Genomic DNA, 72,089 nt, shown 5'->3' with positions numbered 1-72,089 from the left:
GTGTGTGTGTGTGTATTGAGTTTGTGTGTGGGGGGGGGGAGTTGTGTGTGTGTGGGGGGATTGAGTGTGTGTGTGTGTGTGGGGGGGGGGATTGTGTGTGTGTGTGTGGGGGGGGATTGAGTGTGTGTGAGGATTGAGTGTGTGTGTGGGGATTGAGGGTATGGGGGGGGATTGAGTGTGTGTGTGGGGGGAATGTGTGTGTGTGTGTGTGTGTGTGGAGGGGGGATTGAGTGTGTGTGTGGGGGGATTGAGTGTGTGTGTGGGTGGATTGAGTGTGTGGTGTGTGTGTGGGGGGGGGGGTTGAGTGTATGTGTGTGGTGATTGATTGAGTGTATGTGGTGTGTGTGTGTGGTGATTGATTGAGTGTATGTGGTGATTGATTGAGAGAGTGTGTGTTGTAATGCAGTGGTGCGCAAACTGGGGGGGCAATGAGGCGCAAGATTATTTAGGGGGGCGCAGGCGGCGTGCGACAAAAACTGGGTGCGCGGGCCGGCAGATGCTGTGCGCGAGGGGCGGCCAAGAAGATGTGCACGGGCGGGCAGCCGAAGATGTGTGCCGGTGGCTGAACAGGATAGTGCAGGTGGCAGCAACGTGATGGTGTGTGAGCGCACGTGCAGGGGCTTCGGAGGTACGGGGAGGAGCATGCCCGAGCACGGTGAAGTCAAACTCCCCTCCTTCGGTGTCTGCCCTGCAATAGCACTGTGTTTCTGCTCTCCTCCGCTGCAACCTGCTTCATTGCGATCCTCTGCAAGTGAAAGGGTAGGCTGCAACTATATTAATCACACTATGAATGTACAGAAATAATGTAAAAAAACTGTGAAAACACAACATTGAAAACGGGAAAAAATTAATAATACTGTAGGTAGGAGTTTGGATAACAATGGGGATAGCAAGACAAAAAGCATGGAGGGAAGGAAGAAAAAAGGGGGGGGAGAGGGAAGGGAGGTAGCAAAGAGGTGAATGAATGCCCCCCCAAAGGATTGCCTTTGTGCACGTACGCTCTCCCAAAGCTTGGCGCTTGGGGAGACAAACAAAATTGACTTTGATGTGCGCTCAGCAGCAGTCAATACACACACACACAGACATACACAGACACACACACAAATAGCCCCGATCCACGCTTGCAAAATTATGCAGGACACCTTGTGCTCATGCTTGGAGAGTTGGTGATTTCACCGCTCTCAGCGGCAGCGTGGACGCAGCCTAATTTTGCAAGCGCGAGCTGTTGAAATATGTAAGTATTTAAACATATTTGGATTTATATTGTATACCGTTTAATAAAGGTTTTTTTTTTCAAGTGATTTTGATTACATCAGACAGGGGGGGCCCGAGAAATTTTATGGATGAAAAGGGGGGCTCCGCATAAAAAGTTTGCTCACCCCTGCTTTAGAGCCACAGTTATACAGTTGATGAGTTTGAATAAAGACATATGTCCATCAAGTTCAACCTACTAGATGCTAAATTTAGACGACAATGGTCAGATAGTCGTGGGTACCCATGATTAGCTAACAACCACGGGGTCCCAACAGTTAATATGACCAACACTACCCAATCTAACATTGTGGCAACATAATAAGCTAGTAAAGCTTTACATGGCAATGTTTTACTAAGCGCTAAGGCAAACAAGGGGTTAACTCCATACAACAACCCCCCAGGAAGGGGCTAAATACCCTCCCCCGGGGCAACTATGCTGCCCCCAAAACTCCTAATTTTTAAGAGTCATTTAATTTAATACAAATTACACTATCCGTGTACTGTATATTTGATAATCCTCAACTCCATGGTAAATAATGTTAACTTTATTTTAATTAAGTTATTGTTTTTAATATAACTCTCAATGTGCAAATATTATTGTAAGTGGGTTTACAATCCTGTGGGTTTCTGTACAGTACCTTAAATATGTAATGAGCAAAAGGAATGTATAATATATTATGACCATTACATATAGATTAATGTTGTAGCAATATTAAGAGTATATTTTAATGACATAAGGTAACTTATGAACCTTAATATAGTTTTGTAATGGCAAGCATGCTTAACATTTTCCAATATAAATAAAAAGACAAAGATATCACACACACCTCAGGTTGATCTGCCATCTGTCTGGACTCGCCAATGTCTATTCTGAGACTGCAACAAAACATCTTTGGACACTAGAATACGGAGAAGTTCATCTGGACTTCATATAAGGGTTTGATTGGTTCTACTGCATCTTCTTAACATTGCAAACATTTGGCGCCATATACAGTGGCGACATCTTTTATTCTAACTCGGCTAGCTCCGCGAATTTCAGATTATCCCGGTTATGTGCGGTTTTGTGTCTTTTTCGGCCGGAGTGAATTGCGTTATTTTCGCGCCCATGATTTAAGCATTTTATTGTCGCTGTCTGCAATACTGCAATGCCGTGTAAAAACTCATGGGGGCGTTTGCGAGCTGTTGTTAGAAACCATACACTGTATCATTGCATAAACTTACCTGCCCTGTTAGAGGGTATAGAGCTACAGTAGCCTAGAATTTATTTGGGATACATAGTCCTTTTTGGTCTACCCTTCTACCCTTCCTCCACCTTATTTTTAATTCGCCGCTAACATAAGATTTGGTTTCCAGGTTTCTGCTCATTCTGACTTAGACGCGCTGGTTTGAAACGGCTTTCTCCGCCATTACGGTCAATGATAGGACCTTCCTCGCCGGCGTGACCCTGTTGGGGTCAAGTGAGGGGGTTCCTAACATCTATGGGCAAAATTAATTTTATTTCTAGGTGCCCTAGAACAGAAGTTCCCACGCCAATTGGCCGTGAACTTGACAGAGGCCTAGTTCCCACGGCAATGGCGCGATTACCCTGACTACGTTCTGTTGCCACGAGAGGGTCGCTATTTGCCATGCAATCCTGCCGGAACTAGGACTACATGGTAACTGAATCTGAGCCCTCTAGGTTGAACAGAACCAGAGTTATGGGTTCCAGGTTTCTGCTCATTCTTAGTTAGCCGTTTCAAAGCAGCGCGGCTTTCTCCGCCATTACGGTCAATCATAGAACCCTCCTCGCCGGCGCGACCCTTTCTCGCCGCCATTACTGGTCGGACCCTGTTGGGTTCAAGTGAGGGGGTTCCTAACATCTAGGGGCAAAATGAATTTTATTTCTAGGTGCCCTAGAACAGAAGTTCCCACGCCAATTGCCCTAGTTCCCACGCCAATTGCGCCATCATTGCTCTTTTTTGACAATGTTGCCGATCTTGCGGCATTGCGGTCTGGCAGTAAAAAAACAGTGCAGTAAGCCTCGACATTTGTTACACTGTCAAAGGAGCAAATGGAAACAATGTAAGACAAATCAACATGTTCTTTTATTGGTGGAGTCAGTACAAAAACATTTATTTACAAATACTGTACAATGTTGAAACATTTTAAGTGCACAGCAATTCAAAACATCAACAGGTGTATGGTTTACTGTTACAGTACATGTGTGAAAACATTTGTCAGTCAGTATGGTTTACAGTCAAATGTTTTAAATACAATACATTCTTTAATATCTTTAAAATATAAATATATAAATATAATTTAAAATAATCCGTTCTGTGGGTCTGAGCGGGTTGAAATTGCACCAGTACAGTCCTAGAGGGCAGCAAATAGGGCAGGTTTTCAGGGCAACCTTGAAAACCGTGCCTGTTTGCGGCCCTCAGGGACTGGAGTCGTGCATGTCCTATGTAAAAAAAACACACAACAACGCTTTGCTCATTTTCTGCAGTTACTGTTGTCATTGTGTTTTTAATCCGTCCCTAGCCAAGCGTCAATCGGCTGACTGCGCCTGCGTGTACTCTAATCCTTTTAGAGATGGGAGCTTGCTGCTTACAGCGCATGAGTCACCCTACCCTACCAACCCCCTCTCTCCACAGGGTCGTTAATCTTCTGAATATTGCCATTGTGTTCTTAATCCGTCCATAGCCGAGCGACAAAGCTCAGTGCGCCGGCGTATAATCACACCATCCCCCCCCCCCCCCTAACCCTTAGAGGCTTTTGGAAAATCCCCTCTCGAATTTGAAATGTAATTGTAAATGTAAATCTGATGTGCACAGCATTGTGAGAATTGAGAGTAAAAAAACATTAACTGATTCATGTTGTTTTGTTATTCATTCTTATACTGTCGGGGGGGGGGGTGTGGTTGTTGTCAATGATTATGGTTAGCAGGAAAGTGAATAAATATTTATTTTATTTTGGCAGGACCCAAAAAATACAAATATAAAAATAATCATGAATAATACATAATGCAGCCTTTATTAAATTCTTCTGGCAGATTGAGATCGGAGAAACATTTACAAAACATTTGTAAAACATGGAGATACATGAAAAATGGACATTTATATGAATATTAATTAATAATATATACTGTAATGTACTGTATAATATATACTGTATACTGTATATACTGAATAGTAATATTATTTTTCCCGTCGTTATCTTTTCCTCAGTACAGTACAGTAGTTCATTGAGAGAGGAGAGGTTTTGTGTACATCATTACTGCTGTTTATATACTGTACATATTACTGTACAAACAGATTAGACTGGACACAAAAACCCACCTCCCCCCAGGCCACCCGTTTTTTCCTGAAACGACAAGAAAACAAAAAATTAGTGCAGTTACTGTACTGTACTGTATGTGCGTACTGTATTATGGCATTGTGTGATGTGTAGAACTACTGTAGGTGGCTGGTGCTGCTTTCTCTGGAAAGAAAAAAATTGAGCAGTTTGTAGGCAGTTACTGTAGTACTGTCAAACTAGTCTACTGTATACTGGAACTACTGTATACTCTGACTACTGTTAAATTCTATGTACTGTAACCTGATGGCTGGTGCTGCTCTCTCTGTAAAGAAAAATCTAACTACTGTATACTCTGACTATCTGGAAAGAAAAAATCTGTGCCATACTTACCTGTATCATACTATACTTACAATACTACAGCACAGTACTACTTTCCTGATGCTTGCCCATTACGCGCGATGACAATTGGCAACACAGTGGCAATATGGTCTATATATTTATTGCAGCGTTCCACGGTGAGTACATCGTTCCAAAAACTCATTATGCCTTTCAACAACTCGTCCTTTTTGGAGGGTTTCGTCACTTTCCGGATATGGTCCTTCAGCTGATGCCAGACCATTTTGATCGGATTGAAGTCTGGCGATCTGTCATTGGAAAAAAAGGACAATTGGTTTAAGAGCTAAAAACAGTGGGGAACAAAAATGGGACACAGTTTACTGCACTTACTCCGCTGGCGTCTTCACCCAGTTGATGCCGCGCTCAAGGATATGCGCCGTTGACGCGGTGTGCTTCGGATCGTTGTCCTGATAGAAACGGTGACCATCCGGGAACTCGCGTGTGATGTATTGCACTATCTCAGGGACAATGTTGTCTTAGAAGAAAGCTTTATTCATGATTCCTATAGCAAGAAAAGAAAAGTGCTCAAAAAACTGCACAATAGTACAGTACAGTGCATACAGTAAGGCAACACTAGTAAAGTACAGTGCATTAGGCGACATTATATTTGATACATTTTACCTTCAAAGATGACAATGCAACCCGGTCCACGCCTAGAGATGGCACCCCACACATGCAGCTTCACAGGGTGTTTTCGCCACGGCTTCAAAGATATGCAGCCTTTTTGTGGAATGCAAAGCTTGCAAATCTCTCCAGCGACACAGTAGACTCATCAGTGAAGATGCAATCCTGGAAAGTCTCCCCACTGTCGATCCATGCCTGGGCCTGGACCACTCTTTTGATTTTGTTTGTGTCTCGTATCATTGGGTACGCTCTGTAATGACAAGGAATAAATAATTTTAGCGGTACAGTACAGTTTCCTAAACAACACTTTTACCTCCTGTACTGTCCAGTACTAACCTCACACCTCCATATTGCCATCCAATGCTGCGTCTCATCTTCTTTATGCTGGTCTCGGATACAGTCAGATTGTGCTTTTCCTGCAGTGTATTTGACCCTTAATTCACTCTCCTCATCATTCTCCTCACTTATTTTGTCCACCAGAAGAGTTGTCTCCCTACAATGTAAAGAAAATATATTGTTTTATTAATATGCAGCAATATAAAATGTATATAAATATAATGTTGTAATATAAATATATATATACAAAAAAATATATACTGTTGTACGATAAATATAAATATACAAAAAATTTATACTGTTGTACTATAAATATAAATATACAAAATATATATACTGTTGTACTATAAATATAAATATACAAAATATATATTGTTGTCATATAAATATAAATATACACCCTATATAGACCGTTGTACGATAAATAGAAATATATAAAAAATGTATACTGTTGTACTATAAATAGACAAAATATATATACTGTTATACCATAAATATAAATATACAAAATATATATACTGTTGTCATATAAATATAAATATACATCCTATATATACCGTTGTACGATAAATAGAAATATACAAAAAATGTATACTGTTCCACTATAAATATACTGTACAAACTATGCTGTAATATAAATCAACAGAAATAACAACAGTATTACAGTAGATACAGAACTGTACTGTAGATGTACTGTACTGTATGAACAGTACAGTACGTACAGTTTTCTATATTTTTTTTGTTGTTAAGTTTTATAAATATACTTACACGTTAGTTACGCTTGGTGCCCTTTTGCATACTCTCTCTTTTCCGTGTGCATGATAGCTCACGGTGGTTGCTGGCACAACGAGGTCAGAAGCAGCTAACCAGCGCTGGATAGCAGCAATTCGGTGTCCGCTCATGTACATCTCCTTAATTCGCATGCTGAGCGCCTTTGAAATCTTTTTAACAGGCATTGCTGCGAGTAGAAAGACATACAAACACAAGAATGTATATTCGATGTTTAGTCGATGTGTATTCTATGTGCAGTTAATACACAAAATGGATGGTGTATTTATATGGTAATGACTCACATTAGAGTACGCCCACTTTCAACACCTGTACCTGGTCGCTATGCATACAAGGTTACACACTTTGCATAGCCCACCACTCCATGAACTTTATCTGAACTTGCCCTTGTCCAGATACTGCATTGTGCCACCTGCTTCCATGGAGCAACCCCGATTCTATGGACGCAGGAACCCACTCGCTTCTGCCGTGCCTGTCAAGCTGAAAAAGCGAAAGGTGGCAGCCGTTTCCATGCCAAGGCCAAAGCGACAGGCTAAGGCCAATAAAGAAAACCTTCTGCTGACCCCAAAGGCTAAGGGTTTTCTTAGACGTAAGCCTCATTATGTGAAGAAGATATACGGTGATGTACTCTCGACGCAAAACGAATGGCAGCCAACCCATCGAACCCGCAGACCACTTCCTCACATACGCTTTGACGACACTGTTGTAGCTGTCCCGGAAATCTTCAGCCCGTCTTCTCCACCCCCATCTTCTCTGTTTCCATCCGACGACGCTCCCGCCTCTGAAATCCACTGGTCACTGTCTCCTTTGCTCTTGGACGACTCTGCTTCTCGCCTGGAAATCCAAAGGTCACTTTCTCCATCCCTCTTTGACGACGCTGCAGCTTCTCCTCTACCGGGTATCCACAGGTCACCTCCTCCACTCTTCCTCGATGTCGATGCCGCTTCTGACCATGGAACCCCCATCTCATCCTCCGTTGCACCCATCCCCCCAGATGTTCAGACGCCATGCACAAGAAGCAGCTCGTTAGACCGGATGCTGAATGGGATAAGTGTGGATCTCCCCAGGAATTCTATTGTGCTGGCAAAGATAGATCTGCTTCTGGAGACAATGCTAAATCTGGAGCAACGGATGCTACAAATGGATCAACGGATGGATCGACGGATGGAGAAGATAGAGGCTGACATAGCGGGCATATATTATTTGCTCGGTGCTAATGCCCCTGTTTCCCCGACGCCGGAGCAGGGGGGTGACATGGATGTGATGAATGGAACTTTCGACCCCCTTCCATCACCAAGCGCACCCCCTCCACCAGAAGATGTAGAGTACATGTATGCCGTTGAGGAGGACATGACAACCCTGTCAAGACCACGCCAGGAGACAACACAGCGACCACGACTCGAGGAAAGCTTCCTCCCAGACAACCTACCATCGCCCGTCGCCTCAAGCACACCCGCTCCCAAAAGACCTACACCTGCTCGCATCTAAACGGTGCCCGACATCACCCTGTGCGATCTGCCACCGAAGCTCAGGGAGAAGTATAGGGTAATGAGTGCTGGTGCACCCCACAAGTGTGCCTTGTTCATATTTAAGCACCATGTTCCCTACTCTTTGTACTGCGACTGGGCCTTCAAAGTGAACTACGATGGGAATCGCGTAAAAAAGGCGCTTCCTGTCAATTTAAGGAAAAACATTCGGGATGAAATGTGGCGCTTTTATCCAATTACAGATTCTGTAATGAAAGGCGTTCGAGACCGCATTAATGGCATTTTGCGCCATGCAAGGCATAGGCCATGGATGGACAATGTGGAGGACTTTCAGTGAGACCACACTGTTGTGCTGAACTGTATTGTACTGTACATGTATTGCCCTACAGTACCTGCTGTACTTAAACAAAGGAGATGTTGTTGTGTGCTTTTTTTACACAGGACATGCCCGACTCCAGTCCCTGGGTGCCGAAAACAGGCACGGTTTTCAAGGTTGCCCTGAAAACCTGCCCTGTTTGCTGCCCTCTAGGACTGTACTGTCAATGTTTTGAATTGCTGTGCACTTAAAATGTTTCAACATTGTATAGTATTTGTAAATAAATGTTTTTGTACTGACTCCACCAATAAAAGAACATGTTGATTTGTCTTACTGTACATTGTTTCCATTTGCTCCTTTGACAGTGTAACAAATGTCGAGGCTTACTGCACTAGTTTTCACTGCCAGACCGCAAAGCCGCAAGATCGGCAACATTGTCAAAAAAGAGCAATGATCGCGCAATTGGCGTTGGAACTAGGGCAATTGGCGTGGGAACTTTTGTTCTAGGGCACCTAGAAATAAAATTCATTTTGCCCCTAGATGTTAGGAACCCCCTCACTTGACCCCAACAGGGTCCGACCAGTAATGGCGGCGAGAAAGGGTCACGCCGGCGAGGAGGGTCCTATCATTGACCGTAATGGCGGAGAAAGCCGCGCTGCTTTGAAACGGCTAAGTCAGAATGAGCAGAAACCTGGAATCCATAACTCCGGTTCTGTTCAACCTAGAGGGCTCAGATTCGGTCACCATGTAGTCCTAGTTCCGATAGGATTGCATGGCAAATAGCGACCCTCTCGTGGCAACAGAACAGAGTCAGGGTAATGTTAAAGTTTAGGTTTCTGCCATTGACTTGCATGTCAGAAAAAAGCCACTTTTGTAATGTGCTTTTAAACTGTCTTCTTGTATCTCTGGTTCTGGGGGACGTGGAAGGCTTATATTTGGCCACTATGGCAAGGGTACTTCCGCATGAGGACCAGGCAAATTTCAACCTGCTCAGAACCACAGAACGGATTATTTTAAATTATATTTATATATTTATACTGTATTTTAAAGATATTAAAGAATGTATTGTATTTAAAACATGTGACTGTAAACCATACTGACTGACAAATGTTTTCACACATGTACTGTAGCAGTAAACCATACACCTGTTGATGTTTTGAATTGCTGTGCACTTAAAATGTTTCAACATTGTACAGTATTTGTAAATAAATGTTTTTGTACTGACTCCACCAATAAAAGAACATGTTTATTTGTCTTACATTGTTTCCATTTGCTCCTTTGACAGTGTAACAAATGTCGAGGCTTACTGCACTGTTTTTTTACTGCCAGACCGCAAAGCCGTAAGATCGGCAACATTGTCAAAATAGAGCAATGATCGCGCAATTGGCGTGGGAACTAGGGCAATTGGCGTGGGAACTTCTGTTCTAGGGCACCTAGAAATAAAATTCATTTTGCCCCTAGATGTTAGGAACCCCCTCATTTGACCCCAACAGGGTCCAACCAGTAATGGCGACGAGAAAGGGTCACGCCGGCGAGGAGGGTCCTATTATTGACCGTAATGGCGGAGAAAGCCGCGCTGCTTTGAAACGGCCTAGTCAGAATGAGCAGAAACCTGGAACCCATAACTCCGGTTCTGTTCAACCTAGAGGGCTCAGATTCGGTCACCATGTAGTCCTAGTTCCGGCAGGCTTGCATGGCAAATAGCGAACCTCTCGTGGCAACAGAACGGAGTCAGGGTAATCGCGCTATTGGCTTGGGAACTAGGGCCTCGGTCAAGTTCACGGCCAATTGGCGTGGGAACTTCTGTTCTAGGGCACCTAGAAATAAAATTCATTTTGCCCATAGATGTTAGGAACCTGGCACTATATACTGTAGAACACACACAATGTAAATGATACTGTACATATAGAATAAATACATAGTTTTATTTTTCGGGTTTATTACACAGTATAATGTTCGGCCGGAACAAGGGCAAAAAAACTGTAGACGTGGGGTTTTAAATCCGATTCAGCAATGTGCAGGCATTGTCACACAACGCGATATTAACCATCGAAATCCCCCAATTAGCCGTTTTCTTTTCTGAGGAAAAACAAAAAGAAAAGTTTTAATGTACAGTAATGCTCAGCCCCCTAAAGAAGTACCCAGCCAGCCCTACCAATAATTTTCTCCTGTTCACTTGCGCATGCGCCTAGCGTTCCACCAATTGTTCAGTATTTGCAGTACAGTACTGTAGAAGCCGCTCAGCCAATAATATTGCTTACAGGAGAATCGCTTGACTTTGGAATCGCACCAATATTTATACAGTATTGTCAAAATAAAAAAAACACAGAAAAAAATACGGCAACAATACTCACCATAGTATTTCCCATTCAGCTGGCGCCGGTGCCGGTCCACTGCCAGTCCAGTGTTCTTCATCATCCACATCGATAGTTTGCAGCTGGTGAGGCTGGAAATCGCTTAGGTACATGCAAGCTTCATCAAAACTGCACGCGAAATCCGGCTCAGCCTCAGGCTCAGGGTTGTCACTGACGGCAGAACCGTCATTGGAAGCCGGTGCTGGTGCTGGTGCATTGCTTGGCAGCGACTGTCGTTTTTAAGTTGGTTTTAACATGACCCTTCGCCTTTTGCCGCCTTCATGATCATAGATACCGCAAAAATCCGGTGATACACACCAATACCCTCCAATAACCTTTTCCTTATTGCACGCTTCCACATATGAGGAGTTGGCGAAAATGTGTAAAAGTCATAGTTTTCGATAAAATACTGATAAATTTGAACAACTGTTGCCATCTTATCATCTGTTGCATTAATCGCGGCCCATATCAAATACGCGTAACTTCTGTCGGGTTTTTGGAAAGCGGGCTGCACTTGAACACTCATGGCGGGCGGTTCTCTGGAGAATACTGTAAGCGAAACTGGTCTTTGTCTTTCTTTAATATGAAAAGCCTAAATTGATACATTTTTGCAACCTCTTCCTTCAGTCTCAAGGCCAAGTTACAATAGCACACTGTGGTACAGTATCTTTTTTAAACGAAACACCTGCAAGCCGACACATTACTGAAGCGCATGCGCATTACAATTCATGAATATCTGCCATCTGGCGGACACGCGAAAGCATTGCAGCCTATTAAATCCGAACCATTATCAATAAACCCATCAGCCGGGCATGACCCGTTGCTGGGAACGCAAAACGAACGCGGCATGCGCCAGGTGAAGAGCGTCGCATTCCAGGTACAAGCCAGGGAAAAAATGGTGATTTGTTAGAATAAAGGCTGCTGCAGCAGTAGGTAATTTGCTTGATGCATCTATTTCCTGGTCAATGTTGTTCAGCTTCCTCATTTGCAGCCTTCTACTGCATGCTGGTCCTGTGCAGTCTGTAGGTGCCTGGTTTCCATTGAGAAAAGGGTTGTCTTTCCTGTGGGTCTGGCAGTCAAGGACATTACTTAGGGCATGGTGGCTCAGTAGGCTGTTGTGCAGCTATCACCGGCTCCAGGGGTTATAGTTGGTCCAGATTCTTCTGCAGCTGCTGCTGTTGTTGTGGGACTCTTGCTGGCGATGGGTCATCCAAAGATGGTGTTACTACCCTCCTTTTGCAATGTGATGCATCACGCCAGGGTGGCCCTTTAAAAAGGTAAGATACGTTTTATTAGATTCATGTGTAATATTACAATAAATGTGTAAGGTTATTTGCAATTAATTCTTTTTTTAATATACATGGACAGTAAGAAATTGTATTTTATCCAGGGTAGGCACTTGCTATATGAGTTTACCTTGACGAGGTTAGCTTGCTTGAATCATGTTTTGATCAAAAGATTTGACCAGGTGGCTCCTTTGTTTACACAGACTGAGGTTGAAAATGTAAAAATATCATTAGTAAATTGCCAGACAATTTGGGGAGAGTTGTGGGGAGTTTGGAATTGAACTTCTGTTTTCCATAATTGTAGGGCCGATCTTTTTACCAGCAGGTTTTTCCTATTTGTGTGTTAGTACCGTGCATGTATTCTCTTTTTACCAGCTGGGATGTTAACTCCACTGTAATGCTGTTTGATGTATCCAGGCCAAAGTAATGTTCCTTAATGATGCAGGAGAAAATAGCACCCAAAATTGTCTTGATTCATAGACTAAATATTACTACATACCAACAAAGCAGTGGACATCCTAATACAGAATTAATTGAACCAATATTTCATCACTGACATTAACAACCTTATTTTATTCTGGAATATCATTACAAAATGGCTGAGTCTATAATCTATTGACATTTCTCAAAGAGTACCCCAAAAAATGTGTTGGAATAGTTTTTGCATTTTTCCTGTTAATAAATGTTGCTATCTAGGCCTTTAGTAACATCATATGAGAACTTGTGCTCCTCTCTGGATTGAGGATCAAAACTTCAGAAAAGACACTGATCTGGGCCCAAATCTGTAATTACGTCTCCGGTCTGGGAGTGTCTCCCAGGTGCCCATAAAACTGTAAAAAAAACATCACTCGGATATAAGGAGGAAGGTGAAGGGGTAAATGGCTGAGTTGTGAGACAGTGAGATGTATATTATATCTCTTGGCGCATAATATTTATGTTGATTTGCACATTGAGCCACTAGTGAACCTACATTACCAGAGCCTTTACTGGTACTTATATACTGAAAAAAATTTTTTTTTTTAAAGTACATACACTATAGATGCAATTTACATTTTCCGGGTTCAATACCATGACGTAAGGGATAAACTACGATGCTAAGCTAAGGTTGGAGGACAGTGGTGCTCAATGAGCACCAGCGAAGATAATACACAGTTTGACATTATAGCTATGAGTAGGCTTAATTCTTTGTGTATCGCTCAGGGGAAGTCAAACGTGCTAATGAGAAGCTTTAAACACATATCTTTGGCCCATATTCACTAAAGGGTGTTCTATGCTTTACAACTTCCATAGAATGAGAGTTTGTACTGTACGAGCTATAACTTTGCACACATGAATGAATAAAGGCCATACATTGGGGAAGAATAAATGTTTAGAACATGCATGGAGAGTAAACTACTTTTCCAAGGTTGATCATATCAAAGTAGCCATATTCTTATATTAAATCTCACCTATACATAGGGCTATCACATAGACAAGACTCGGGGATATGGCAGAACAACAGTTGGCTGTACCAGAAAAGGTGGAAGTGGTAGAGTTGTAGCCAATCCCCATGGATAGACCAGAAACAGCCAAGGCACCATGTGAAACTCCAATGTCGGCCCCCTCGGCTCTGGCAGCTGGGGCACCTTGTGCTTCCCGAGAAGTCACATTGACTCCAAGAGGTAGACTCAGGGAGTCAACATATCACCAGTGTCGCTCTGAGCTGGGATGTAACATAGTGAATGCCCTGACCAGTCATGCTAACCAGCTCGTCTGTATCATTCATCCAGAAATGGGGGATCATGCAACCTCGATCCCGCCTTACCATACCGTCAGTGGCCAGTCATCAGTCTGACCAACCAGACACCACCCCTACCACCTTTTCCTCAATTCAGGAATGGGACTAGCTAGGCATAGGGGAGGAAGAACTTGCCACTACAGTGGACACCATAGAATTAACTGTACCCCGATTATCAATTCTTTAATGTTCTATTGTTATTTCTTTTAACAGTTTAAGATAAAGTTTGATTAAAAAATTGAGCAATTTAAAGTTTCTTTAATGATTTTATAACATGTTTACTCATATTTACACACACAAGGGGAACTTAGCCGTCAACCTTCAGCGGTTTATTCTTCATTTGTTACACTACACATTTTTAAACACCGTCACTTTAAAAACAAAATAAATTCTACTCCGGTCAGGAGTCTAACTCACATGCATATCCCTATCTGCAATATTGGCTGGCTAAGCCTGTTACCAACTTAAAAATAACACACAGATAGAATAACATTGAGTCCTTAACTGTGAGATGCTGCAGTATGTGAAGGGGGCATCCTCCCCGAACTGAATGCAGGGGATCTGCGATACCCCCAGCCTCCAGGCTCTAGGTGAGAGAGTGAAAAAGCAACCGTCTCTGTTCTAAATACTTGTTCTAGTAATTAGGAGAGCAGGTGTGGGAAAAAACAGAACCACTAATCTCTGGCCTGGAGTTTCTATCCCACAGTCTCAGCAACAGTGAAACTGTGGAATGGATCACTTCCATACTAAGTCTGCACTTTCTTCTATAAATTAGACAGAAAGCTGCCCATTATCCTGCGACTATGTCATAGCAGTTACACATCGTATCAAGGTGGTCCCTCATTTTGTCTCCATTTTCAAAAGTTATATTCCACTTATTCTTAAATCATGCTTCACGTTTGAGAAGGGGCATGTGGTTTCTATTCTATGCAAGATCAAAAAAATGTGGTCAAGTAAGGAACATTACACATTGTAGTTCTTTCTTCAAGCATGAAATCATAACACGAGTGATTGTTTTTATAATCTTAACACAAGTAACAGTCAATACCTTTGTATATAGGAAGAATGAATAAAAAACATACTTCACATAACACAGTTGACTTTCTAATATAGGGATGGTAATCCATGAGTTCAGTTTTCCTGGAACCAGGATCACGAATGATGTATGAATAGTTCCAGTAAGCTTAACTCATGCCTTCCCTCTTCCAAAGCACAAACAAGTCCTTTTGTCTTTCTTAGTTTTATTGAGGGAAAATCACAGGAAGAAAGGTACTTGTAGATGCAATGTAGGTAGAGAGTGCTTCTCTGTATGAAGTGCAGTGTATCAAGGATGAGGCAGTGTAAAACAGAAAGGCCTTGCTGGGGTAAACAGCAGGCAGTTACTCACTCAGAGTCCAGGGTGAAAAGGAAGTGAGGAGCAAGGGTCACACTAGAAGGGAAGTGAGACTATACTAACTGTCAGCAAGGACAGGGGGGTAGGATTAGCCCACTCTCAGCTAGGAGAATAGGAGATGCAGGCAACCAACACAGGCTGTGTAAACAACATGTAAAAATAATGTTGCCTTATCACATGCAGCTAGCTGCTGGGACAGGGAAAATAACAGGCAGCTAAAGGGAGAAATGAATCCCATAAGCTGTAAAGGGAGACAGAGAATATGGAATCTAGTTCCAGGACATCAGTGATAAATTGAAGGTGCCAATAATGCATTGTTAAGTACACAAATGTAACACTTCACCTACCATTACTGTCCAAGAATTTCACACAATTCACTGTAAACACGCCCTGTGTATTTTAATACTTGTACAATTTACCTTGAAAAAACTATTCAGGGGTCAGAACAAGGTCCAGAAGGCAAAGCAAACTCTCAAAAAGAGAAGACAGGAGAAGAAAAGAACCCTGGCAACTAACAATATGATGGTTAAATCATACCTGGTTTCAGAGGTAACCTTATTCAGACACTAAATAAGGCATATAATAAACAATACAGACCGGCGCCAATTAGTCCAAGGTGATACTAATGTCCAGCACTGAAAGAGTCTTAGAATAGTAGATGGCTGCAGTAGTATCTTCACAGCTTGTCTTCAATGATTGGACTCCATATATATGTGCATGGAAGAAAAAACAGACAAAGAAAACATATCATAGTGCAGTATGCAAACAACCAAACATGCAGGACAAACAGGACAAGACAAACACTACATAAAACAGGCAAGGCTGACTAATCCTACAATAAAGTATTTATTAACACAATTAAAATGATGAGGTAGCACACGTGGGATCCGGTGGGTAAAACCGGAATCCTACTTACAGGACTGCCACAGGACATAAGCAGGGGTGCAAGGATAGATGGTAACCGGCAGCAGCTCCATTTTTTTTCAGTCTTTAGACCTCCAGGGATTTCGTTCTCTCCGTGACCGGAAGCGCGTCACACCACGCGGCTTGACGGATCTCATGGAGCTCCTGGTGCTGTCTGTCAACCTGAATCCGGAAATCCACTGCTAGAAGGCGGGTGCAATCGCCGAATTTCCTTTCACTTGGCTGCAAGGCTCCCGCAGTAACTACCAGTCCTCTGCCACACTCAAAATACAAATCTGCCCAACGCGTTTCGTGCGCATGCGCACTTCTTCAGGGCAAATGGATACTGGGCATGTATGACTTAAATACTGACAGAACTCTTCTAATTGGATGTTGTGGCTAAAACCTACCATGGGATTGGTTCAAGCTACTGTCAGTCATGCCCTCAAGAACAATCAGCCTTACTAATACAAACAAAACTCACAATGACAAAAAACCTGATAAAATATTAAAATTGCAATGGAAGATATATGCACAAATATTAAACTAAACACAACATATTAATCACATAATTATAGTTACATAATGACCAATAAAAATACTTACAAATAGTACTAATACATGTTAAAATTATAAATAAATAATTTAATAATGTAATAATTCAAGAACTATTATCTATGTTATAAACACTTTATAATCGTTTTAAAAAAGCTCCTAGGTCAAATTCAATGTTCAAGCCATTCGGAGTGGGGGTCTTCAGCTCATAGATCCAGTATGACTCCCGTCTACTGATCTGTTTGAGCTGATCGCCCCCTCTCCAACTGACCCGCACATTTTCAATGGCCTTACATTTAAGTCTGACCGGATTTTGGTTATGATGTGAAACACTATGTGTAATGAGCCCTTTCTTTATATTATATATATGCTCATATACTCTCCTCTGATAGCACCTCCCTGTGCGGCCTACATACTGAAGGCCGCACGGGCACTCGAGTAGATAGATCACAAATGAAGTGTGACAATTAATGTGAGACTTGATGTTATATGTTTTTAATGTCACATTTGATCTAAATATTTTAGCATTATCACTATAAGAACAAGCTGTACACCTGGTACATTTAAAAAAACCTTTTGATACATTTGCTGACAAAGATTCACCATGATCCAAGGGGCAACTAGGTGCCAACCTTGATTTCAAATTGGATGCTTTGGTGAAAATAATTTTGGGTTTAGCTGGAAGGCAATGTGCTAAAGTGCTATCACACAGAAGAATGGGCCAATGTTTGTTTATAATTTGTCTAATCTTGGGGGCCATCTCGTTATATTGGGTTACGAAGGCTAAACCACCACTAAATTCACTCTCTTTCGCTGTTTTTTTATATTCTAGGAGACTGTTTCTATCTATACGATCTACCTGTTGGGAGGCTTCTGCAAGCAATTTCTCGGAATATTTTCTTGCCTTAAATTTATCTTTTAACTCACTAGCCTGAATAGCGTACTCCTCTTGGTTGGAGCAGTTACGCTTAAGGCGTGTGAGTTGTCCCTTAGGGATATTACGAATCCAACTGGGATCATGTTGACTGTCCGCTCGTAAATAGTTATTTGCCTGTACGGATTTGAAAAACATCTTCGTTTGAATTTTATTATTATCAGCTGTGATTTTGAGGTCCAAAAACTCTATGTGATGTTTATTGTGATTAAATGTAAATTTTCAGTTTAATTCACAATTTTATTTGCAGGTGTGTGGAACGGCGATGGGTACCAGGTTTGCCCCAAGTTATGCTAACATCTTTATGGACAGTTTGGAAGAAGATTTCATTTGGAACAACTGTCCTCTTGGGGCACACCTGGTGCTCTGGCGCCGTTTCATAGATGACGTGATTTTTGTTTGGTCTGGTAGCGAAGAACAGCTAGAACAATTTTTTGTTTATTTAAATAATAATGATAGGGATTTTTCATTTACATTTAATCACAATAAACATCACATAGAGTTTTTGGACCTCAAAATCGCAGCTGATAATAATAAAATTCAAACGAAGACGTTTTTCAAATCCGTACAGGCAAATAACTATTTACGAGTGGACATGATCCCAGTTGGATTCGTAATATCCCTAAGGGACAACTCACACGCCTTAAGCGTAACTGCTCCAACCAAGAGGAGTACGCTATTCAGGCTAGTGAGTTAAAAGATAAATTTAAGGCAAGAAAATATTCCGAGAAATTGCTTGCAGAAGCCTCCCAGCAGGTAGATGGTATAGATAGAAACAGTCTCCTAGAATATAAAAAAACAGCGAAAGAGAGTGAATTTAGTGGTGGTTTAGCCTTCGTAACCCAATATAACGAGATGGCCCCCAAGATTAGACAAATTATAAACAAACATTGGCCCATTCTTCTGTGTGATAGCACTTTAGCACATTGCCTTCCAGCTAAACCCAAAATTATTTTCACCAAAGCATCCAATTTGAAATCAAGGTTGGCACCTAGTTGCCCCTTGGATCATGGTGAATCTTTGTCAGCAAATGTATCAAAAGGTTTTTTTAAATGTACCAGGTGTACAGCTTGTTCTTATAGTGATAATGCTAAAATATTTAGATCAAATGTGACATTAAAAACATATAACATCAAGTCTCACATTAATTGTCACACTTCATTTGTGATCTATCTACTCGAGTGCCCGTGCGGCCTTCAGTATGTAGGCCGCACAGGGAGGTGCTATCAGAGGAGAGTATATGAGCATATATATAATATAAAGAAAGGGCTCATTACACATAGTGTTTCACATCATAACCAAAATCCGGTCGGACTTAAATGTAAGGCCATTGAAAATGTGCGGGTCAGTTGGAGAGGGAGCGATCAGCTCAAACAGATCAGTAGACGGGAGTCATACTGGATCTATGAGCTGAAGACCCCCACTCCGAATGGCTTGAACATTGAATTTGACCTAGGAGCTTTTTTAAAACGATTATAAAGTGTTTATAACATAGATAATAGTTCTTGAATTATTAAATTATTAAATTATTTATTTATAATTTTAACATGTATTAGTACTATTTGTAAGTATTTTTATTGGTCATTATGTAACTATAATTATGTGATTAATATGTTGTGTTTAGTTTAATATTTGTGCATATATCTTCCATTGCAATTTTAATATTTTATCAGGTTTTTTGTCATTGTGAGTTTTGTTTGTATTAGTAAGGCTGATTGTTCTTGAGGGCATGACTGACAGTAGCTTGAACCAATCCCATGGTAGGTTTTAGTTACAACATCCAATTAGAAGAGTTCTGTCAGTATTTAAGTCATACATGCCCAGTATCCATTTGCCCTGAAGAAGTGCGCATGCGCACGAAACGCGTTGGGCAGATTTGTATTTTGAGTGTGGCAGAGGACTGGTAGTTACTGCGGGAGCCTTGCAGCCAAGTGAAAGGAAATTCGGCGATTGCACCCGCCTTCTAGCAGTGGATTTCCAGATTCAGGTTGACAGACAGCACCAGGAGCTCCATGAGATCCGTCAAGCCGCGTGGTGTGACGCGCTTCCGGTCACGGAGAGAACGAAATCCCTGGAGGTCTAAAGAATGGAAAAAACGGAGCTGCTGCCGGTTACCATCTATCCTTGCACCCCTGCTTATGTCCTGTGGCAGTCCTGTAAGTAGGATTCCGGTTTTACCCACCGGATCCCACGTGTGCTACCTCATCATTTTAATTGTGTTAATAAATACTTTATTGTAGGATTAGTCAGCCTTGCCTGTTTTATGTAGTGTTTGTCTTGTCCTGTTTGTCCTGCATGTTTGGTTGTTTGCATACTGCACTATGATATGTTTTCTTTGTCTGTTTTTTCTTCCATGCACATATATATGGAGTCCAATCATTGAAGACAAGCTGTGAAGATACTACTGCAGCCATCTACTATTCTAAGACTCTTTCAGTGCTGAGCATTAGTATCACCTTGGACTAATTGGCGCCGGTCTGTATTGTTTATTATTTGTCTTGTTTTTCCAACCTGTCTTGGAGTTGGTATCACCTGGCAGCCTAAGTTTATTATTATATATAAATATATTTTATTGTGTGCACTATCACATTATAATATTATTGTCACTGCACAAGATTTTTTAGCGCTATATACACCCATTTTTTTCTTGTTACTGAATAAGGCATATTTCAGTGTCTGGATGTGAGTAACGCCACCTTTTTGTTAAAGTTACATTAATTGCCTGCGTTATTTATATAGCCCTGATAAGTTTGGGCTATTATTCTGTCCTCCTCCTGCGCTGTAATGCCTGGTAAGGGCGGGTTTGCCAGGAGTAATCATGGGTTTTCCCCCACACATGCTGTGCAGAGAGTTGGTAAAGGTAGTGTCATCAGGCTCTGTATCCAATTAGAGACACAGGAGTGGTGTCTACTGAAGCTACTTACTGCATAGAACTTCCTGATTTTGCCAGTTCCTCTCCCCTCTTGAGAGAGGATAATCTACTCAAGCAAGCTGCTAGGGCTCTGGCAGATTTGTGGCCCTCCCTCTGGGAGAGGTGGGAGACTATTCCCTTACTACACCAGGTTGTAAGGGAAGCGCACAGACAGCTTCTAGGGCCCTGCCAAGGAATGTTGTCCAGGGACATCCATTGGTGATGGCCTGCGGATGTGCTGCTAAGCACCCTGCTGAAAGATGGGCAGTCGGCCATGTATCAGAGAAATAAAGTCTTGTCCTGATTAACTATACTTCTCGCCTGAGACTGGAATCAATCAGGGGGAAGCTGGAGAGAGAGTTTCTCCTGCAGAGGTTCCTCCCCACCCTGGGGACTGCAAGAGATGGAGGCACTACACCAGTTGTGAGTAGAATACAGTGTTCGCCCAGAAGCCTGTCCTATCCATCCCCTATACCAGGGCTGCACAACATATGGCCCACGGGCCGCATGCGGCCCGCCTGGCCTCTCTGTGCAGCCCGCAATGAATCCGGCCGGGCGACAAATTAATTAATTAAATAATAAAAAAAAGTTTAAAAAAATGGCGCCGATTCCCTGCGGTCCTGGCGCGCATGCGCTAGGCCCGCTGCCCCCCTTCCCTGCTCCCAACGTGGGGCGGAAGGGGAAGCAACACGCAGCTCCTCTGTGGGCCCGCTCCCCCCCCCTGCTCCCAACGTGGGGCAGATGGGGAAGTAATAATTAAATAATTCAGCTCCTCCAGCGGCCTGCTTCTCACCGCTTCCCTCCGTGGCCAGATTCTCGTGTCCCCCACGAGCTCACCTCCCATGCCCTCCTCCCCCCAGCCCGCGCCCCCAAGCTCACCTCCCGTCCTGGGCAGCTGCCGCAGGGATATCGGGGGCAGGAGGAGCAAGCGTCCGGCGGCAACCTGCACCTACCCGGTCAAGGTAAGTCACTGTCACTGTTAGTCACTGTCTCCCACCCAGTCACTGTTAGTCACTGTCACCCACCCAGTCACTGTCACCCACCCAGTCACTGTCACCCACTCAGTCACTGTCACCCACCCAGTCACTGTCACCCACCCACCCAGTCACTGTCTCCCACCCACCCAGTCACTTGTCACCTTGTCACCCACCCAGTCACTTGTCACCCTGTCACCCACCCAGTCACTTGTCACCCTGTCACCCACCCTGTCACTTGTCACCCTGTCACCCACCCAGTCACTGTCACCCACCCAGTCACTGTCACCCCCCCACCCAGTCACTGTCTCCCACCCACCCAGTCACTGTCTCCTACCCACCCAGTCACTGTCTCCTACCCACCCAGTCACTGTCTCCCACCCACCCAGTCACTGTCTCCCACCCACCCAGTCACTGACACCCACCCACCCAGTCACTGTCATCCACCAACCCAGCCAGTCAATGTCAAAGTCACTGTCACCCACCCACCCAGTCACTGTGTCCCACCCAGTCACTGTCACCCAGTCACTGTCACCCACCCAAGGGGGGAGAGTGATGTGAGGTGCAAGGGGGGGAGAGTGATGTGAGGTGCAAGGGGGGAGAGTGATGTGAGGTGCAAGGGGGGGAGAGTGATGTGAGGTGCAAGGGGGGGAGAGTGATGTGAGGTGCAAGGGGAGGAGAGGGATGTGAGGTGCAAGGGGGGGAGAGGGATGTGAGGTGCAAGGGGGGAGAGGGATGTGAGGTGCAAGGGGGGAGAGGGATGTGAGGTGCAAGGGAGGAGAGGGATGTGAGGTGCAAGGGGGGAGAGGGATGTGAGGTGCAAGGGGGGAGAGGGATGTGAGGTGCAAGGGGGGAGAGGGTGTGAGGTGCAAGGGTGGAGAGGGATGTGAGGTGCAAGGGGGGAGAGGGATGTGAGGTGCAAGGGGGAGAGGGATGTGAGGTGCAAGGGGGGAGAGGGTGTGAGGTGCAAGGGGGGAGAGGGATGTGAGGTGCAAGGGGGGAGAGGGATGTGAGGTGCAAGGGGGGAGAGGGATGTGAGCTGCAGGGGGGAGAGGGATGTGAGCTGCAGGGGGGGTGGGATGTGTGTGGTGTGCAGGGGGGTATTGTGTGTTTGATGTGGAGGGGGGTATTGTGTGTGGGTGAGGGGGAGAGATGGGGGTATGAGAGATAGATGGGGAGTATCGCAAAGGTTGATAGTGTTGGGTTCTGGGGGAGATATGAGGATGATGATGATGATGATGATGATAGGTGCTGGAGGAGAGATGATGATGATAATGATGATGATGATTTTACCCATGCGGCCCAATTTTTTTTTCCTTGGAGCAGTTCGGCCCTTCGCACTTTACGAGTTGTGCAGACCTGCCCTATACCATAATGTGGGAGACTCAGGGCCCCCTGTTGCCAGCAGGTTTGCACCACACTAAGGCTGAGTCAATGGTGACTCAGCCCGTGCGGAGGCGCGCTGAGGCTGAGGGAAAGCGGGTGCTTTCCCTGGCCTTGGTTAGCGCGCCATCCAGGGGCGTGTCGGGGGGCAGGCCAGTGACGTCACGGAGCTGGTTTGCCCTCATTGGGCGAACCGCTTACGTGACCGGCGCTGCGCTCCCATTGGGCGCGAAAATTTAAAATTTTCATAAGACTTCCGCTTCCGCACGCTTGCAGAAGCGTAAACGAGCCCCTGCTAAAGCCGCTCTCATTGCGGCTGCAGGGATTCACTGCCGAGCAGCAGCGCGCCTCAGCACGGGCCAGCGCATAAGCGCTGACCATGCCCGAGGCCTAAGATATGTAGCCAGAGCAGTATTTCCCCTATTAGACCCTATGTGAGATTGGGTGGGGGAAAGAGGGTTGCATCTATAACGGAGCTCTGGGGATCTGCGTTGTTAGTGGGAACACATCTTTTGCTTATCTTTAGCACTACTGTCCGTTATAGTAACACAAGAGCTCATTACAGCTGAAAGATCACATAGCGCATCATTACTGAGCTTTGAAGATCCCCATTAGTACTTAATGAGAACAGTCAACGTCTTGTTAATTAATTAACGGAGCTTTATGGATCTACCCCCAAGAGTGTCACCAACTGTAGCAGTGGCACTGCTAGGAACATCACCATCGCCAGCACCATCGCCAGCGCCATCGCCAAAAAGGCATAGGAGAAAATAATACATTGTTCATAAAATCAAATTCATATTGAGTCATAACAGATGTGCCCAAAAAAATGACAATCAAACTGCAAACGGTTTTGTAGTAATTAGTTAGTTCCACCACCCTTGTCCCCAAAGATGTTATGACATTTTTAAGAAATTGCTTCCATCGCCAAAAACATTAAAGATTTCCTTGTTGACATTATAAACAGAAATAGCAATATATGTTCCATGTTACAACGGAGCATGAAAACTTGTAATGAAGGCCAAACATGTGGCTTGTAGCTTTTTCATAGCTAATCTGCAGAAGTATATATACAGTACATGTATGCACAACATTTGGTTACATCAGATTAGTTAAGGTATGTGTTCATAACATTCAAACCTACGTACAGAAGTATTAGACTCCTAAAGATGGCATTATTATCCTACAGTAAATGTAGAAATTTCCACAATGTTGTCCATTAATAAGCCATGATGCCAGATATATTGCAAGTAACAAATAATAGATGTTACAAGTTCTAAAAGAATCCATGTTGGCAATGAGGGAGTGGGTGTTTGCTTGGGGGTTGAAAAAGGCAGCTAATTAGGCTATGTATAAAAGAAAAAGAAAAAAAACGGCGCCTCCAAATGGAAAAAATATAACTGACCAAATACAGTATAGTCCAAAGGTATATGGAATGGAGTCCCGAGGGAAATCTTCAGTGAAGTCTCATAGACAGACCAACAAACATAAAAAACAAAAACGAAAAAGACAACAGAAAAAGATCATAGTGCAACTAACAAAACCAATATAAACAAACAAACACTGAAAAGATTGGCAAAGAGATAATCACAAATGTAATACAATTAAATAAAATATATATAAAACAACAGACACATGAATGAAGGGCTAAAGACACCAATAGGTTTAATCATCCGGTAGGAGTAAAATTAAAATCCTACTTACAGCAGAGCTGAAGGATATAAACCCATACAGCAACTGTCTTTGAGTCCAAACCAAAGCTTCTGCAGAGATGGAGCACAGCAGCACAGCTTTCAGGAATCCACACTTCAAGGGCGACCTCTATTGCCACTCACGCAGACCATCCAGGTGGGTGAGAGGTGCCTCAAGGAGGGACCAGAGCTACACGCTGATAATGGAGTCGCTGACACCAGATGTACAAGTCCGCAGGTCGCACGGTGTGTCTGTGACGTCACACCACAGCGCAAGGGCAGGGGAAGCGCCCGAGAAAGCAGTGAGGCTCTGAGAGCTGAAGCAAAGGCAGGAAAATGCACAGACGGGGGGGTAATGAAACATGTCCAAGCCAGAGTAAAGAACTACCCTACGTGTTTCGTGACGTCAGTAACTTCGTCAGGGGCATGATGGGAGTAGGAAGTGCTGGCATATACTGTATATACAGTACCTTAACACCAATTAAAACATTAATTAAAATAATAGCATAATTTGTAAGAATACACCAAGATAATCTTAACAGTGATCAACAGACAACATCAAACTAATAAACAGTGATTACATGAATAAAGTTAACAAAACACTAAAAAACAAATAAACTTGAGGACTCATAGGACCCATCAGGGCTCAAAAAATCCTTTCTTAAAGGCACAGTGCTCAAAGTAAATGTATCAAAAAATCTTAGCATATGAAATAGGCTACTAAAATGCACAAAATACTCAAAATACTAAAACTGCCAGTACAAGCAAAGAACAGTGGAAAAATTAGATGTTAATGTGTGAAGCACATATTATATACAGTGTATAATTATTAATTATTAATTATTTAACCAAAAAGGCTGAGAGGTCAAATTCGATGTTAAGACCAATGGGAGATAATGTTTTAAGTTCATATATCCAATATGACTCACGTTTGCTAATACCATTTATACCAATCGTCAATTCACCTGTCATTCTGACTCCAGCACAATCAATTTTTTGGATTTGAATATTAGCGCTATAGATAATTGTATACACACTTAAACATATTTTAAATCTTTGCAGGCCAACAACTATGTGTTGGCCAATAGCCAACACAACCCCCAGTGGTTGCGCAATATTCCTAAGGGCCAGTTCGTTCGCCTGAGACGTAACTGCTCAAGTGATGAGGCATTTGCGTCTCAGGCAAACAAACTTAAGGAGAAATTTTTGAGTAGACACTACCCCGAGGAGTTGCTCTCTCGGACCCTGCTACAAGTACAGGATATTGAGAGAGTTGGGCTTCTGGAGTATAAAAAAGATAGGGTTGACCCTAATTTGAAAAATACTGTGTCTTTCATCACGCAGTATAATTCTATGGCACCCGATATTAGGCGGGTTTTGTATAAACACTGGCCAATCCTTTTGAGAGATCCAGCTCTGGCCCAAATTCTTCCCCCTAAACCCTCAATTATCTTTAAAAAAATCATCAAATGTACAATCTAGGCTTGCCCCCAGTTGCCCCAATTTAAATAAAACATCGGGTGTGGAATCTTGTCAAAAAGGTTTTTTTATTTGTGCAAACTGCACAGCCTGTAAATATAGTTCCAATCGAGTCACTTTTAGCTCTAATGTTACTGGTCGGGTATATAATATTCGTTCTCACATGGACTGTCATTCTGTGTTCATTATTTACCTATTACAGTGCCCCTGCGGGCAACAATACGTTGGTCGCACGGGGAGGGCCTACCAGAGGCGCATTTATGAACATGTGCACAATATAAGGAAGGGGCTGACAACACATAGTGTGTCACACCACTTCCTTATTCACCATCAGCAAAACCCAAAGGGTCTTAAGTGTCAAGCAATTGCAGTGTATCCAGGGAACTGCAGAGGCGGAGATAAAATAAATGGTATTAGCAAACGTGAGTCATATTGGATATATGAACTTAAAACATTATCTCCCAATGGTCTTAACATCGAATTTGACCTCTCAGCCTTTTTGGTTAAATAATTAATAATTATACACTGTATATAATATGTGCTTCACACATTAACATCGAATTTTTCCACTGTTCTTTGCTGGTACTGGCAGTTTTAGTATTTTGAGTATTTTGTGCATTTTAGTAGCCTATTTCATATGCTAAGTTTTTTGTTAACTTTATTCATGCAATCACTGTTTATTAGTTTGATGTTGTCTGTTTATCACTGTTAAGATTGTCTTGGTGTATTCTTACAAATTATGCTATTATTTTAATTAATGTTTTAATTGGTGTTAAGATATATACATGCCAGCACTTCCTACTCCCATCATGCCCCTGACGAAGTTACTGACGTCACGAAATGCGTAGGGTGGTTCTTCACTCTGGCTTCGACTTGTTTCATTCCCCCCCCGTCTGTGCATTGCTGTCTCCTGCCTTTGCTTCAGCTCTCAGAGCCTCACTGCTTTCTCGGGCGCTTCCCCTGCCCCCGCGCCTGTCTTGTGACATCACCGACACACCGCGCGACCTGCGGGCTTGTACATTTGGTGTCGGCGACTCCATTATCAGCGTGTAGCTCTGGTCCCTCCGTAAGGTACCTCTCACCCACCTGGATGGTCTGCGTGAGTGGCAATAGAGGTCGCCCTTGAAGTGTGGATTCCTGGAAGCTGTGCTGCTGTGCTCCATCTCTGCAGAAGCTTTAGTTTGGACTCAAAGACAGTTGCTGTGGGTTTATATCCTTCAGCTCTGCTGTAAGTAGGATTTTAATTTTACTCCTACCAGATGATTCAACCTATTGGAGTCTTTAGAAGATGTTGAGGTTAGGATCCCAAAAGTAACTAGTGCTACAGAGCATATACCCATTGATACACAGAAAATATATTGTTTAATTCACTGCAAACCGGAACACATAATGTCCTTGATGCATGCTTAGAGCTTAGGCATTAACCCCTAGATGAACCACGGTTAAGCAAGGGTAAAGAGAGTTGTGTGGGGGATATCCTAGGACCCCCCCAAACCTCTGATGTACACCAAGAGCAAAATAAACCAATGGTAGTGGGGCAGCTCACTTTAAAGCATGATAGTACTCACATATGTCCATGTGTATATCCGGGTCTGTGTGCTCCAGCTGAATGGGAGCAGAACGAAATCACCTTGTGCCGAGAGGGAAGATGAGTCAGCGGGCACTACGATGCAGAAAAAATCGATGAGGCTGGACTGTGCTACAAAAGAATCCTTTATTGAGAGATGGATAAAAATTGAGAGGAGGGAAGAGAACCCCTGCACCTCTAACGCGTTTCACCCGCGATCGGGATTCTTTTGTAGCACAGTCCAGCCTCATCGATTTTTTCTGCATCGTAGTGCCCGCTGACTCATCTTCCCTCTCGGCACAAGGTGATTTCGTATTGGTGTCTTTAGCCCTTCATTCATGTGTCTGTTGTTTTATAAATATTTTATTTAATTGCATTAAATAATCTCTTTGCCAATCTTTTCAGTGTTTGTTTGTTTATATTGGTTGTGTTAGTTGCACTATGATCTTTTTCTCTTGTCTTTTTCGTTTTTGTTTTTTATGTTTGTTTGTCTGTCTATGAGACTTCACTGAAGATTCCCCTCGGGACTCCATTCCATATACCTTTGGACTATATTTGGTCAGTTATATTTTTTCCATTTGGAGGCGCCGTTTTTTTTTCTTTTTTACGGTTTGTATTGGTTTGTGTACACCTTTTTGCCTAGGCAGCCCCCACTTTAAGCTTTAAAGTGTATTTATTGTATGTTTGCCACTTATAGTGTCACTTATTTATATTCACTGCATTAGCGCTGATTTCACTGCTCTTCCCTTTTATTAATTAGGCTATGTACTTTATAAATGAGTCCACCTGTGATCTAAGGAGACAAAGTAGCCTGTTATTTGGCCCAGGTAGTTGATGAATGTATTTGTGTGTATTGATATTTATATTGGGGTCAAAATGTTTTCAACAATGTACATCATAAGTTAGACCAGGGGTGTGCAAACTGGGGTGTGCTTCCCCCTGGTATTGTCTGCGGGGGGTGTGGGGTTTACAGAAGCTCTGCATGGTTCCCAAAGGCACTTAAATTAAATGCCGGGGAAGCGGCGAAGGCCCCTGTAAACTAAACTGCACTTACCCTGGCTCAGACGGCTTCTGTAGACGCGGCAACATGGCATCATTGTCATGTGATTGCACCTCAATGAAGAGGGATCTTCTGTGCCAGGGGGGAGAATGCTAAAAAGGTTGAAGGAGATTTTAAACTAGGATGGAGGGGGGAGGGGAATGAAACAGATAATGAACTAAATGGAATATATAAGGATACAAGGTGGTATGGAGGTAGAATAGGGGCAAGTTTGACAAGTAGTGAGACACCCATAGTAAATACAGATAATACTAGAAAACTTCTAAAGACTAAACCAAGTGGGCGCAGAAAGGAAGGAGCAGATAAGATAATAAGTACAGGCTGAAAAAAAACTTAAATGCATGCTTGCTAATGCAAAAAGCCTGACAGATAAAATGGGGAGCTTGCAAGGGACCAGTATGATATCATAGGCATTACTGAAACATGGTGGGATGAAACTCATGACTGGACAGTTAATTTAGAGGGTTATTCCCTTTCTCGGAAGGATCGAACAAATAGAAGGGGAGGTGGAGTATGTTTATATGTTAAACCGGATCTAAAACCTATTATAAGGGATGATGTTTATGAAGGGAATGCTGAAAATGTAGAGACTTTGTGGATAGAAATTAGCAGTTGAGGTAAAAGAATAAAGAAAATGTTTGGGGGAATATGCTATAAACCACCAAATATCTGTGAGATTGAGGAAGCTAAAATACTTTTGCAAATTGAGAAGGCATCAAAACTGGGTCATGTTTGCAAAATGGCGGATTTTAATTATCCAGACATAGATTGGGGCAATGAGATTAGCATTACAAAAAAAAGGAAACAGGTTTTTGGGGGTGCTTAAAGACAATTATATGACCCACATTATTGAGGAACCAACCAGGAGAGGGGCAGTACTGGATTTGGTCATATCAAACAATGTAGAAGTAATAAAAAATATTCAAGTCCTGGAACATTTGGGTAACAGTGATCATAACATGGTCTCATTTGAAATAAATGATCAAAAAACAGTTTTCTTGGGTTCAACAAAGACCTTAAACTTTAGAAAGGCAGATTTTAATAAACTGAGGTCTAATCTACAAGTAATACACTAGGATGATGTTTTTGCAGGGAAAAATGTAGAAGATAAATGGTCAGTCTTTCAAAACCTTATCAGTGTATACCCTTGGGTAATAAGTATAAAAGAAATAAGTCAAAACCAATGTGGCTAAATAAACAGGTAGGGGAGGAAATGGACAAGAAGAGGAAGGCGTTTAGATTCTTTAAGTCAGAAGGGACGGAGACATCGTATTAGAATTATAAGGAATGTAACAAAAATAACAAAAGGGTAATCAAATTAGCAAAAATGGATAATGAAAAAAGGATTGCATTAGAAAGTAAGTTCAAACCTAAAACGTTCTTTAAGTACCTTAATAACAAAAAAAATGAGAATAGAAAATATAGGACCCTTTCAGGGTGAGATGGGTAGGCAGATTATTGGAGATAAGTAAAAAGCAGAGGTATTAAACAAATTCTTTGCCTCTGTGTTTACCAGGGAAGAATCAAGTTCAATAGTAGTGCCGCAGGAGGAAGCCAAACCTCCATATTAATGAACAATTGGTTAACTGATGAAGAAGTTCATAAGCGACTTGAAAAAAATTAAAGTAAATAAGGCACCTGGCCCCGATAGCATACATTCAAGAGTTCTCAAGGAGTTAAGCTCAGTAATAGCCAAACCCTTATATTTAATATTCAAGGGCTCCATTTCCACAGGCTCAGTACCACAAGATTGGCGTAAAGCAGATGTGGTGTCTATATTTAAAAAGGGAGCTAGATCACAACCGGGGAATTACAGACCTGTAAGCCTGACTTCAATAGTGGAGAAACTACTTGAAGGTTTAATACGGGATAATATTCAGGAATACCTAATGGAAAACAAAATTATTAGTAATAGTCAGCATGGATTTATGAAGGATAGATCATGCCAAATTAACCTTATTTATTTCTTTGAGGAGGTAAGTAGGAATTTAGATCAGGGTAATGCAGTTGATGTGGCCTACTTAGATTTTGCAAAGGCTTTTGATACGGTTTCACACGAGGTTGGTGTACAAAATAAAGAAATTGGACTCAGTAATAATATATGCACCTGGATTGAAAACTGGTTAAAGGACAGACAACAGAGGGTTGTCATAAATGGAACTTTTTCCGGTTCGTGAGTGGAGTACCTCAGGGATCGGCACTGGGACGCTTGCTTATTAACTTGTTTATTAATGACCTTGAGGTTTGCATCAAGAGCAAAATCTCCATCTTTGCTGATGATACAAAATTGTGTAGGGTAATAGAATCCGAGCAGGATTTAATTTGTCTTCAGAAAGACTTGGAGAGACTGGAAACGTGGGCAGGTAATTGGCAGATGAGGTTTAATACAGATAAATGTAAGGTTATGCATTTGGCATGCAAGAATAAAAAGGCGAATTACAAATGAAATGGGGATAAATTGGGGGAATCCTTGATGGAGAAGGATTTAGGAGTGCTTGTAGACAACAGGCTTAGCAATAGTGCCTAAAGTCAGGCAGTAGCTGCAAAGGCAAACAAGATCTTATCTTGCATCAAACGGGCAATGGATGGAAGGGAAGTAAACATAATTATGCCCTTCACAAAGCTTTAGAAAGTCCACACCTTGAATATGGAGTACAATTTTGGGCACCAAGCCTAAGAAAAGACATTATGGAACTAGAGAGAGTGCAAAGAAGAGCCACCAAATTAATAAAGGGGATGGACAATCTAACTTATGAGGAGAGGCTAGCTAAATTAGATTTATTTACATTAGAAAAGAGGTGTCTAAGAGGGGATATGATAACTATATACAAATATATTCGGGGACAATACAAGGAGCTTTCAAAAGAACTATTCATCCCACGGGCAGTACAAAGGACTCGGGGCCATCCCAACAGCAAGGGCAGTTAAAATGTGGAATTCATTACCCATGGAGATTGTGATGGCAGATACAATAGGGAATTGCTCAAAATGCTGAACATTGCTAAGTCTCGGACAACCCCGTACCATCCTGAAGGAGATGCCTTGCCAGAACTTTTTAATCAGACATTATTAGACATGCTGGGAACCCTGAAGGGTGCTCAGAAGGCTCAGTGGAGCCACCACGTGGAAGCCTTGGTACACGCGTACAACTGTACCCGCCACGAGTCAACAGGATTCTCCCCATACTTCATGTTTTGGCGAGAAGCAAGACTGCCAGTAGATGTACGCTTTCAAGTTTTGACGGATGGGATGCACAATGCTACCCATTTCAAATAAGAACATAGACTCCAGGCCAGTCTGCAGCAGGCTTATCAACATGCCGAGAAGTCTACTGCTAAACTAAATGCTGACAATAAAAGACGTTATGACCATAAAGTCAAATTACGGGAACTCCGTCCCAGAGACGCAGTGTTGCTCCGCAATCTGGGAGTCCCAGGGAAGCATAAGCTAGCTGATCGTTGGAGACATGGTGTGTACGAAGTAGAGTCACAGATGCCGGGCCTCCCGTCTATCATATCAAAGACAATGAAGACCCGGTAAATGTCTGGCATCGAAATCATCTGCTCCCTATCCCACAAATAGGGGATGATGAACCTGAAATACTGGCAACACCCATGGATGGCGAGATGAATTCCTCAAAGGTTGGCCCAGAGACTGTAAATAACACCGACCTTGAGGATCCCATGGAAGGACCCTCTCAAAGGGACCCTACAACTCAAGGGGCATCTCCCGGAGGAGCTACGGGTAAAGGGCCCAGTATGCAAACGCCTACCAAGGTGGCTCCAGCGAAACAGCCTATGGACCTACGAAGCCCGTGTTTTGTACCAAGTAGAGACTGTTCAGAGACATTTCTCGCCTCAAGGGAAGAGGCTGAGCCTCAGGGATGTACCTATTACTTCCCTGAGGGAATTGCTGAACAACAGCTCCGTAGGAGCCAAAGAGTTAGGTACCCTCCAAACCGGGTAACCTATGATCAAATTGGGCTCAGCAGTGGGCTCGCAGTAAAGTGATGTTCAGTAAAATCTGCAATCTTATTTAGAGCTAATATGATGTTATAAGTTGTATGATATTGCATTTTTATTATATAACTGATTGGTTGTAAAAGTTATGCTGTCCCAAGCGAGGCCGTTGGGGTTTTACCAGGGGGAGGATGTAGCCAAGTCCCCTTCTGGGATTTGTTTACCCCCCTCCCTGCACTCACCTCCGTGGCGGTCTGGAGGGTTGTGCACGGTCCTGGAGGCACGCGGATGCGCGCGTGCATGTGCTGGTAAGGAGATCATGGGGGTTGTTGGGGCGACGATCACATCACCGAGGACTCCCGGCGGTTCTTTGCAGGGAGCGCCGCCATGTTTAGGGACACTGGCACATGCGCAGAAAGCGGCGGACATTACATGTCGCGTACGCACATTTATTAAGTGCAAAGGCTGGCCAATAGGAAAAGGGCTCTGTGCAGGGACTGCAAGTCCCATGGGCCTTTAGGATGACCACCTGACACCAGGGAGCGATTAGGGTGCGAGGATTCCCTCGGAAGGGGAAGTAAGGGGTTGTGCAGGTGACCACGCTAGTCAGTCATTGACAGGAGAGGCTAGGGGTAGGTGGTGAGTGTGCAGGGGTCAGTGACCCACTACACTAGGCCAGAATCCCCCTAGGCCCCAGTTAGGACCCTGAGACACCCTTTAGTTTCTGGCTGCTATAGGGACAGGCCCTAGGACAGGGAACCTGCCCCATTAGAGCTGTCCAGATAGCTTAGGGACAAAATGGACACTGCGTTACATGAGAAGAGGTCTGGGAGCAGGCCTCATCAAAGAAATAGACATCATCCGGTGGAATCGCCTGGAAGGACGTCGCCAAAAGGATCGCGGATCGGCGGATCCTTTGAGAAGTTGTCTGCAGCCCGGGTACAGGAGCGCCCGGCAGATACCTTAATAAAGTGCACCAACACATTATACTTTACGGCGCTGATCATGCCAGGGTGGGAGAGTCACACTTTGGGACACTTGGTGGGTGGAGTGACTAAGGGGCTCACAGGTATTACGGACACGGTGTGGGGACACGGTGGTGGGTTGCGCCCTGCGAGGTGCATTGGTTAGTTGTGCTATTAGTGGGAATGGGTCTGTTATATTTCATGCACCTTACAGTAATAAGTATATGTTTAGTAAAGGTTGTTCTTGTTTTATTATACAAAGTATGTGTTATTGGGTTGTATCCTGTGAGGGGCTCCTCCCGCTCGGACGGGATCCTTCCCACGTGGAGGCGTTGCACCACGAGTATTGCGAATATATATACCTAATGGAAAACAAAATTATTAGTAATAGTCAGCATGGATTTATGAAGGATAGCCCATGCCAAACTAACCTTATTTGATTCTTTGAGGAGGTAAGTAGGAATTTAGACCAGGGTAATGCAGTTGATGTGGTCTACTTATATTTTGCAAAGGCTTTTGATACGATTCCACACAAAAGGGTGGTGTACAAAATCAAACAAATTGGACTGTAAAAATATATGCACCTGTATTGAAAACTGGTTGAAGGATAGACAACAGTTGGTTGTCATAAATGGAAGTTTTTCAGGTTGGGCTAAGGTCGTGAGTGGAGTACCTCAGGGATCGGTACTGGGACCCCTGTTTTTTAACTTGTTTATTAATGACCTTGAGGTTGGCATCGAGAGCAAAGTCTCCATCTTTGCTGATGATACTAAAATTGTGTAAGGTAGTAGAATCAGAGCAGGATGTCATTTCTCTCCAGAAGTACTTGGAGAAACTGGAAACTTGGGCACGTAAATGGCAGATGAGGTTTAATACAGTTAAATGTAAGGTTATGCATATGAGAAGCAAGAATAAACAGGCGACTTACAAATTAAATGGAGTTAAATTGGGGGAATCCTTGATGGAGAAGGATTTTATTCCGGCTGGCTGCAAAACTGCAATGCCGTGTAAAAATGCATGGGGGCGTTTGCGAGCTGTTGTCTTTGAAGCCGAGAAATTCATGAATTGTAATGCAGTATATACTGTATATATACAGTATATACTGTATAACAACAACCCCTATAACCCCTAACATACACATACAGTACTGTATATGCACATCAATGATACTATAGGCCGTCCCCTGGCGAGATGTGTTTGCAGCAGAGAGAGAACCGCTGCTCTCTCTGCGCAAACATCGGCACATTAAAATGATTTAAAATATATTTTTATTGATAGTGTAGATGTGCAGGGGGTCTCCGGAGCTGAACCGCGTTGGTTTCAGGTCTGGGGACCCCCTGCTCCCCGAGATACAGGCCCCTTTATGAGGTGCCGGTATCCCTCTGCGTTTAAAGGTCCCGATCACGTGATCGCGGCCTGTAAACAAAGCAGAGGGATACCGGCACCCCCTAAAGGGGCCTGTATCTCGGGGAGCAGGGGGTCCCCGGACCTAAAACCAAAACGTTTCTGCTCCGGAGACCCTCTGCACGTCTACAGTATGAATAAAAAACATATATAAATAAACATTCGTTCCTTACCTTAGCGGCTATGTGCTACGGTAATGAAGCAGCATTTCTGTATTTTAATAATATTGTACAGTGAGCAGGGGGTTCCCTGAGCCAGAAATGAAGGGGTTAACTCACCGTGCCCGCTTTATTGTGGGTAGCGGGGGTGGGTGAAGGGGGTATTTGGCCCTTGGTGTGAGTTTCGGATTTGCGGGTGCACTTAACCCCTTCACGACCGTAGCAGTTAATACCGCTACGGTCATGAAGGGGTTAAGCCCTCCCGCTACCCCCCCTCAAGCCCTAAACAAGCACCATTGGGGCTAATACCCCCTTCACCCACCCCCGCTACCAACAATAAAAAAAACTCACACACAGCAGCCGCCAAAAAATAAATAAATAAATCTAAATAAATAAATAAATAAATGACTATAAATAAATACATTTGAAATACATTTTTATTTATAGTGTAGATGTGCAGGGGGTCTCCAGAGCTGAACCGCGTTGGTTTCAGGTCGGGGGACCCCTGCTCCCCGAGATACAGCCCCCTTTATGAGGTGCCGGTATCCCTCTGCGTTTAAAGGGCCCGATCACGTGATCGCGGCCTGTAAACCAAGCAGAGCAGAGGGATACCGGCACCCCTAAAGGGCCCTGTATCTCGGGGAGCAGGGGGTCCCCAGACATAAAACCACAGCGGTTCAGCTCCAGAGACCCTCTGCACATCTACACTATCAATAAAAATGTATTTTAAATGTATTTATTTATATTCATTTATTTATTTATTTAGATTTATTTATTAATTGTGCTGCTGCTGCTGTGTGTCAATTTTTTTTATTGTGGGTAGTGGGGGTGGGTGAGGGGGGTATTAGCCCCATCGGTGGTTGTTTAGGGCTTGCAGGGGGGTAGCGGGTGCACTTAACCCCTTCACGACCGTAGCGGTACTAACTGCTAGGGCTTGAAGGGGTTAAGTGCACCCGCAACCCCCCCGCAAGTCCTAAACTCACACCAAGGGCCAAACACCCCCTTCACCCATTCCCGCTACTCACAATAGAAAAAATCTTAAAGTCAATTGAAGCAAAGCCATTCTGATTGGCTGTGCTGTGATTACCTTTAAGTGACGTCATCATTTTTTTTTTGTCGGCCAAAACACATGGTTTTCACGGCCCAATCAGGACCGTGGGAACCATGACGAAAAATGTGACGTCATAGGCCTTTAAAAGCCTATGTCGTCTCATTTTGAAGCCAGACGCCGCGGAGGAAGGACCTCCGGGCAAGAAAGAAGACCAGGGCGTGGCCGCAGATGGGGAGAATACCACGCCCCGCCCCGCTGGAAGGAGATAGAAGAAAGAAGAATACAGATGAAGATAGATTACAAATAGAAGACCCGTGGATTGATTTGGATTTTTAGTTTAATGTTTATTATTTTATGTTTTTTTATTTTATGGGTTCCTGATCGTGGATTGGTTCGTGAGTAAGCTGCGCAACGGGAGTCGGTGGGGCCAAGTAATGGTAAGTGAACTAAAGAAATGTATTTTATTTAACTTGTTAATTTTTTCAAAATGTTTTTTAACATGTGTATTTTTTTTTTGTGGTATATCATTTCTTGCCACTGTATGTATGTATGTATATATGTCTAGAGAGAAATATACATACAGGGTAAGAAATTATGTTGTTTTAAAAGCTTGATTTGATGTGTTTTAAATTAATTTGTCTATGCTACTATGCTTTATTGTGAGTTTAAAGTATTTTAAAATGAGATAGATGTATTCCTTGGTATTGTATTGTGTGTTGCCTTGGTTTTAAAGGTTGTATTCTGGTCGGTACTGTATTTTTTCACAGGCTAAATTGTTCTGCTCCAGGCGTGAATTAGTTAATTGTTTCATTGTTCTTGATGGAGTGGGAATTGTTTAGGGATGTAAATAATGATTGCTCATTGATTTTTGTTTACTTGGTTGATTCATTTGCAGAATGTATATGGTGCATAGATTTTATGCATCATATATATTGGAATGTGAGGTTTTTCATTGGTTTGTGATATATAGATTGTGAGATCAATTAGGATTATTAAAGGAAATTGATTTTAATCTAGTGTCTGTATGGAGAAGTGTTTGGTTGTAGGACAGTATGCTTTTGATAACCCTTCTACATTTATTTGTATATTGGTTCATCGTGTGTATATATACTGTGTGTATATATATATATATATATAGTCAGATAAGGCAGTTGGCACTCCAATAGGTGCTGTTAAGCCACAGGTGCACGTCCCATATAGAGAATGTAGTTATACGTTACCGTTCCAAGGATTGGTAAACAAGAGACAGCACTCAATGTTGAAGATCAAAGTGTATTAGTGAAAGCAAAAATACATCCAGAAACCCAACGTTTCGGTCCTACAGAATGGGACCTTCCTCAGGGGGATACAAAGGTCCCATTCTGTAGGACCGAAACGTTGGGTTTCTGGATGTATTTTTGCTTTCACTAATACACTTTGATCTTCAACATTGAGTGCTGTCTCTTGTTTACCAATCCTTGGAACGGTAACGTATAACTATATATATATATATATATATATATATATATATATATATATATATATATATATATATATATATATATATATATATACTGTATATATATATATCTCTCTCTCTCTGTGTATATATATATACAGTATATATATATATACTGTATATAGTTGCATGATGAAGCCACTGTACAAATTCATGGGTGAAAGGTGGGTATCGGGCCTGTGTGGCTTAACCCCTTAATCACCTTTGCGGTTATTATCTGATAAGGTGTTAAAGGGGTTAATTGATATCTGAATGTACTTGCAATGTATTGGCTTTGTATTGGCAATGTATTTTGTGGACAAGACAAGGATGTTGCTGGCCACGGACACTTCGTATTGATGAGGTCAGTAGTACTTTATTTATTTATATATGCTAGTTAATGTTTTTAATAATGGGCAATTAATCTATTATCCATATCTGGATAATAGTTATTTTGCACATTATTGTACTGTAGGTGTTGGGGGGGAGGGTGTATGTATTGAATGTATAGGCCAGGTTTATTTTTTTTTACATTCAGGGTTGGTTCCGTGGTTCTGCGTGGGACCTCTGGAGACCACCTGTGGTATCTTCGGGTATCCCAAGGGTATCAGGCTGGTGGTTCCACGGGTGACACATGTGAGGATGACGATGTGTGGTCCCACTTCTGTGGGGGCACCGCCGACCCGTAGTCTGCGGGGATGACGATGTGTGGTCCCACTTCTGTGGGGGCACCGCCGACCCGTAGGTGCGGGGATGATGATGTGTGGTCCCACTTCTGTGGGGGCACCGCGGACCCGTAGTGAGCACCCGTGATTTCCCCAGACACCCAAGGGAACCACCCGAGGCCCCGCAGACACCTGTGGGTCTGACCCGGGTCTCCCAGACATCCTTGGGCCTACCGTGGGGACCCAATTGTGGCCCACGGTGACCCAAGGAGACCACCTGGGGGCCATGGTGCTGGCACGATCCACCAGCAGGCCTCCAGAACCTGTGTAAAAAGGGCTGCTGGTAAACTGTAGGTCTGTCCAGGTGCCCTGCCAGCCCACCGGGGACTCGCGTGGGGCTGCGTTATGAACCCTGTATGTAAAAGAATACATCTTGTATTTATGGGGGGGCACAGGGGGTGGGTAATGTATTTAATAAATATAATGCTGTTTATTGTGGGTCATTGTACTGTTTTTATTGTGGGTACTGGGGGTGGGGGGGGGGTGTTTCCCCAACGGTATGTGGGTAGGCCTCCCTTGTGGGTACTGACTGGGTGGTTAGGCCTCACGGGGGGGGGGTTAGTGTGGGAGGGTATGTAGGCATCCCGAGTGGTGGGTGAGGGTGGGTTAACCCCTTATTGACTGTAGCGGTTAATAACCGCTATGGTGATTAAGGGGTTAGGGGACATTACTTTGGATGTTTTAATTTTTGTGAAGCGGAGGGGCCATGGCCAGGATGGGGGGGGGGGTAACGGTATGTGGGTAGGGGGTGAGGGTGGTTAGACCTCACAGTATGCACATTGGGTCCCCCCCCCTCCCCACATTTACATACACTGCACTCACATCAATACAGGCAGGGAGGGAGATTTAACAGAAACATTAGGGGGAGGGGGCTTTACACAGACCACAGTCAAGGAGGTGGGGTTATAACCCACTCCCCCTCCCCACATTTACATACACTGCACTCACAGCATTACAGGCAGGGAGGGAGATTTAACAGAAACATTAGGGGGGAAGGGGCTTTAAATCTCTCTGCCTTCAGTGTAATCTGTTTAAAGCCCCCTCCCCCCTAATGTTTCTGTTAAATCTCTCTGCCTTCAGTGTAATCTGTTTAACAGAAACATTAGGGGGGAGGGGGCTTTAAACAGATTACACTGAAGGCAGGGAGATACAGGGAATGTACTGTATTGTTCATCATGTACATTGCAATGCTGTGTATAATGTATAAGGTTTTTTACAATTAGATAGATGTAATCCTTGGTATTGTAAGGGTTAGCTTTGGTTTTAAATTGTGTTTTCTGGTTGGTACTTACAGTATATATTGATTTTTGTTTACTTGATTGGTTAAAATAGTTGACTTGATTGGAAGTGTTTGTATTTACTGGTACAGTAGCTTGCAATGATATTGTTAACATTCATTTGCAGAATGTATATGGTGCATAGATTTTATGCATCATTTATACAATGTACACTGGCGACACACTTTATCGCAGTGCGGCCAGATCCGCAAGCCGGGAGATTTCCCGGCTTGCTAGTGGCCGCCCCTCGGCGTGCCACGCGTCATAGACGCGCGGTCACGCGTCATCTGGAGCGTGCGCCCCCTGCATGCGTGTCCAGGGGCTCCCCGAGGGAGCCCTGGTGTCCCGCGATCGCGGGACAGCGGCAGGGGGTTCCGGGGGACCCGGCGGACCCGGCAGCGGTAGGGAGAGCGCCCCGATCGGAGGGCGCTCTTCCGCTGCTTCGGCGCGCGCCCGTCACACTCGGGCGCGCGCCAGGCTACTGCTGCGGCACAGAACGGGCAAATGCTCGAATAAACTGTGCCGCAGCAACGGTGCTTGCAATGTACTGTGTGGATTGGAATGTTATGTTTTATATTGTAAGATCAGTTAGGATTATTAAATGGATTATTATTATTATTATTATTATTATTATTGTCTGTATGGAGAAGCGTTATTTGTAGGACAGTATGATTTTGATAACCATTCTACATTTATTTGTATATTGGTTCATCATGTGTGTGTATATACTGTGTGTGTATATATATATATATATATATATATATATATATATATATATATATATACAGTATATGTATAGGGATTGTTATTATATATATATATACTGTATATAATATATACAGTATATATATACAGTATATATTTATTTCTCTTCATGTATTTATTTATTTATTTAGATTTATTAATTGTGGGGCTGCTGTGCGTGAATTTTTTTATTGTGGGTAGCGGGGATGGGTGAAGGGGGTGTTTGGCCCTTGGTGTGAGTTTAGGATTTGCGGGGGGGTTGCGGATGCACTTATCCCTTCACGGCCGTAGCAGTTAGTACCGTCGTGACGGGGTTAAGTGCACCCGCTACCCCCCCGCAAGCCCTAAACAGCCACCGATCAGGCTAATACCCCCTTCACCCACCCCCACTACCCACAATAAAAAAAATATACACACAGCAGCAGCAGCACAATTAATAAATAAATCTAAATAAATAAATGAATATAAATAAATACATTTAAAATACATTTTTATTGATAGTGTAGATGTGCAGAGGGTCTCCGGAGCTGAACCGCAGTGGTTTTAGGTCTGGGGACCCCCTGCTCCCCGAGATAAAGGCCCCTTTAGGGGGTGCCAGTATCCCTCTGCTCTGCTTGGTTTACAGGCCGCGATCACGTGATCAGGCCCTTTAAACGCAGAGGGATACCGGCACCTCATAAAGGGGGCTGTATCTCGGGGAGCAGGGGGTCCCCCGACCTGAAACCAATGCGGTTCAGCTCCGGAGACCCCCTGCACATCTACACTATAAATAAAAATGTATTTCAAATGTATTTATTTATAGTCATTTATTTATTTATTTATATAGATTTATTTATTTGTCGGCTGCTGTGTGTGAGTTTTTTTTTATTGTGGGTAGCGGGGGTGGGTGAAGGGGGTATTAGCCCCAACGGTGCTTGTTTAGGGCTTGCGGGGGGGGTAGCGGGAGGGCTTAACCCCTTCATGACCGTAGCGGTATTAACTGCTACGGTCGTGAAGGGGTTAAGTGCACCCGCAACCCCCCCACAAGTCCTAAACTCACACCAAGGGCCAAATACCCCCTTCACCCACCCCCGCTACCCACAATAAAGCGGGCACGGTGAGTTAACCCCTTCATTGCCTTAGCGGCTATCCGCTATGGTAATGAAGCAGCATTTCTGTATTTTAATAATATTGTGCAGGAGCAGGGGGGGTCCCTGAGCATTAATTTCTGGCTCAGGGAACCCTCTGCTCACTGTACAATATTATTAAAATACAGTACAGAAATGCTGCTTCATTACCGTAGCACATACTGCTGCGGCACAGTTTATTCGAGCATTTGCCCGTTCTGTGCCGCAGCAGTAGCCTGGCGCGCGCCCGAGTGTGACGGGCGCGCGCCGAAGCAGCGGAAGAGCGCCCTCCAATCGGGGCGCTCTCCCTACCGCTGCCGGGTCCGCCGGGTCCCCCGGAACCCCCTGCCGCTGTCCCGCGATCGCGGGACACCAGGGCTCCCTCGGGGAGCCCCTGGACACGCATGCAGGGGGCGCACGCTCCAGATGACGCGTGACCGCGCGTCTATGACGCGCGGCACGCCGAGGGGCGGCCACTAGCAAGCCGGGAGATTTCCCGGCTTGCGGTACCGACCACACTTCAATAAAGTGTGTCGGTAGTGTAGCCGCTAAGGTAAGGAACGAGTGTTTATTTATATATGTTTTTTATTCATACTGTACATGTGCAGAGGGTCTCCGGAGCAGAAACGTTTTGGTTTTAGGTCCGGGGACCCCCTGCTCCCCGAGATACAGGCCCCTTTAGGGGGTGCCGGTATCCATCTGCTTTGTTTACAGACCGCTGTCACGTGATCGGGCCCTTTAAACGCAGAGGGATACCGGCACCTCATAAAGGGGGCTGTATCTCGGGAAGCAGGGGGTCCTCAGACCTGAAACCAACGCGGTTCAGCTCCGGAGACCCCCTGCACATCTACACTATCAATAAAAATGTATTTTAAATAATTTTTAATGTGCCGATGTTTGCGCAGAGAGAGCAGCGGTTCTCTCTCTGCTGCAAACACATCTCGCCAGGGGACGGCCTATAGTATCATTGAAGAAGGGGGTAGGATGGTCCGTGGTTCACAGCAACTTCAGCAGCCAACGCATGGATGTCTAAAAAAACTTTATTGATCGCTAGCAGCAAAAGCTAGCTGCTGAAGTTGCTGTGAACCACGGACCATCCTACCCCCTTCTTCCTGTGTCATCATTTCCGGAGGAGCACGCTGACGCCAGCTACACCAGAGGAGTAAGCCGCTGCAGAATTCCCTGCACCAACAGGGACGGCTTTTTCGTGAGTACTCCTAACCTCCACGCGGTATTTCAGGGAGATTATTGAGGCGGTTAGTGCCGGGCTGTGATTTACTTGGGGGCGCCCCTTAGGGAGGTGTCCCCCTGTACCTCTATCCGGCTTACTATTACCCAACTCCCTGTTTTCAATACCGGAGGCTTATTGTTTCATTAATCATTGCTGGGTCTCTCTTCAATCAAGTTGCCATAAAGTGTGTGCACTACCTGTTAGCAGCCTCGGTATACTGGGTAATTCCAAATTCTATAGTATCATTGATGTGCATATACAGTACTGTATGTGTATGTTAGGGGTTATAGGGGTTGTTGTTATACAATATATATATATATATATATATATATAGTCAGATAAGGCAGTTGGGTTTCTGGATGTATTTTTGCTTTCACTAATACACTTTGATCTTCAACATTGAGTGCTGTCTCTTGTTTACCAATCCTTGGAACGGTAACGTATAACTATATATATATATATATATATATCAAAACAAAAAATATAGGAGCGCCTACTATTGCAACCTGCCTAACTGTGAGCAAGTTAGCTACTATGTTGAGACAACCTATGGGGTGGCCAGAGGGGGTATTAATTATAAAATAGATCCTATGTTATAAGGGTACCACATGTTAAATAAAATACTTTAATAAAAACTACTATAAAAAATGTAAAAAAAATTATTGTATAATTAAAAAAAAAATACATAAAGATGACTTCTTTGATGACGAAACGCGTTGGGCGTGGCTAAGACGGAGGAGGCACTTTCCCACTGAATACAGCTATCACGGACTATTTGGATTGCAGTGTGAGAGCGGCGAGCCAGATAAGAAAAGCGGACACATCCTTACCACTCCTGGTAGTGCAACAACCAGACGCAAGCAAGCTAGGACACAGGCTGTGGTTCCTGTGGTTCCCGGAGGGATTTCCTTTTGCGGGGCACACGACCGGGAGGACGTCACTTCCGGTGAAGGAGACTGAGCCACACGTGCAGGACAGGTCTCCATTGCTGATCCGGACGCTACTGCTGGCATATGAGAGCCAATCTCATAACTGCTTTATTTTACCGTTTGACTTGTGAGTGGGCATTTGTCTTTTTTAATGTTCCATAAATTGTTTGTTTTACTTTAATGCACTAGGTGTGCGCCTGTTTTTTTCTCTTTTTCTTTCATAGATATATATATATATATATATATATATATATATATATATATATATATATATATATATATATATATATATACATATACATATATATACTGCATTACAATTCATGAATTTATGCCATCTGGCGGACACGCGAAGCATTGCAGCCTAGTAAATCCTGAACCATTATTAATTAACACATCAACCGCGCGTCAGCCGTGTAATGCGCCTGGCTGGGAAGGCAAAAGGAGCCCGGCATGCTTCGGGTGAACAGTGTGGCATTCCAGGAAAATGCCAGGTACATGCCAGTGATTAGTAAGAATAAATGCTGCCGCTTCTGTAGCAATAGTGCCTAAAGTCATGCAGTAGCGGCAAAGGCAAACAAGATCTTATCCTGCATTAACGGACAATGGATGGAAGAGAAGTAATCATAATTATGCCCCTATACAAAGCAATAGTAAGACCACACCTTGAAAATGGAGTATAATTTGGGGTGCCACTCATTAAAAAAGACATTATGGAACTACAGAGAGTGCAGAGAAGAGCCACCAAATAAATAATGGGGATGGACAATCTAATTTATGAGGAGAGGCTAGCTAAATTATCTTTATTTACATTAGAAAATAGCCATCTACGAGGGGATTTGATAACTATATAAAAATATATTTGGGGACAGTACAGGAAGCTTTCAAAAGAACTTTTCATCCCATGGGCAGTACAAAGGACTCGGGGGCATCCGTTAAGGTTGGAGGAAATAAGATTTCCCCAGCAACAAAGGAAAGGGTTATTTACAGTAAGGGCAGTTAAAATGTGGAATTCATTACCCATGGAGACTGTGATGGCAGATACAATAAATTTGTTCATAAAAAGGTTGGACATCTTTTTAGAAAGGAAAGGAATACAGGGATATACCAAATAAATTAACACAGGAAGAATGTTGATCCAGGGATTCATCCGATTGCCAATTCTTGGAGTCGGGAAGGAATTTATTTTTCCACTTATGAGATATCATTGGATGATACTGAATGACACAAGGTTGTTTTGTTTGGCTTTCTCTGGATCAGTAAGTAAGTATAGATATAGGATAAAATATCTGTTTTCTAAATTTAGCATAGGTTGAACTTGATTGACGTATGTCTTTTTTCAACCTCCTCTACTATGTAACTATGTAACAGTGTGTTCAACAAGAGTTTGCACAGGCAGAGCCCCTCTGTCCCCCTCCCCTTATCTTTATTAGTTCTCTGATGAGGACCGGGGGCTATGGGTAGGTTGACCAGATTTTCAAAAGTATAAACTGGGACAAATTTTAAAAAATTACATAAAACAAATGCCATCACTTAAAAATTAAAATTAGCATGGTATTTGTCTAATAGCGTCCCCGTTAATGCTGCATTATTGATTTATCTCAGTTTTCTAACGATTTTTGTAAATCGTTCCTGAACGATTTGCAAAAAAATGGTCAAGACACGCTGACGTTTTATGAATATCCAGGACTGACCCGGCTAAACTAGCACGTATGGTCACTCTAACTAAGAGTAAAGAAGACACTTAATTGACACACCTTCCCAAATTCAGAGACCCCTAAGAAATGCAATTTTAAATGATCTTCCACAGAATCCAAAAGGAACTGAAAACTTTACTTTTAGCATTGATAGATTAGTGGGAGGAAGCCTGTTTGAGTGTAGATTGCACCTTTAACGAATGCATTAAAAGAAGGTTATAAAAATGTATCCCCAGTGTTTTCTTTTTGTCCTACTAGACACAAATAGTGTCAGAAAAGGTTCTAACTCCTTTTCAGTTCCTTTTTTTATGTCATTCTAAATATTGGTATAGACCATGGGTAGCCAACTCCAGTCGTCAAGGGCCACCAACAGGTCAGTTGTTTAGGATATTCCTGCTTCAGCACTGGTGGCTCAATCAGTGACACATTCAATGACTGAGCCACTGATTGAACCACCTGTGCTGAGGCAGGGATATCCTGAAAACCTGACCTATTGGTGGCCCTTGAGGACTGGAGATGGCTACCCCTGGTACAGACTCTTTTCTCTCTGACCTGCTCCATTGTTCGATTGGTCTTATGCTAAAAAATCCCATATTTTATATTTTTCAAAAACAAAGTTGTGTTATTTTACGGAGAATGAACAGACTATAGTTTTAGACATTTCAATAAAGGAATTAAACATTATTTACAAATGATCTTTGATTGGTCAATTTGACAAATTATGTAAATAAGATTTATGTTAGCTTTATCTGTCCTGAAAATCTGTTTCTACCCTTGCTACATTTGGTTGACATACTTCTGCTACATTAAAAGACTTCCATTGTTGTTTTTCGTGTGTGGTTAAGTATCAGTGCCAGCACATACTGTTTCTAAAATATATAGTTCATTCAAAACTGTTTGGCTGCTTTAGAATACATATCTGCCAAAAAATATGATTGACCTATTATGTTAGGAAACCAAACTTGCTCTGATCAAGTTTCAATCCATAAGTTTATGATTTAGTTTCTATTTTATGGTTGTGATTCATGCCCTCAAAGAACTTCCTTAAGAACTGTTTCAACTTCCTGGTAGAAAGCCAGATCCCTCTTGACCAAAGCTTGCAACAAGGAACATAGATCTCGAATGTGCTATAGTAAAACTTCTCAATCAGAGCTGAAGCAGGCAATAGGTTTTGATGGCTTTCTGGTTGTTCCATATCATTCACATTACTAAAGGGTTTTAAGGATGTGCAGATATTCTGATTATGAGTTTGAGAATATGAAAGCATTGCTTTTTTCTGCCTTCAATGATCATGCAAATAACACCTACATGTTTCAATGGATCCTAATTACCTTATAACCTTACAGAGCACAGTTGACTAAAGACTGAAACATTATTTCTGCTTCTTGCTTTTCTTAATACTATCTGATTTATGTTTTAAGGGAAGAGCAGAAAAGGAGTAGGGATGGAACTGAATGAATATGAGCTCTACATAGAGAATGATGGGGGGGGGGGAGAAGGTTAGTATAGAGGTCACCTGTGCCGTCAGCTTGTAAAACTAGCATCAGCAGCAATGTTTTTACACAAGTACATTGCCAACAAGGTTCCAACTAAATGCCCAAGTGTAGCTCTGCTATAATCCTATGTTAAAAAAAGAAAAAGAAAACTCAGATTACTTTATTAAATATTTTGTCACAATACATAATACGTAATACAGATTGATACTGTATGAAGTAACGACCCAGAATTTAGAAAGAGAAAAACCATAATTACAAAATAATGGAAAGTCCTTAAGTTACAAGTAAATAACCTATTTGAATATTTTCTTATATACAAGGGAGGGTACATAAACTATTGCTCAGAATATATATGGTCAGACTTGGAGATGTGTAATCCTGCCGTGATTCGCTTTCCCGCAGTTTCAAGTGAACTTTCCAAAAGTTCGCAAAACCAGTGTAAACTTCCCTAGATATTTTGGCAACAAAAGTTCAAGCCAAAGGGTCAACATTTTTTAAAAATACGTTATTTTGCGGAATAGCAGCCCTTGTACTTAAAGAAAACATTTTTTATTTAAAGTTGAATTGAGTTTCAAAAGCAATTAAAATGTAATCGAACGGACAATGTCCATTGTCTTTTTTTGAGCGAATAAAAAAGAGTGAAATCCGCGAAGTTCATCCAGGCATGCATAAAGTTTGCACATCTCTAGACGTGCGTGCAAAGTTTATACCTGCCATCCCGCGACATCGTGGCATCATGAGGTCACTGCGCCACGTGACGGTGTGTTGTCATGGCAATATGTGACGTTGCTTCGCCATGATGACGCAGCACCACATCACACTGCGACGTTAATGGGGAGGACTGCCGTCTTATAGAAGCCCCGCTCTCTCTCCCGACAACCAGTTTCATTGTGGTGGGGAAGAGTGCGGGGCCTCTGTAACCGCAAGGACATTTATTAAATTCTTGCGGGGTGCAAATGCACCCTTCCACCCCACTGGTTGTGCTACTGTTCTGTAAAACATGTATTTTGTTACTGTACAATATGTTATTATGGTACTAAATAGTATACTAAAAATATATCTACAGTATGTAGTATGACAAAATACCCTTTTTGGCTGAAGGGTTCTTGTCTGGGAACCTTAAAACCCACTGTCTTTTAGGGTAAAGCACAGTCACAGGACCATCCAGCTCTTGTTTAAGTGCTTTATTTTCTATGTCACTCCAGCATACAAAATCAATACAAAGAAAAGAATCAAAGTAAATCCTAGCTCTATCTGAGCATTAACTAGACAGCAATTTTCTATCTATTCTTTCTAGCTATCTTTGGGTGACTTTCCCAATGTGAGGTTTCGGCAGTTGCAGCGTGACCCCTCCCTTTGTTAAGAATCCGATTTCTCAGCGCCGTCCGCCCAACACACAGTCAACCTTCAGGGAGACTCAGGGCGCACAGCACAACCCCCGCCTACCTGCCTCCACATACACGATCTGTCAGCTCCTCCATTACCGCAGGGATGCTCCCTCCAGCGGTCCCTCCGCTCCTCTCCTTCTCAGTGGGAGGCGCGGTCCCTCTGTTCCGCGCACACACGTAACTTACAGAGCACGCGCCCAGCATCCGTTCTTCAGCTTCCACTCCTGTAGTAAGGCTCTTACCCATACACCGCGCGGGCTCACTCAGAGTACCACCAGTGCTCACCTGGGTTGTATCAGCTGCACCAATCCTGAAAGGCTCCCTGCATTCCTCCTGATCCGCCTCCATCCCTGATTGGACAGCCCAGCCTTATCAGGCCTCGCTGAGCCCTCACTCATCGCTTGACCTAGGTCTCTATGGAAGTTACTTTGTGTTTTCTTGGTGATTCTACAGGTTCTGACACGGCTCATACGACTACCCCTTTTGGCTACTGACCTCGGCTCTCCTCGGACTATGTATTCTTTGGCATCCCACGATCAAGGCTTGGACTTCGACCCTCCTCATCTCTCCGCTCCCTGACCTCGGCAAGGCAACTACTATTCTACTTCTACACCCGGTACCGGCAAGTATTGTCCACCTTACATACATCTGGCCTGGCAACGCTAAACACCACACTCTGAACATGCTCCCTTTGCTGCGGGTGCGTGTATTCCTACTTCCCCCTTCAGCACAGGGGACAGGTCTGGTCTGCGGGCAGCACCGGCATAACACCCTTACCTCCTAAGGCTCCCGCTGCCGTGGGATGTCCTCGCTGCCGGTCCCACCCGATTCCCGTGGATCTGGGGCTTCCTCGTCGTCCCCGACGGGCCACCACTGCCCCGCAGGCAGCCCGAACTCAGGTGGCTGCCATTTGTCATGGGCGTGCGCTCTCAGACATTACAGAGCGCGTGCCAGGCGAAGATAATTTATTCACTGCTCTGGCAGTGAGACCACGCCCCAACACACATGCAGGCTGTTACTTAGTGCCAAAGCAGCTCACCTGTCTGCCTATCAAGGTAATCAATCGAGGACAACTCCTCGTGCTCCTCCAGGCCTGCCTCCGCTTCCTATTGTCAGCCGCACTACTGTATATAATGCCTGTTGTACCACTTTCACATTGCTCAACATAGTCTCTCCTTGTGGATGTCTATTCTGGCTCTCTCTTGTCTTCGCTTATTCAGGTTATGACTCGGCTTGGCGGACTACATTCTCTGGCTCCCGACCCCGGCTCCCTCTTGACTACGCGGCTTCACACGTCCCTTGATCTCAGCTTGGACCCCGACCTTCCGGATCTCTCCTCTCCCTGACCTTGGCCAACGGCAACTACTACGTCTCTTCTTTTACCGGTACCGGCAAGTATTGCTACAGCTATTTCCACCTGGCCAGGCAACACCAAAACACCACACTCATGGACATCAAGGACTGTCCATCAGCATTTCCCTGTTTCATACCGGCCCTGTGTTCCACAGTGAAATTAAAGGGCTGGAAACTAAGGAACCACCTGGTCACCCTTGAGTTTTTCTCTTTATTCTGGGTTATCGAAGTAAGAGGAGCATGGTCTGTAATTACCCTGAATTTTCTTCCTAACAGGTAATAACGAAGAGCCTCTATAGCCCACTTTATTGCCAGACATTCCTTTTCGACTATGGGTAGTTATTTTCTTGTGGGTTTAACTTTCTGCTCAAAAAGTAAATGGGGTGTTCCTCACCCTGGTATTCTAGGGAAAGGACAGCCTTTAAGCCCACATCAGAAGCACCTGTCTGTACTAAGAATTATCTAGAAAAGTCTGAGGTTACCAAAACAGGTTGGGCACAGAGAGCTTTTTTCAATAACTTAAATGCCTGATCTGCCTCTGGAGACTATGTAACTGTACAGTATGTCACGCCTGTATGCCCGCAGACCTGGAAAGACCCCAGTACTGAGGTGGGAACGGTATTACACCACACACCCACAGCAGTGGGAGCTAGCCCGGTGTGTGGTATAGCGTTGCTGGGCCTGTAGAGAGAGTGGTTAACGATACTTACAACGTCTGATGGTGTAAGCGTAAGAATGGCCGTGTCCATGTGCCAATGTCCAGGGGTCCAGAGAGTAGAGTCCTCAGGGTACAAAGCCAGGTCCAAGGATGCCAGAGGTAAGCGAGGTAGAGTTCGTAGCAAGGTTCAAAGGGGTACAGAGAGCAGGGTAGTCCAGGACAAGCAGGGCTCAAAGCCAGGGAAATCCAAAGTAAACACAGGAGCAGGATACATCAGGGACACAGAGGGAGCACAGCATAGGTCAGCACACACAGGGAAACAGGAACTATGCAGAGCGAGGAAGGAGAGGACAGACAGTGATTATAAAGGGAGACACACCAATAGGAGAGAGGGGAGGAGCAGAGAGAGAAGTGGGAGACAACAGAGATAGGTCAGGGAGAGAAGAGGAGGAGACAGAAGGGGCAGTCAGGGGAATGGCCAGTAGGGATTGGGAGGAGGAGTCAGGAACGTGGCAGGCCAACGAAGAGGAGCATGTGCGCGCACCCTCTGTAAGTTGAGGGTGCACGCACACAGGTTGTGACAGGGAGATGGCCTGCAGGGACCGGGAGGAGGAACCAGAAGGGCGACAGAGCCCAGAGGGGGAGCATGTGCGTGCGCCCTGTGCAAGCTGAGGGATGCCACGCACAGGCAGAGTCACCAGGCGCACGGAGCGCCACACCGCGGGTACCCCGATGGCGGGAGGCAGAGGAGTGGACGGAGCCGCCGGGGAAGGTGAGGTACTGGCCGCGGGCATAGTGGGTGTCTGGGAGTGGGGAGCATCACTGCAAGGGCTTGGGAACTGCGCGGGCGCGCAAGACCTGCGGGTCATGCGCTGAGGCAGTGGGGTAGAGAGAGAGGTAGACGGAGCGGGGCAGGAGTGGGAAAGGGTAGAGGGATTGGAAGGAGATGGGACAGAGGGAGAGAAAGAAGGTGAAGGAATCCCCTGAATCATCACACTGTAACTAGGTATCTTTCTTTTGTGAGGTCTGTTAAAGGGGCAGCAACTGTGGCAACATTTGGGATAAACCTTCTGTAGTAACCCGTCAGACCTAGAAATGCTCTTACCTGTTTCTTGGTAAGTGGCCGGGGCTAGTTTTGTATAGCTTCCACCTTTGCTACCTGTGGTTTAACCAAACCTCTCCCAATTGAATATCCTAAATACTTTGCCTCCTCCAGACCAATGGTACACTTGGGAGGATTAGCAGTTAATGCGTATATGCGAATGGAAATAAGCACTGCTTGAACCTTTAGGAGATGGGACTCCCAGTCTTCACTGTGGATAACAACATCATCCAGGTATGCCGCTGCATATCTAGTATGGGGTTTTAGAATCTTGTCCATCATTCTCTGGAAGGTGGCAGGGGCACCATGTAGCCCGAATGGTAGTACTGTATACTGAAACAGGCCTTTGGGTGTTGAGAAAGCAGTTTTATCAGTTTTATCTTTTGCCTGTTCAGTGAGAGTGACGTGCCAATAACCTTTTGTTAGGTCTAGAGTTGTCAAATAACGTGCTTTGTCCAACCTTTCTATTAACTCATCAACCATAGGTATTGGGTATGAGTCAAATTTCGAAATACCATTTAACTTGCGATAATCATTGCAGAATCTTAAAGTGCCACCAGGTTTTGGAAACAGCACAATAGGACTGTTCCACCCACGATGTGATTATTTGATAACCCCATGTTTTAACATCTTTTCCACCTCCAAGTTATAGCCTCTGTGTCAGGATGACCGTGGTTAGTGAGGAGGCAACACAATTCTTCCGGTGAAATAATATGCTGGTGGTTTTATTTGTCCAAAAATAAAACAAAACAATGGGTGCTCTGTCCGTTTAAGTAAAACAAAACATAAATCAAAAACCTATCCCTGTTAGGGGAACTAACTAAACAAAAGTTCAGTCTATCTACCTGGCTGGCTAGCTAAACTAGACCAGACCAACAATATTCAGTAACACCACTTGGCTCCTTACCTGGGAGCTTTAATATGAGCAGCTTGTGTCTGTCAGCTCTCCTCTGTCCTCTCTCAGTGTCTGAGAGAGACTGCTGCTCCAGAGGCATTTCCTCTTCCTCTTTTAAAAGCATGTGAGCCTACTTAATTAGGATCACCTGTGGACCGACTAATTAGTGGGGTTAACTCCTCGCATACTTGAAAGCAGGCATACTGCCACCTCCTACTTATGTATACAGAGTCTATGACTCTGTCACATATCCCCCTCCCCAGCGTAATATTACCGAGTGGAGCGGCCCGTGCACCCTAGAAAGTGCATCAGCATTACCGTGCAGTATGCCTGGCTGATGCTGCACTGTGAAGTTGAAAGGTTGTAATGATAGAAACTAGCGGGTAACTCTAGAGTTCTTTTCTTTGTTTCTATGCATCCTCTGTAAGGGTGCATGGTCTGTAATGAGTGTAAACGACCTGCCTAATAGGTAATATTTTAAAGTGTCTGTTGCCCAGTTTACGGCCAAACATTATTTTTCTACCGTGGCGTATATTTGTTCGCGGGGACACAATTTGCGACTTAAATACAAGAATGTGTGTTCCTCATCTCCTACAAACTGGGACAGGACTGCTCCGAGACCTACTTCGGAGGCGTATGGGGTATAAATTGCCCCACAATGCCTAGAAATGTGCTAATATGTTTTTTTTAAGGGACAGGGCCAATTCTCAATGGCTTCTACTTTATTGAGCTGGGGTTTTAATGTCCCCCTTCCCACAACATAGCCAAGATATTTTGCCTCTGCTAAGCCAACTGAACATTTAGCTGAGTTGGCTTTAAGACCTGCCTCCCGATAGGTTCTCAACACTGCTTTCAACCTTTTGCAGATGTCCCAATCTGGACTATGAATTACCACATAATCTAAGTACGCTGAGGCATAGTTCGAGTGCGGCTGTAACAATTTATTCATCAACCGTTGGAAGGTTTCAGTCACCCCATGAAGGCCAAAGGGTAAAACAGTATACCGGAAGATGCCATCAGGTGTGGAGAACACTGTTTTCTTTTTTGCTGACTCTGTTAAAAGGATTTGCCAATAACCCTTTGTAAGATCTAAAGTGGTAAGAAAATGGGCCCTCTTCCAACTTCTCAATTAACGCGTCTACCCGGGGCATAGGATAGGCGTCAAACTTCGAGACTTCATTGACTTTTTAAAATTCATTACAAAACGGTATTGACCCATCAAGCTTAGGTACCAAGATGATAGGGCTGGACCATTGACTATGGGACTCCTCAATTACCCCTAGGTCTAGCATCTTCTTTACCTCTGACTGAATAGCCCCTCTTCTGGCTTCTGGGATCCTATAAGGTCTTATCTTAACGGCTATTCCCGGCTGGGTGACAATATCATGGGAAGCCACCCTAGTTTTCCCTGGTATGCTGGAAAATACGTCCCTGTTCCTATTTATCAATTCTACATCTTCCCCATAATATTCAGGATTGAGTTTTGCCGATATTCGAACTAATGGATACTCCACTTTCCTGGATTTGTTAGCTACCACCGTCAGACATACCTCTATCCTTCCAGGATTTTAATAAATTTATGTGCTAGATTTGCTCTACCTTCCTCCGATCTGACTGTTGAATTTTATAATTCACCGGGCAGACCTGTTCTAGAACATCATATGCCTATGTGATAACAGCTTGCTTTCGGCTGTGGGAACAAGCACTATTACTCGGTCCCCTGGTCGGAAGCTGCAAACAGTAGCACGCCTATTGTAAAGGTTCTGTTTGGCCCTCTGTGCCTCTTCTACACTGACTATGGAAGTTCTTTTAAATCTTCTACAAATTGGATGACATTGTTCCCTGGAACAGCTTGTTGCTCCCACTTTTCTTTGAGGCTATCCAGAATCCATCTTGGGCGTCTCCCATACAGGAGTTCAAACGGGGAAAACCCTGTAGAGTCGTGTGGTACTTCTCGGATAGCAAACAAGAGATAAGGCAACAAGGTTTCCCAGTTCTTCCCATCACTACCAACCACCTACATCAATATCATCTTAAGAGTTTTATTAAATCTTTCTACCATTCCGTCCGTTTGCGGATGGTAAACAGATGTTCTTAGGGACTTTATTTTTAGCTGTACGCATAATTCTCATATAAGTTTAGATGTAAACAGGGTGCCCTGATTGGTCAAAATTTCCATCGGTATCCCGAGTCGGGAGAATACTTGGAACAATTCCTTAGCTATGCAAAAAGTATGACTTAGGCGGCACTCCACCACACTATATGTAAGTAAATGAAACAATTTTCATTGAATCAAACTGTACCCACATTAACCCCTGAAGCACCAGATGGATTAAAATACATAATATCCCATGACATAATCATGACAGATCCTTTGTAGCCTCCATGGAAAACAGCTCTGTGCTGCCTAGTGGAGAATGTGAGAACAACCAGCAGAAGTTGCTATGTGCACTACTGCAGGTCTTGGACGTAAGACGTAAATATTAAAATAAAATACAGCTAGAAGAAAAAAGGTGGTAATCTGCTGTTAAAGGGCCTCGCAACATGGAGCTCACTTTCTAAATTGTTCATATTTGGGGTCACCTTCCAGAAAGCACATGACATTGATAATATATTTGTCTGCTAAAGGGACTGCCCATCTGAAGACTTACGTAATGTATATTACACAATTATACCTATTTGCTACTATTTATAGCAGATTACTTTTTCTTTGCACGTATAAAATCAAATTGGACAATAAGGCGCAGGCCTCAGAGATCCGTACATGAGTTAACGAGATGTTAACGTCTCGTTAAGTGCTAACGCGGATCTTCACAGCTCAGTAAGGATGAGTTAAATGCGGTTTCCAGCTGTTGTTATATTATAACTAGCTGATATACCCGGCGTTGCCCAGGATTTAATTTTCCCGCTCCCCCGCGCTTTCCGCTGCCCCCCTTCACAGCTGCGTGTCCCCCCCCACGTTCACATGTCCGATTTCCCCCCCTTTCACAGCTCCACCCCCCCCCCCATCCACAGCTGTGATTTCTCCCCCTTCACATCTCCAATGCCCCCCCTCCCCCACCTTCATAGCTCGGCGGCGGCGGGTCACTGAGGGGGGCAGCCAGGATTCCCCCCCCTTGACAGCCGGTGGCTTCCTGGGTTGGCAGGAGGGTTGTAATTCCCCCCCCCCCCTTCCCTTCAGAGGTTAGCAGCGGTGGGTCACCTTTGGTTAGGGATTTCCTCCCACCCCCCACTTCAGAGCTTGGCAGCAGTGGCTCACTAGAGGGCGGGAGGGTTGTGATTCCCCCTTTTTTAGCGCACAACTTTAACATAACTGTTTTCTTATTGTCATACAGAAAAAAAGATTACAATGCAACATGTTTATTTTTAAATTTTCTACAAAAGACAGGGGACTGAGTGGGTGACAGTGACTTGACAGTGGGTGGCTGACTGAGTGGGTGGCTGACTGAGTGGGTGGCTGACTGAGTGGGTGGGTGACTGAGTGGGTGGGTGACTGAGTGGGTGGGTGACTGAGTGACTGAGTGGGTGGTGAAGGGGGGAGGTAGGTGAAGGGGGGGAGGGAGGTGAAGGGGGGGGAGGGAGGTGAAGGGGGGAGGGAGGTGAAGGCGGGGAGGGAGGGGGGAGGGAGATGAGGGAGGGAGGGAGGTGGGGGGAGGGAGGTATGGGGGAGAGGGAGGTGAAGGGGGGAGGTGAAGGGGGGAGGGAGGTGAAGGGGGAGGGAGGTGGGGGAAGGGGGGGAGGGAGGTGAAGGGGGGGAGAGGAGGTGAAGGGGGGGAGGGAGGTGGGTGAAGGTGGGGGAGGTGGGTGAAGGGGTGGGGGTTAAATGACAATTAATGTATCCTGTGGCCACTTGCTCCCCCGTCCGGCCATTCCCCCACTGTCTTGGCCGGTCAATTGTTCACGCCCCCCCCCCCAGAACCTTCCGTCTGCTGGGGATGTTCCTCAGACGGAGGCGCGTGTACGTGGCGTGGGCTCCCCGTGGATCTGAGCCTGGAGGCAGCATGCTTGCAATTGGTGTGGTACAGGTGAGGGGGGTGGTGTGGTATGGGTGAGAGGGGTGGGCTGCCCGCTCCCCCTCCCCTCCCGGCCGTCCATTCCGCCGCTTCATCCCGGCCGGTTGGGGCATGAGGCACCGGGGTGCGAGGCGGCGGGAGGCACCGGGGTGTGAGGCGGTGGCCCTGCGGCAGGGGTTTGAGTTGGGAGGCAAGGCAGGAAGAGAGGCTGGAGGCGCAGGGTTTGAGGCGGCGGGCCATCGGCAGGGGTGTGAGCTGGGAGGGAAGGCAGGAAGAGAGGCTGGAGGCACAAGGGTGTGAGGCTGCGGTTTGCTTACTTACCTGGGCGGGAGGTGTGTGTGTGTGTGTCAGTTGGGTGAGGCCGAGGGGGAAGGTGAGCTGCGGTGAGGAGAAGAAGAGAGTGGCAGTTGGGTGACGTCGTAGAGCCACCAATCTGATTGGCCAGAGGCTGAGGACCAATCAGATTCACCACATCTAGCACCAACCTCACAAATTTCAATTTTATATATTAAGATGGACGCTAGTGCTAATGAGATGAAAAAGAAGTGTTCCCTCTAACAACGCAGATCCCCAGAGCTCCGGTACAGTTACCACAGGGAATACGCAGGGTAACGTTAGCTAAAGGGGGTTTCACAGTACTCACATCCAGACCATGAAATAGTGATATTAGAGGGTCTGGGTAAGTGTAAGACCATAGTTAGGTATGATTTAACTATCATATTGTTATGTACAGGGGTCTTTTCCTCTCCTACTCTCTTTTTTAATTTTAATGAAACACCTATTTGGTTAATCCGGGCTTAACTCTATGTTATGTGAAACGAACGCAAGACAGTGCTAACTTCACATGTAGTTAAACCTATGCTAATGAGATCACTAACGGGTGTTGGTTTAGGATATATTTAGTGTTGTGAATACCCATTAATCTCAGGGAAACTAATGGACGTAACCTATTTATGTAGCATCATGTTAGTAGCCTAGACTTAACGAACCTCTGAGGATCTACCCCTTAGAAAGCTATAGACTAAATTTGTTGCATGGGCGAGTGGCAGTTCCAGTCCAAGCTCTCAGTGTGCCTTGTGGCAGCAGCCTAATTAATTGATCACAGCTGATCTCTGCCTTTAAAAAAAAATATATATATATATATATAACAGAAAAGAACAATAAAGCAGCGCCTAAGTGATAGTGAAATATTACCAGACATATACCAACATATGATCAATATGCAAGTGCCTAATATAATGATATTAGAAACATGGTGCTAAATGCAATCAAACTGTGAATAAAAAAGGGAAAGAAATAAACACCAGTCCTTTCAAAATGTCCAATAAATGGTGCAATAGTGGTGTTGATATGGGGGTCTTCGGCTGCTCTCAAAGGGGATGAACCACATCTGTTGGAATCTACAGAAAAATGAGAGGAGAGTGCGCACGCCCCATAGTATAAAACCGTATATTTAATGATGGGAAAGGGGGGAGGGGGAAGTAAATGACTCACAAGGGTACAATGTATAAAAGCGTTTTGTGAAATATCACCACCATCCGGTATCTGCAAGGGGATCAAAAGTCCATCAGTCTCATAGAGATGAAGGGGCAGTGATCCGTCAGGATTTCCAGGGTGCTTCCGATATTCACAGCAAACGTCTCAGGTTTCCAAAGAATGTCTCCTGTGCTGGATTGGCACTTTACTGTTGCGCGCTCGAACCGGCCTGCTTCTGCGCATGCATGATGACGTAATGTCCGTGCGTAGCGCGTGATGACATGATCACCCTTTGAAAAAGTCGCCCGTGTGCGACGAGACGCATCAGGGAGCATCATCACGCACTACGCACGGACATTACGTCATCACGCAGGCGCAGAAGCAGGACACAAATTAACCGGGGTTTCCAGACCAGCTTACAAAGAGATAGGAATTCTCTGTTGGTACCCAAGGTTCTGGGATCTAGAGACTCAACGATTCGCTTCATTGGGACGTACTGCACCGACACACTTTATTCGAGCAAATACCCAGTATGTACCTGGCAGATACCTGGAATGCGCCGCTCCTCACCTCTGACAAGCCCCGTTGCGTTTGCCTTCCCAGCCTGGGTTCATGCCTGGCTGACGGGCGGCTGATCTGTTAAATGATAATGATTAGGATTTAATAGGCTGCAATGCTTCGCGTGTCTACCAGATGGCATAAATTCATGAATTGTAATGCAGTATATATATATATATATACTGTGCAGTATTGCAGCCAGCGGGAATAAAATGCTTCAATCCCTGCCTGGAAAATAACCCAATGCACTCGGGCAGAAAACAGTCACAAACCTCAATACAGGAGAGCTTAAAATCCAAAGATTTGTAGCGGAGCACAGCTAAGGAATGGGGCCAGCACCAGCAGTAGAGAGGTTAAAAATATATTTATTTAAAGCATGGTTTTAACACAGAGGGGAGACAAAGGGCTGCATAGCCTGAAACGCGTCAGAGTTTGTTTTGTCTCCCCTCTGTGTTAAAACCATGCTTTAAATAAATATATTTTTAACCTCTCTACTGCTGGTGCTGGCCCCATTCCTTAGCTGTGCTCCGCTACAAATCTTTGGATTTTAAGCTCTCCTGTATCTACTCTGCGTGACGCACGCACCATGGAGTGAACAACCAGTGAGTATTGTAATTCCCTATACATGGATTTAAGAGGGACTTGTAGACCACTACAGTGCAGCAGGTAAGAGGTTTTTTTGTCTTGTGAGGTGCCAATAGGCATTAAACAGTCCCTCACTATAAGACAACTATTGACTATATACTACTGCTAATGCACTGGGTCCAATACTACAATTATTGCAATAGTTATCTCCATACCTTGAATATCTACATATAACAACATTGCTGTATCTCATTCGCTGGAGCGCCGCTTTTTGGGATTTATCCCACCTTTCTACAAACCTCAATACACCCGGGTATACCCGAATTCGTGGGACTAGCCGAGCTCGAATAAAGTGTGTCGCCAGTGTACAACTGTCAATGGGTGAATTTGAGAAAGATTATTAACCAGCATTGGGATGTACTACTATCAGATGGTGACTTACGTTCGGTTTTGGGCAGCTCTGTTAGTTTAACAAGTAGGAGATCCCCAAATTTAAAAGACAAATTGGTCAGAAGCCACTATACCCCAATCCCTTCCAGCTCTTTCCTTAACCAAAAAATCAAAAATGGCTTTTTCAAATGTGGCATGTGTTCGGCTTGCCAACACATGTCTCAAACATCTACGTTCAGGGACAGTACGGGGACAAAGGAGTTTGATATCCGTTTTTTCCTGAACTGTAAATCAAAAGGTGTTGTATACTACATGAGCTGCCCATACCAACTCATATATGTAGGTATGACAACAAGGGAAGTGCGGTTCCGTATTTTAGAGCACGTACGGAACATCAAAAATGCATTCCGTGATATTCTGGCGTGTAGAAAGATCACCAGCGTTGCACGACATTATATGTCAGTGCATAACTCTGATCCTTCAGTCCTGGCAGCATTTGCTATTGACAAGTTATCACTGGGGATCCGTGGAGGAGACCTAGAGAAGAATTTACTCAAAAAAGAGTGCAGGTGGATAACCCAATTGGATTCACATACACCCCGGGGATTGAATGACTATATGGGGTATGCTATGTTTCTCTAGGTCTCCTCTGTATTATGCTACTGCATGCTCTTACTGTACTGGACTTTAGAACTTCTAAACGACGTTCTAGGCATCTGGACACTTTTGTGTTGGCCCTTTTATCTTTCACATCTGTATATATATACATATACTTAATACATAACTGACACGCTTACGTATTTCTTTTAATGGGTGTTGGTATATCTGTGTGTTTTGTGTTCCATTTTATATCTTCTCCTGCTTGTGACTTTGACTTTTTTTTTATGTCTTTAGGATAGGTGTCTTGTGGTACTGGTGCAGTTTAATGAGAATGCACATAAGTACGTGTCTTCTCTTAACTAATACTTTGCTTTTATTACAGACCAAGCAAGCTCCTATAATAGGGATAACTGTATTAGCTTGACCGGCAACTGAAATGAGCTTTTGGCGCTCCTGCACGGCTCCCTGAGTAACCTGACACCATGATCTATCTGTCCAATGAAGGATGTTGACCCGTGACGTCACCTCATGCGCGGCACTTTAAATCTGCTACACGCCAACAGCAGAAGAAGCCCGTGTGGTGAAACAGCTGTCGGAGTTTCCTGACGTGGGACACAGTCGCTTGGCTGATTTCAGCCTCTCTCTCCACTCTCAGCAGCAATTTTGCTCATCCAGCTCGGTGATGGTGGTTTGCCTGCTTTAACCTCTTCGTGGCCAGATCATGGAGGACTGACGAATACCCGAAACGGAGGCGCATGACATTCACATGGTGATATCTTTTCTAAGCTATTATTCGTATACCCATGACTGTCCTCCATTTTTTCAAGGGTTTTCCCTATGCCAGCTAATTTCCCACATACGTGTGGTGATGTCCTCCATACCTAGCCTCCATTTTTTCCATTTTTAACTATCTGGTTTACTTAGCATCTGTTTGCACATCATTAGATTATTTAATCATTTTGGTGCGATTCTTGCTATATGAGTGTGGTCTGATGTTTTTCTCATCCCTGTGTGTGAGCAGCTAATTAGTTACGCTATATTAGAGGGATAGCACATGTTTGCACATATTTTCAGTGCTTTGATTAACCTCTGGGTGACTATGTCTGCCCTCACGTGAGTATCCATTTATTTGATAAATATTCCATTTGCTCTGTACAACATTGTATTTAAATTGGACATTCCTGATTTTCACGAATGTCTGCATATCAAGTTTTTCTATGTGTATATTACAATCCACGAATTTCTACTGATTTTAGATATACCTGTGGCCCCTTATAGGATCTTTTTTAGGACCGGCCGGTCATCATACTCAGTGGGATCTTCTGATTCCCTCTGTGTTTGTATAGATCATCCTCTTCTGCCCCTTTTTTTCTTTCACCTGGGCATCCTGTTTGGTGGGTTTTTTGTACAGTTAGCATTTTTGTGGAATTTGAGTTTGACTGTGTTTCCCCGTCTGGTATTGTTTTTTAGATGTATGTTATTTTTAGTATGTTTCATGTGTTCCTTTTGTCCATGATTAATAAACCCTTTTGCATTTAAATTATATTTTTCGTGATCTGTGTGCTTTTCATTGGGATTTCTGTCTTTTTCTGTGTGTTCATATTACTTTTTCCCATAGCACCGCCATTTGCCTTCATTTTGGCGTATTTTTGGCCTTTTGATCAGTAGTGACTTTCTGAGGTTTTTTGATGCGGTTATATCTGTGTGTCTGTATATATATATATATATATATGTATATATATATAAAATCAGTCTTCTTTGCTGGCTGCAGAATGAGAATCCTCTCCCCTCCTCCTTACCTCATAGCCTTATATGCTGCCCACATTTATTATAGCTCAAAGTTTTACTTCAATAAATCATTACCATTCCTACCAAATCATCACCTTCCTTCTTACAATGTGATCTTTTGCATTTTTGGACAAAAGCACGTTTATATAACTATTTAATTAAGAACATCTTGATGATCGTGAATCTGTGTAATCCTCATTTTTACTACCCATAGAAAATTACTTTCCTTTGCATGTACAAGTTTAATAGGGTTCTAGATTTGGATAATTTTTTTGTTAACAATAGCACAGTTTTAACATAACATTTTAATTGAGGACATCTTGATGATACTGAATGTGAGCAATAAGACTGTTCTCAATTCCATGTTCCTAAAACACAAGGGCTTATTTGTTTTCCATGTAGAATGTTTGCTTCCTGAAACTTGTATTTTTGGAACACCATCCATTCCATAATACCACAAACTGCAATGCCTGAAGCCATTGATGAAATGTCTTTGTTTATTCAAAGAAGGGAAAAGACTCTCGGGCACAACTGAATGAAATACAACCAGCAATTTGTTATGTCTTTTATTTGACATGTCAAGATGCTTTATTTGCACTTATATAAAGTATTTAACTTGTCATAGAAAAAACATTTGGGTCCCAAAAGTCCATCAAAATGGGACCTTATTATTGAATACAAAGTGTGCTTGCCTTCAAAACAATGGTTCTTTGTAGAATAAATGCTATACTGTATAACATATTACTTTGGTGCATTTTGAAATTGAAGATATATAATAAAAAAAGGTATAATAGTAATCAACTTAAGGAGCTGCTCAGTGCTAAGGTCTTGAAGTGGGTAAACCTTGTTTGTTAGCTCTCCTTGTGCCATTTGCCAAGCTCTTCTTGTGCCCTTGGCCAAGCTCTTCTTGTGACCTTGACTTACCCAACAAGACACAGAATTGCAGTTTGTACGAAGCCCTTACCACTTAGGCTGGTGTACAATACGTATTGTCACAGGAGACCAGAACTAATACCAGGGATCAATATCGCCAGACAGAAACACAAGAGTTTATAAAATTAATTTATTGGAAAAAGTATCCACAACTATACAAATAAACAGACAACACATACTTAACCAGGGTAAATTGGGGATATCCTATAGTCCAGGGTGCAGGGACCTCCCTAGAGAGATCTCCACTGATCTTTCAGGATGCCTTCTGGACTGGACTCCAGTTCTGGCCCCAGCACTGGAATCCTTTCAGCCAAAAAACTCCTGGCCTGAGACTAAATCTGAGTCTCAGATGATCTGAACTCCTAGGGGTCTCCCTCCCTACATGTTTATACCTTTGGCCTACCATATTGCAACAGGCCAGGGGCTGCCTACGTGCCCAAGCCCTGATTTGTGGGTATAACTGCAACATTACATTAGCAGCATAAACTGTTATAGGAAAAGGTCGCAGACAGCTTTTGCAACATTTCTCCAGCAAACAGGGCCATCTTAACATATGGGCATGCTGGGCAGTTGCCTGGGGGCCCCACAGCATAGGGGGCCCCACGCGTCCAGCCCATGCATAGTGTTGCCAGGTGTCCGTTTTTTTAAATCGGAGGTAATACATTTTTATGGTGGCGGAGGGCAGCGCAAGCGCGAGGGAGGAAGTGCAGAGAGTAGTAAGGAGATGGTGGCTGGGCAGAGCACTCGTGTGTGTTTCTGTGTGCAGCCTGTCCCTGATTGGAGGGAATGAGAGCCAATCAGAGGACAGCTGGGGCGGAGCCCACACCCCGGTGGCGCAGAGAAGTCTGTGTCTTTCCTGGCAATAAGGTAAGGACACAGATTGGGGGGGCAGGGTGAGATGGTGACAGGATGGGGGGGCAGGGTGAGATGATGGGGGGGCAGGGTGAGATGATGAGGTGGCAGGGTGAGATGGTGATTGGGGCCAGCCTGGAGAGATGAGATCATGATGATGGGGGATATTTTAAATGTATTGGGGAGGTGGGGGTATATTTTAAATGTATCGGGGAGGTGGGTGTATATTGTAAATGTATTGCGGAGGTGGGGGTATATTTTAAATGCATTGGGGAGGTGGGGGTATATTGTGAATGTATAGAGGAGGTGGGGGTATTTTTTTTAAGTATTGGGGAGGTGGGGAGATATTTTACAGTTAAATGTATTGAGGAGGTGGGGTATTTATTAAATGTACTGGGGAGGTGGGGGTATATTTTAAATGTATTGGGGAGGTGGGGGTATATTTTAAATGTATTGGGGAGGTGGGGGTATATTTTTTAATGTATTGGGGAGGTGGGGGTATATATTTTTTTATTGGTAACATCTAGGTACAGTTACAGATTACACAGTGTCATGGGCACATGACTGATTATTACAAGATGCTTACCAATATAGGTTTTCTTTTTGTGTTTAGAATGTAGAGAAGGGATAGAGAGGGGGGCAGAACGAGACAAACAGACCAGAGAGGGGGGGGGTTGGGAGAGGGCGGTTAGGTGGGGAGCGTAAGCCACTTCCTCCAAGTTCTCCGACTTCCTGGTTCAGTGACAGCTGCCTGACCTAGACCCTTGCCTGACCGGTGTTCTGTGTCATGAGCCATAGGTCCCAGGTTTTCCAAAACTGAGGCATTCTCTTATGGAGCATGGCTGTGAGCTTCTCATTGTCATGACAGCATTTATTCTCCTGACCACTGTGCTTCTGGCGGGAGCGTTGACCTGTTTCCATTCCGCTGCTATTGAGCATCTACTGCACCGACACACTTTATTCGAGCAAATACCCAGTATGTACCTGGCAGATACCTGGAATGCGCCGCTCCTCACCTCTGACAAGCCCCGTTGCGTTTGCCTTCCCAGCCTGGGTTCATGCCTGGCTGATGGGCGGCTGATCTGTTAAATGATAATGATTAGAATTTAATAGACTGCAAATCTTCGAGTGTCTACCAGATGGCATAAATTCATGAATTGTAATGCAGTATATATATATATATATACTGTGCAGTATTGCAGCCAGCGGGAATAAAATGCTTCAATCCCTGCCTGGAAAATACCTCAATGCACTCGGGCAGAAAACAGTCACAAACCTCAATACACCCGGGTATACCCGAATTCGTGGGACTAGCCGAGCTCGAATAAAGTGTGTCGCCAGTGTAGCAGCTGTCAGGATAGAGGAAACCAGCCTAGATATCGGAACAGGAAGGATCCCAATGGGTTTACCCAGCACAAAGGTCAGAGGGTCCATTGGAAACAAAATCCCCGTGGTCTCACGTAGAATCGCCTGGATCATGTACCAGAACTTCTGGATCTCTGCACATGACCACCAAATGTGGGTCATGTCCCCCTTGTGCCCACATCCTCTCCAACACAGGTCTGGTGTGTTGGGGAAAATCTGGTTCAGCCTAGTCGGGGTCAGGTACCACTGGAATAGGATTTTATATATTTTTTCTTGTGTTATTGTACAAATTGAGGTTTTGGTGGCGGTATATTTTTAAATGTATTTGGGGGAGGTGGGGGTCTATTTTTAAATGTATTTGGGGAGGTGGGGTATATTTTTAAATGTATTTGGGGGAGGTGGGGGTATATTTTTTAATGTATTTGGGGGAGGTGGGGGTATTTTTTAAATGTATTAGGGGAGGGTGGGGGTGTTTTTTAAATGTATTTGGGGGTTTGGGGGTATTTTTTAAATGTATTTGGGGGCGTGAGGGTATTTTTTATATGCATTTGGGGGGCATGGGTGTCTAGTATTTTTGGACAAGCCACCTGGCAACCCTACCCATGCGTGCCCACCAATGCTAAAAATCTCCATTCTAAGTCTAGCTAGGAGGGCTCGCTCTGCCCCCCACCTGGCACCCCGGCTCGCTCTCCCCCCACCTGGCACCGTGGCTCTGCCTGCTCTCCCCCTCCCGGAAGTGGAACCCTGGCTCCGCTCGCTCTCCGCTTGCCCAGCACCCGCTCGCATCACAACCGCTTGCAGCCTAGCAGTGCAGCATTTCCAGTAAAAAACAGAGAAAATACTGTGCGCTACTATCTAACCCAGAATTTAGAATATAAATATAGTGCAGTGACTAAACCACATAAATAAGTGACCAAGAAATAAATCACAATAACCACAGTGAGGGTGTATATATGAAGAAAATTATATCACATAACCGTGTATTTGTAGAGGCGTCTGCTGCTATAAACACAGGGGGTGGCTCAGCACCCCCCACACTCTAAGAAATGGAAACAAAAGAAACAGCGCACAACGCCAAATAGTGAAGCAAGTAATGCTATATATTAGTAATTACAGGGTAATAAATCTGCGTACATCAAAACAGTGGAATAGGTGCATTTAGTGTGTTTCACACAAGTTACCACTCAGCAACTGTTGTCAGAAGAGTCTGCAGCTTGCTTCTCTCAGCGGGGGCGCTACGTTGGTTCAGGAGCAGGATTAATGTCCAAAACCCCTCATCCAGCAGTACATCGCTCCCAAGGGGGTTTCCCTTTACAGCAACCACGCTCCGTTGCAGGTATTGGTGCTTGGTGGGACCGCTCGCGCTTCCAAGCCGTCTGGTGCAGCTCGTGTAACTCAGCGAGCAGATCCACTGTACGGGGGTAAGACCTCAGCTCTGCAAGGGTACACTCAGCGTGCCACGTTGTCGCTCTGTCACGGGATACTGCGTGATGACGTCACAGTCTCAGCAGCAGCGAGGGAACCGGCAGGGAGGCAGTCAAAGTCTCTCAAAGTCTCTCAAAGTCTCTCATATGCCCAAAATTACCACTGGGAGTAATACTAGCAGGGTGAAGCCAATGGAGGCAATGGCAATATTAAGGCACTAGATAAAAATCATCCAACATGTTTCGTAGAATAAACTACTTCTTCAGGGAATAATTTAGCCATTACCCAGAGGTCTTAAGTACCTAACAAAGATGTCTCATTGGTCAAACAATTAAAAATGTACCAATCATCTAGACTAGGTAATGGTTAAAGTGATAGGGAAGATGCAATCATTACTTTTAAAACAACAACTTTATTAACTACATACATAATAAAAAGATTTTATAAACATATAAACTAAACCTAGCATAAATAATTAAAAACATGCTGGAATAAAAGAAACACAATATTAGTACTAAAATAGATAGTATCAAAAAATACATATAAAAGATGCAACTAGAAGTAACAATATAAATACGTATAGACAATAGAACAGAGCAGGGAAAACAGAGATGCATAGATCAGTGATATCCCTTGGGTTTAAGTGGAGAAGGGGGCTAGAATTTTTTTATTTTTTTTTATTTAATAAAAATTCCTCTTAATAAAGTGCCCAGATGTCAACATCCTCATTTAACCCCTTAGGGGACATAGTATCTAACTTGTGTATCCAATATGTCTCCTTAGATGATAGTGTTTTAACTCTGTCCCCACCTCTTCTATTTACAGGAATAAACTGAATCCCCTTAAAAGTGAGACTGGACGGATCTTTGTTGTGGTGTAATAAAAAGTGTCTGGAAACACTGTGTTTTTCAAAACCGTTTTTTATATTTCTGACGTGTTCCTGGATACGAACTTTAAGGCTGCGTTTGGTTCTGCCTACATACTGATATCCACACGCAAATTCCAATAAGTAAACAATGTGTGTAGATGTACATAAAATAAAGTCATCAATATTAAAAACTTCTTGTGTGTTTTTAGAATTAAAAGTATTTTTGTCAGGATGTTGGTACTTACAAATACTACACTTACCACAAATATAATTGCCTTTTGGTTTAGGCCCTAACCAGTTCTTTTGTACTGTAGTGTTTTTACTTAAAAAAACATCACTAGGTGCTAGCAAATTTTTAATGTTTTTGGCTCTCCTAAGATAAACCGTGGTTTAGTGTCTAGATGTGATCCCAATATGGGATCATTGCACAAAATACCCCAGTGTTTATAAAAAACCTTTTCGATGTCCCTATGTACAGAATTATAATCCGTAATGAAGGCCACATTTAAAATTTCATTTTTCATTATTGGGCCTATTTTATTTCTTGTCTTGGTTCTATTTTGAATTAACATATCTTTACGATCCATGTTACGTACCCTTATAATCTCTCTTTCGAGAAGTTCCTTAGGGTATCCCCTCTCTCTGAATCTCAAAAATAGTTTATTAGCCTGCTTGTCGAAAACCTCTAAACTACTGCAGTTACGTCTGAGTCTGACAAATTGCCCTCCTGGTATATTTTTTATCCATGTACTTTTGTGATTACTATTCGCCATCAGCAAATTGTTAGTATCCACCTCCTTAAAGAAGGTTTCAGTCTCCACAGTGCCATCCGCTCTGGAAGTAAGTCTTAAATCCAGAAAATCTATCTGGGTGGCATCCACCTTATGTGTAAACTCAAGGTTGAAATCATTCCTAATCAGGTTATCTACAAATGCACTGGCCGATGCATAATCACTGTCCCACACGCACAGGATGTCGTCTATGTAGCTTTTCCACACAACGACATTCCTGTGGTAGGGTTCCTCGGGCACAATGAACTGAGACTCCCACTTACCCACATACAGGTTTGCGAAACTGGGGGCAAACCTAGTACCCATTGCAGTTCCGCAAACCTGCAGGTAGAAAGTGGAAAGAAACAGAAAATATACCAGGAGGGCAATTTGTCAGACTCAGACGTAACTGCAGTAGTTTAGAGGTTTTCGACAAGCAGGCTGATAAACTATTTTTGAGATTCAGAGAGAGGGGATACCCTAAGGAACTTCTCGAAAGAGAGATTATAAGGGTACGTAACATGGATCGTAAAGATATGTTAATTCAAAATAGAACCAAGACAAGAAATAAAATAGGCCCAATAATGAAAAATGAAATTTTAAATGTGGCCTTCATTACGGATTATAATTCTGTACATAGGGACATCGAAAAGGTTTTTTATAAACACTGGGGTATTTTGTGCAATGATCCCATATTGGGATCACATCTTGACACTAAACCACGGTTTATCTATAGGAGAGCCAAAAACATTAAAAATTTGCTAGCACCTAGTGATGTTTTTTTAAGTAAAAACACTACAGTACAAAAGAACTGGTTAGGGCCTAAACCAAAAGGCAATTATATTTGTGGTAAGTGTAGTATTTGTAAGTACCAACATCCTGACAAAAATACTTTTAATTCTAAAAACACACAAGAAGTTTTTAATATTGATGACTTTATTTTATGTACATCTACACACATTGTTTACTTATTGGAATGTGCGTGTGGATATCAGTATGTAGGCAGAACCAAACGCAGCCTTAAAGTTCGTATCCAGGAACACGTCAGAAATATAAAAAACGATTTTGAAAAACACAGTGTTTCCAGACACTTTTTATTACACCACAACAAAGATCCGTCCAGTCTCACTTTTAAGGGGATTCAGTTTATTCCTGTAAATAGAAGAGGTGGGGACAGAGTTAAAACACTATCATCTAAGTAGACATATTGGATACACAAGTTAGATACTATGTCCCCTAAGGGGTTAAATGAGGATGTTGACATCTGGGCACTTTATTAAGAGGAATTTTTATTAAATAAAAAAATAAAAAAAATTCTAGCCCCCTTCTCCACTTAAACCCAAGGGATATCACTGATCTATGCATCTCTGTTTTCCCTGCTCTGTTCTATTGTCTATACGTATTTATATTGTTACTTCTAGTTGCATCTTTTATATGTATTTTTTGATACTATCTATTTTAGTACTAATATTGTGTTTCTTTTATTCCAGCATGTTTTTAATTATTTATGCTAGGTTTAGTTTATATGTTTATAAAATCTTTTTATTATGTATGTAGTTAATAGAGTTGTTGTTTTAAAAGTAATGATTTCATCTTCCCTATCACTTTAACCATTACCTAGTCTAGATGATTGGTACATTTTTAATTGTTTGACCAATGAGACATCTTTGTTAGGTACTTAAGACCTCTGGGTAATGGCTAAATTATTCCCTGAAGAAGTAGTTTATTCTACGAAACATGTTGGATGATTTTTATCTAGTGCCTTAATATTGCCATTGCCTCCATTGGCTTCACCCTGCTAGTATTACTCCCAGTGGTAATTTTGGGCATATGAGAGACTTTGAGAGACTTTGAGAGACTTTGACTGCCTCCCTGCCGGTTCCCTCGCTGCTGCTGAGACTGTGACATCATCACGCAGTATCCCGTGACAGAGCGACAACGTGGCACGCTGAGTGTACCCTTGCAGAGCTGAGGTCTTACCCCCGTACAGTGGATCTGCTCGCTGAGTTACACGAGCTGCACCAGACGGCTTGGAAGCGCGAGCGGTCCCACCAAGCACCAATACCTGCAACGGAGCGTGGTTGCTGTAAAGGGAAACCCCCTTGGGAGCGATGTACTGCTGGATGAGGGGTTTTGGACATTAATCCTGCTCCTGAACCAACGTAGCGCCCCCGCTGAGAGAAGCAAGCTGCAGACTCTTCTGACAACAGTTGCTGAGTGGTAACTTGTGTGAAACACACTAAATGCACCTATTCCACTGTTTTGATGTACGCAGATTTATTACCCTGTAATTACTAATATATAGCATTACTTGCTTCACTATTTGGCGTTGTGCGCTGTTTCTTTTGTTTCCAGCATTTCCAGTGCCTGCTGCTGCTAGTGAGCACGTGGGAGGCTGGGAGCGACAGTGTAGGCAGGGCCCCGTGCACTGCATTGCCCGGGAGCCCCTAATGTTGTTAAGATGGCCCTGCTTGCAAACACATTAACATTATATCAATACAGAAATACATACAGTAGCGACATTGTTTATTGCAGTAAAAACCGCCGGCTGCATGCGGCTGGGAAGCGGGTAGCCGCGGCGCGTGGCGGCACACTGTGACGTCACAGTAACATGCGCGCCCGGCTTCCCCGGCTTCCCCGGCTTCCCCGGCTTCCCCGACACCCCTGGAGATAAAATGAAGGTAAGCGGGGGTGCGGGGAAACAGAGGGGCAGTGTTGTACTGTTTATTGCTGAAGTTTTAAACTTAAATTGCGCGCGAAGCGGAGGGGGGGTGCGTGGGGGAAACGCGGCGGCGCGCGGTTGTTACTGGCGGCAGCTGGGGTAGATCTCGGCGTGCCGCCGTGATTTAGTGCAATAAACAATGTCGGTGCTGTAACATATAATACATAATACCAATGTAATATTGACAGGCATGGGTAATGGCAGACTTGACCTTTATTAACAGTAGCCATATTTATCCCTACCGTTACAAGTATATCTTATTTTCTCAAATAAAAATATAATTACAAATAAACATACAGTGGCGGCCGCCTTTATCCTAATGTGGCCGAATCGGCGCAACTTTGATAACTGTGGGCAGAAGCGATTTTTTTTTGGTCCAGAGAGTATTGTGGTATTTTGGCGCTCGTAATATTAGCATTTTATTATCGCTGTCTGCAATACTGCAATACCGTCTAAAAACTCAGGGGGGCGTTCGTGAGCTGTTGTCTTCGAAGTATAATACTTTAGCAGTTCAACCTACGTCAGTACACAGTCTGCGTGTGCGCGTGCAGTAATTGTAATTTTGCATATTTATACTGTGGCGACCAACTTTATTCTTACTTGGCTAGCTCCACGAATTTCAGAAGATCCCGGTGATGTGCGGTTTTGTGTCGTTTTCTCCCGGGGTGTATAGAGTTATTTTCGCGGCTGTAATTTAAGCATTTTATTCCCGCTGGCTGCAATACTGCAATGCCGTGTAAAAATGCATGGGGGCGTTTGCGAGCTGTTGTCTCTGAAGTCTAATACCTTCGCGGTTCAACCTGCAGTACACAGTCTGTGCGTGCGCGCGCAGTAATAGTAAAATTGCATATTTAATTTATTTTAAAGTACAGTACTGTACATGCTCGGACCCTGTTGGGGTGAAGTGAGGGGGTTCCTAACATCTGGGGGAAAATGAATTTTAATTCTATGGTGAGTACTGTCTTGTTGCCGTATTATTTTGGTGGGGCTGGCTGGGTACTTTTTTAGGGGGCTGACCATTACTGTACATTAAAACTTTTCTTTTTTTTTCCCTCAGAAAAGAAAACGGCTAATGGGGGGATTTCGTTGGATAATATTGTACTGTATGCTGATGTTTTCCGGCCATACAGTATACTGTGTAATAAACCCGAATAAATAAAACTATGCATTTATTCTACATATTCAGTATCGTTTCATTATGTGTCTTCCACAGTACAGTATACTGTACAGTGGTATACAGTGCCTAACATCTATGGGCAAAAATAATTTTATTCCTAGGTGCCCTAGAACAGAAGTTCCCATGCCAATTGCCCGTGAACTTGACCGCGGCCCTAAGTAGTTCCCACGCCAATTGCGCGAATATAATGTAAAATAACCCGTTCTG

This window comes from Ascaphus truei, chromosome 15, assembly GCF_040206685.1.
Source record: "Ascaphus truei isolate aAscTru1 chromosome 15, aAscTru1.hap1, whole genome shotgun sequence".
Classification (NCBI taxonomy): Eukaryota; Metazoa; Chordata; class Amphibia; order Anura; family Ascaphidae; genus Ascaphus; species Ascaphus truei.
This window is presented reverse-complemented; position numbering follows the sequence as displayed.